The following is a 70,812-nucleotide window of genomic DNA, read 5'->3' as shown; positions in this document are numbered from 1 at the left end:
ATTACTAGTAGAGAAAGCCAAGTTTTAGAATTAACCCATGTTATTAACCCAAACGTACTCATTTCCAAACGGAAAGAGTACCACTTATCATTACCAGAGTCAATACCAAAAACCATCAATCTCATTGCCACCTATAATCTGAACATCTCTGATCAAGTACCACTAATCAATGGAGCTCCCTTGGCCGCTCATAACCGCGAGCACGGCTGATATATCAGTTTTCATACACTCTGCAGAGGTTGCACACTTTACCCACAAGCCGTGATTCCCTTTCTGCCCGGAGATCATGACTCTCCATTGATCACTACCAAGGTGACCCAGCATGGTATCACTATGTAGCCTTTACAAAGATTCCCCGGGGCTGTAGCCGCCCATTAGGTTTCCTAAATGCACCGCACTCCTCCCCAAGGGGCAAACCAACTTGGCAGAGCGAGCCGCATACACCGAGCCCCATTAACGGCAAGATGGCTAAGCGAACTACGCCCCGGTTCCTCTAATTATTCAGCTAAGGGCATCCCATTCCACCCTCATGGTTGCACTGTTTTCCCGGACGGTCATCCAACGAACAGGTCCTTATGGAGAGGCACTCGAGAAACCGCTCGAGCCCCCTTGAATGACACAAGTATAACATCATAATAAAGAAGGAAAACAGTGTATCATTGATAAATCTCATCATGTTCATTGATTAGAGTTGAGCAATAGCATAAAGCTAAACAATAATAATCCAACCCAAATAGGTAAACATGGACATGGATAACAAAAGCTAGTCAATCCTTAGGTATAACTGTGTAAATGCGGTGAGTGAATTATAGAATGTATAGGACAAAGATAGGTCAAGGGACACTTGCCTCCACCAACCAGCTGCTGCTCAGGGGCTTCTCCTGTGAGTTCCTGGGGCTCTTCAACTAGATCGTTCTCTATACGAGCGCAAACTACATACATCCACACATTTAATACAAAAGAACAATACACCATACAATAGAATGCAATAAATAAACAGACGTTCCACGCGGGGCTCGCAGTTATGGTTAGGAGAGAAAGAGGAGAAGACAGTCGCGTCTATGGTCGAAAAACGATCACGTTACATAATTATAAATTAAACCACTCGTTTATCAGAAGGGCATTAATTTGGACACTGCGTTAATCATAAAGTAAAGTCATGTTCCACATTTAATCATTATAAATAGATAAAGATGAATGAAAGGGAGTGGTCGCACGGCGAGACGTACGACACAGCATTTAGATTGAATTAAGAAGTAAACGACTTGCCGCGCGACAGAGCGTGCAACGAGGTTCTTGCATTGATTAAAGACAAACGTTAAGCGTTGCGCGACGAAACGCACGACGGCTTACGTCAACTGAACTGCATTTACACGAATCGTCGCGCGATGAAGCGCGCAACGCCGCACTTTAATAAATATAAATTAAAAGACGAATTTAGAATGAACCGTCGCAAGGCGAAGCGCGCGACGCAGCACATCGACTAAACTAAAATTAAAATGGATTAAGACGAGAGTTGAACGCAGCGCGACTACGATCGCATGCGTGAGATCACGCTGCGTGTGCCGAGGGCACACGAACCGTGCAGGCTCGCGGGGCGCGAGGCCGAGGCACGGGCTCAGGCAGGGCGTGCGAGGGCGCGGCCGAGGGCACGGCGCGGGGACCGAGGCGCGGCCACCAGCGCGTGGGGCTGAGGCGCGGGATGCGGGGCGCGCGGCGCGGCTAGGGCACGGGGGCGCGCGGGCTCGCCAGGGGTCGGGGAGGGCATGGCGCGGGGAGGGGCTCGCCGGGGCCGGGGAGGGCGTGGCGCGGGGAGGGCTCGTCGGGGGCGCGAGCGCGCGGGGAGGGGAGGGGCGTGGGCGGCCGAGCTCGCCGGGGGCGCGGATTGCCGGGGCGGCGCGGGACGTGGGGCCGGGAGGGCGCGCGGGCGTGGGGCCGGGAGCGACACAGGACGTGGCCAAGGGGGGCTCGCCGGGGGGGCTCGTCGGGGAGGGGGCGCGAGCGGCCGGGGAGGGGCTCGCCGGGGGAGGGCGCTCGCCGGGCACGTGGTCGGACCGAGGGGCAGCATGGGCGCGGGGGCCGAGGCGGCGCGGAGCGCGCGAGCAGGGAGGCCGCGTGGGGGGAGAGGAAGGGGAGGGGGAGGAGAGACAGAGAAGGGAAGGGGAGGGGAAAAACTCACCTCCGGGGATCCAAATTCCGGCGATCTCGACTCCAAACCCTAGGGCACCACGAGGAGAGAGAGAGAGGTGGAAGAGGGAGAGGGAGGTTACTGCGCGGGAGAAATTAAATGAGACAAATGGATCAGGGGAGGGAGGGGGTGCACGCATGGGGAGGGCAGGGGGCGCCATGGGCGCGCGGGCCAGACCGGGCCGGGCTGGGCCACAATGCAGATCGAAACCCACGACACGCACGACCACTTCGCGAACCGAAAACCGAAACGGGACGAGACGAACACGCGACATCAGACAAAGAAATGCGCTTTGGCATGATGCAACACCCATGACACTTAGGTTTTGTTTATACATGACATGGACACCCGTCACTATACTGGTTTGAAATTGGGAAGAAGGAGCGAAACGGGAAGAGAAAAGAGAGTAACACCCATAATTTGGTGAGTGAAAAGAAGGAAAAATTCTACCCCCGAATTCAGGGTGTTACACTCAACTCGCGCCACCTTGCTGGGAATAGCCTCCTTATCATTTGTTGTTTTGAAAGCAACGACTTGCAGTTTGGTGGAGGGAGTGCTCTCATTGGCCACGACATCCATGTACTTTGTATCTTTAATCATCATTTGATGGCTAATGAACTCATGAACTACTTCTTTGGGCATCATTTTTGTGTACCTAGGATTTTCACGTATCAATAAACAAGAGTAGGATCTAAAATAGTAAATGGCCTTAACATGAGTCGGACGACTTCATGATCCATTCATCTCTTTCTTCTATTATTTCACACTTGGTTCACCAGAGACCTGAGCCTGTTGTACATTTCCTGTGGCCCCTCGACCGTCTTCATGGAAAACCTCCCAAGTTTGCCTTTGATGATCTCCATCTATGTGACCTTGGTCATGATGTTGTCTTCATGTGCGCTCTTCAGTGTGTCCCAGATTTCTTTTACATTTTCCAAGAAATTTACCTTATTGTATTCTTCCCTTCATAAAGATGCTAGCAAAACAATAGTGGCTTGGGAATTCCTATAAATTAATTCTTCTACTTCTATATCATTAAAATTCTTGTCATCATTATCTGGTATTTGCATCCCATTTTCTACAATATCCCAAATGCTAGGGTGGAGAGAAAAAAGATGACTACACCATTTTGTGACTCCGCCAAAATAGTCCTCCCCATCAAATTGAGGAGGTTTACCAAGAGGAATTGAAAGCAATTGGGCATTCAAATAGCAAGAAATGCGAGAGTAATTAAATGGAATGTGATTGAATTTAGATTTAACTAATTTTTGTTGATGACGTTCAAAAGCAGTTTTCTCTTCACTCGTAGGAGATGGCGATGTAGAAGAGTCCATCTCGTAGTAGATGATCTTCTTGATGTGCCTTTTCTTGCCATCCTTCTTTGTTCTTGAGTATACGGGCTTCTCATCTTTATACTTGTCGTTGATGGTTGTATTGTCCTTCTCGTTGTGGTCGACCACCTTTCCCTTCCCTTTAGTATCTTCTCTTGACGTCACTTCGAGTGGTTAAACTCAACAAGAAGTGCTAGGCTCCGATACCAATTGATAATAACCTAGAGGAGAGGGTGAATAGGTGATGCCTCAAAAATCATAACTTAAACACAAACTTGGATCACAAAATACAAGTTAATGTAAAACTAGATCCAAGAGAGTGAGAAGGAGAAAAGTTCTTTCACATGATTGCTTTCACAAGATTATGGAATTAACTTAGAGAAATACTACAAGTGAACTTAAGAACTTAGAGAGACATCGAGAGGATGAATATATCACAAAGAATAAAGCACACAAGGCAAGGCGATTTTATCCCGTGGTTCGATCAATCCTCAAATGCTTGCCTACTCTACGTTGTGGTGTCCCAAATATAGGGGTTGCACTCAACCCCTCTCAAGTGATCCAATGATCAACTTGAGTGTTATGGTCTTCCTTATACTTTTCCCTTTTTGCATGGATCTCCACAACTAGGAGTCCCTTGCGGTCGTACACAGTTTGAGAGTTACAACTTATAACAAGAGGAAGAATGAGAACACACAAGGGCAACAAAACAACACAACAAAGCCTCAACATGAATGCTCAGCAGCAGAATGTCACTATCTGTATAGAACTCATGCTCAGATCGCTTCGGTGTATCTCTCAAATGTAAGTGAGTGAAGTACTAGCTCTTGGTATGCTTGTTGTGCTTTGGAGGTCAAAATGGAGGCCTATTTATAGCCCTAGGGAAGCAAATAGCCGTTGAGCCTTCCTCCAAAAACCCGCTGGATTTTTCCTCTCGGCTGGTGCACCGGACCAAGAATAGGGACTAGACCTCCAGGATCTTGACTGGGAACTTCCAAACCGGGCTAGGAACGAACTGGCCCGGTGAACCATCGGGCCACCACGTGTCAGCCGCTCATTGAAGTAGTCATTGCGCGCCAAGTAGATGTGTGAGCTGAGGTCTGGTGCACCACCAAACCGTACACTATAGATGGTCTAATGAATTTTATAATAAAATTCTTGAGACTGGCGAGTTTGTGTGGAGGGGGTCTGATGCACCACCGGACTGGTCCAGTGCATCGGCAGGTCCGGTGCACCGGACCGCCCAAGTCTTTGGTCTGGGTTCACTGTGTACACGGTCCGGTGCGCTACCGAACTGGTCCAATGAGGCCTAGACACTTGAGACTTTGTCTTTTTTTCAACCAAGTTTTCTTCAATTTGACTTGGCCTTTCTTGTGACCTTCTCTACGACTTAGACAAACATTGTTAGAGTATAATTAATTGAACTAAGACTAGGAAACTCACCTCTTTCTCAACTTTTCATCAAGATTTCAGTTTTTTTGCCCAAACTAAGTCCAAAAAGTAGTTTTCTCTACAAAATGACTTCGAGTGCAAACCCAAGTGCTAGAAACATTGTAATAGCCAAATGCAACTTATCTTGAGGTTCAAACCTCACAATTTTACCCTTTTACACAAAGTTGCCTTTCTTGATTTCTTTTAAGCTCATTTGGACGTAGAATCTTCAAATTACATTATAGTGAACCTTTACTCGTACACCACACAAGTTAGACCAAGATGTTGTCTTAGACATTCAATCACCAAAACATGTAGAAATGGCTAACTTGCCCATTAACTACCGGAATCGACGACTTTTATCGAGTGCCTGAAGCTTGTCCACGTGTCATGATATCATATGTAGAGGCTGTGGTAAAAATTTGAGAATGTTTCGAGAAAGTTGTGACGTACTATGTGTAGAAACCTAGGAGAACTACATTGAAACTCTATGATTTCATGTGTAGTTCTCCTAGGTTTCTACACATAGTACGTCTCAACTTTCTCGAAACATTCTCATTTTTTTGCACAGCCTCTACATATGATATCATGACACGTGGACAAGTTTCATGTTTTTTTGGCTTTGTTTGTGTTTTATACAATTTTTAAACAACTGGATGGCAAGTTCACGGCCATGTTGAGTGAGCATGGTGCTCGAAGTTTCCGGTCCGCTCCTGAAGTCGGTCGTAACTTGTGCTAAATAGCATGGATATTATGTTTGCACGCACGGTTTTCCAAGTTTCGAGTGACTTGTAGTTCAAATGTGAATTTTCCGAAGAAATTCAAATAAACGAACTAAATCTACTAGCTATAGAAAACACTTTTCTATTTGTCCCAAAATGGTACATGTAGGTCTACATAGTGTAGGAACATACCATAAAAAGTTTGGTTACCAAAATTAAAAAAATAAAAATGTACTTTGCCGAGTGCCAAAAAAAGGCACTCGGTAAAGAGGTCTTTGCCGAGTGTCATCTAACTGACACTCGGCAAAGAATCTTCTTTGCCGAGTGCCTGCCTTCGACCCTCAGCAAAGGTTAATACTTGTTGGGCTAGTTGGGCTAAAAATACCTTAATTTAGTTAATACTTGTTAGCTAATTAGCTAATAACTAGTATTTTCTTTGTTCAATATTGTTAGACGTGTTAGAGAAACTCTAAGAGACTTTTTATATTGTTCCTGATTGATATGAATAGAGAATTTTTGAAAAAACACATACCATCCAACAACTTATTTAAATGGTTATCTAAAATATAGTTATCTTCTAAAGTACAAACAACACATAGAAAAGTCGTTAGAGATTAAAAAGATATACAAAGTGGGTTTTTATACAAATAATTCTTTATTGATAATTTAGAGAGTGAACTTCAGAAAGACTCTGGTAGATGCTCTTAGAGCATCTCCAACAAAGAGCTCTAAAATAAAACCTTAAAATTAAAATAAAACCATATTTAAAGTGTTTAGGATATGGAAATAGATTTTTACTCTAGTAGTTAGACATTAAATAATGCAATTTAGAAAATAAATCATGTTATTAGAAAATAAATAATTGTAGATTATGAAGAAAGGATGATATGGCTTCAATATACTGGGTACTATATTTAGAACGGTCGTTTGATAAATTTTTATAAAAATAGGGCCATTGTTGGAGGATATTTTTTGGCCAGGAGCACTAAATTTTAAAATACAGCCTTCTTTAGTATCCCTTTTGGAGATGTTCTTAGTTTGTTTATTTTCGAGAGCGAATTTTTAGCTTTTTTTAATTTAAAAAAGGATTCAGTTTCGTTACTTTCTGTTTTCTTGGTCTCATGCCCCATGGAATAGGCGTAATTCTGAATGACATAATTTAACATCATTGGATTCGATCTATAGCAACTGCCTGTACTGTATTGAGCCGTCCTTATAGAAACCTATATTTGTGGCTTTCTTTTCCTTGGATCGGATATTTCGCAGCTATAAACTTATCAGTAAACAAAAGGCGATATAGTAAAAAAGAAAGGCGAAAATGACTTCCTACTCACGGCAACTGGACCGAGAGAAGCTCAGCACCATTGCACCAAAGAAGGCGATCGGTGCCCTGAAGTTTGGAACGAAAAAAAACTCTACCAAAACAAAAAAGAAAAAGTTGGAAGAAATGGATGGATTGGCTGGGGCCAGCCTGGCAGGCACACGCCTCGCCCCGCCCGAGCCCGTAGAGCGCGTGTATAAAGCGGCGCCACCCCGCCGCCGACTCGATCATTCGGGCCGTGCCCACTCGGTCACCCGTCACCCACCCACCCACCCACCGAGAGAGCGCCTAGCGAAGCAAGGCTTTCGTCGTTGAGCGAGCCGCGAGCGAGAGGGCGATGGATGCGGTGGGAGAGAAGAAGGGAGCGACGGCGGCATCGGACTCGGAGGCGGAGAAGGAGAAGATGATGGCGGAGCAGTTTGAGAAGGCAGTGGTGGTATCGGAGGCAGAGACTGGGAAGGAAAAGGCAGTGGCGCCCTCGGAGGCGGAGAATGAGAAGATGGTGGAGGTGCAGCAGGGAGACAAGGCAGTGGCGCCCTTGGATGCGGGGAATGTGAAGATGGTGGAGGGGCAGCAGGGGGGCAAGGGCAAGGCAGTGGCGCCCTCGGACTCGGAGCAGGGAGACAAGGCAGCGGCGGCCTCGGGTGCGGAGAATGTGCAGCCGCAGGAAGAGAATGCAGTGGCGGCCTCGGAGGCGGAGATAGGGGCGGCGGAAGCGAATGATGTGACCGGCGGGAGGCTTATCACCTTGAGGAGCTCGGACGGGGAGGTCCATCGCGTGTCGGAGGCGGCGGCACGGCTGTCGGGCCTTCTCCGTGGCATCATAGAAACCAACGTCACCGTCACAAAAGGAGTCATACTCCCTACCGTCGACGGGACCACCCTGGTCACGGTGCTGGAGTACTGCAACAAGCACGCCGAGGCCGAGGCCGCCGCCGGAGTCACCACCAGCGCAGTCGACAGAGCCGCGGCGTCCGAGGCCCTCGAGGCTTGGGACCGCGACTTACTCGACCGCCTTTCCGTTCGCGCGCTCTCCAACCTCTTCAACGCCTCCTCCTTCCTCAAAATTTATAGGCTCGCCGGCGCCATCGCCCTGAAGGTCGCCGCCGACCTCGCAAGGGCAATACCACCGGCAGAGAGCAGACCCAGGTCGCCTCCAAGTCCAACATCCGAGACGCCTTCAACGTCAACGCCGTCAACGTCGACGCCCTCACCCCGCAGGAACAGGAGCCGAAGGCCGCAGAGATGAGTCAGAAGTACAGCTGGGACTTCGATCCACGAGCCTGATAGCCTCACAGTTCGTTTCATGCTGCTCTAACCATCTCACCGCATCTGCCGGCCTAGCGGAAGGTTCCCCGTGTTCTACTTCCTCCCTTTCTTTTCATGCCCATCGTAGTCGTCGTAGAGGTTTGCTTCGTAGCAACTGTGTCTCGCGTCCGGGTTCTGATCTGCTCGATGCCCATCGTAGTCGTAGAGGGTTGATTCGTAGCAGTTGTCTCGCGTCTATAGGCTTCTCATAAGCTTGGTCGTCTAAGTACTCGCTTGGCATTTTCATTTCGCCCTGTTGAATGTCCTTTGGAAGTCTGAAGAACTGCTTGTCTCAAACGAATACATATCAGATATTACATCCTGAATTGCCTTTTATTTTCATTTTCATTTCTGAATTCCTTCCCGACGTGTTACTACTTACTACTATCTCTCTACAACTGATCGATTGGTTTGTGGTTCGTATTACCGTTAGCCTGAAATTACGTGAGATCATTATTGTTTATTCCGAAAATGCATGTCACCTTGAGTTCCACGCTATTGCTAGCTGCTAGCTAGTATCATTGCTTAGCCTCTCAAGTTCTTGTTCAGAAACTTGCACTTCTCAGCTTGTATATATCAAGTCGCGGTGAATGTTTTTGAACTGAATTCGGACGTGCATGACACTTCTATTTCATCCCATCAATCAATTGTTCTATTTCCGTCCAATTAGTTCGACTCTTGAGTCTTGACCATCATTGTCATGGTATTCGAGATCTAGCTACTACTCTAAATGTTCATATTCCACGCACAGTTTTGCATGGATATGTAGTGAATATTGCATCCTGAGCTGAATGTTCTATATATCTGTTTCATTATTTGGTTACATTCAGATAAAAAGAAGCAAGGCTGCTCTGTGCCTGTCTCTAGCATTCGACTTCCGATTTGGGCATGTAGAAAATTCGGTTCCCGCTGAATTTATCGCAAATTATAGATTTCGATGAAACTAAATCTTGCACTTAATTAATTACCACCATGCATGCAATGGATCAGGGTCTTATCTTGCTCTTACGTACTTTGGGTATAAATTTCAGTTCCAGACTATGTTTGGTTTCCAGTTTGAAATGAACAGGCGAGTAGAATTGCATTGCCTCAATATATCCTGTATCTTTCAGTACATGAGTTGGCAGCAAATCTTGTGTTGAAACTGAAAGGAGATGTGTTCCATTATGCTGATTTTAGCATATAGTTTTGTGAACGTAGGGTGGGTGCCTGGTCACCGGAATTCCTTGCAGAATGACATGAAAACTGATTATATTTCTTGTGTTCTTCCTCCTAACTTTATTCAAATAAGGCATGAAACATGCACAGTGAACAAAGGAATTATGTATGGCTTAATGCATAAGGATTCTGTCACTTCAATTGAACAAAGGAATATAAGATCAGAGTAGCTCTGGGCTTTGGTTTCATCTTGTATTGGACCTTTTTTATTTTGTTGGGAGACAAACATCGCAAGTTGCTTCAGGCGTTCCAATGAGTGACGAGGAATGCAGAATTGTTTAGAGTGCGTTCGTTTGTTCCGGAACCATCACCTGGAACCAATACAACCATAAATGCTTACCTAATTTTTATAAACTTTGATCACCTAAAACTATTCCTAACCTCAATCCTAAGAAACGAACACACCCTTAGCTGCTCTGCCACTGTCAAATGGCGCCTACTTGGGGATCCCATTTTCAGGCTCTTAGCCTAGCAGCTGACGCATCGTGATCGTGGATGGATGCTGCTACCAATAACAGTGAAATCGTCTAGTCTAGTTGCTATGTTACCAATATTAGCGAAATCTAGTCTAGTTGCTTCAAAAACTATCAGTAAAAACATACATGAGCTATATGCCTCTGAAAACTGGGGAGATTTTTCATTTGCTCTAACATATATGTACATAAACCGAGTAACTGACGATTCATCTACCGACTCCACGCATATAAAAAAGAGTTAAATGACATAGACCAAAATTAAATAACTATGCAATAAAGAGGAAAAATATAACGAAGTGACGAAACTAAAAGAATTACAAAAATCTACAACATACTAACATAAGTTGAAAAAAATGAAACTTTACAAATACAATGTACGATGTGTTGCGACTGTGCATAAATTATTCGATAAAATATTAGCTCCACGTCGGCCTCCACGGACAAGAGGTGCTCCGACTTCATTGTCTTCGAAGGGGCCGAGTGCGATGGGCGCATAGAGTGATGGGGATATCGCTGCCACTAATATAACCACATCGACAAGCCTTCACAAGTTATGACTAAGGACCCGCACAAACTTAATTATCAGGTGAACTCGTTCCTAGCTGTTTGATTAATTCTTATTGAAATGTGGTACTACTACTGTGTGGGATAGGTATGCCCCAGATCCTCACGAACACTAAAACATGTTATAGGCCGCCTGATGGGCCTTCCAATGGCTTGCCTTGCGGGATGGGCCAGCAGCTTATAATTAGGTGGGCAAACTTGATCCAAGAAGACAAGACCGACGTTTGAGTTATGCGCTACCGAAGCACTGATATCTCGGGTGATACAATTGCGCACACCTAAAGAGCTATGCATCATTATCGGAATCCGGCTCTTTGCTGAGGGCTTTTTTTCGGGCACTGCTAGATTCGTTTAGTTTTTTTCCTGTGTTTCTAGTTCAGTTAACTTTATTTTGGACATTGAGGCCAGAAAATTCCTTGTTTACTCCGCTTCAGCATATGCGCTTCATCTACTTTGAGCTTCCTCGTCGGTGTCCTTTTTTGTGAGCAAAGACTGATCTAAATAATATTGGTCATTGGATTTGAGTGGGCAGGAAAGAGGAGGATTATCCAGCAATCTGAACTATTGGTCAAGGATGTGTTATGTGTGGGTGTAATTCGTTTGGTGGATTTAGCAGGATTATGGATGTGGGGATGATTTGGTTGTGTGGGTTTTGCAAAAGTTACAACTGATAGATTATATAGTGGTATAGGATGATAACTTTCGATCGTCAAAATATACATATACCACACTTTTACCCTCTTTTCTCTCTATCTTGTTGTTTGTTGCGTTTCCGACCAGATTTATCTAAGTGACCTTGCCAATCCTAGAAGAACCTCTACATGCTACTCTATAACATATCTTCTCTAGAGACGTTCAGAAGTCTATCAGGATCAACATCGACCAAACTGACATCTTGTTTGGTTTCATTGATCCGCTGCATTCTCATTGCGATCACGGTTGTTTGCAACTGTGGACGTGCTAGTCATTGCTGGTGTATGATCGAAGACCACCACACTATCTCCGCGTCAACACCGTAGTTCAATGGAAGTTAATTCCATATAAGAAAAGACAGATACTTCAGAAAAATATAGTAACCGAAGACAACATGGCAACTATATCAAAACATTTTGAGAATCCAGAAACATGGCATCGGCATGAAGACTACCAGAACATTATACCAGAATGCATAACAGAACAAGGCTACAGCCTATAACACCTAACACGAAAAAAAGGAAAGCTGACATGCTCTTATAAACGAATTCGGATTGCTGCTTTGGCGTTTTTACTTCTTATAAACAAATCGAGCCTCGATAGCATCAGTCTTCACAGCACCACAGATAGGACATGTCGCAAGCCAGGCTACGCACGGCTTACATGCACAGAGGTGTTGGCATGGCAACATAAGTACGCCGGCATTACCAGAGTTGCAGACCTTGCAGATCAGATTGGGCTGTGCTGTCTCCAATGCTGTCCTCGCCATGCTCGATGCTTCACTATAACTTGGAGCATCTAGATCATTAGATGAAACATGAGAATTCGCTTCCAGCTGCACGGTACGAAGCATGCGGATAAGTGTCTGATTAATTTCATAAGCGGCCATAGCGACCTTCATCCACTCATCTCTGTCATGCAGTGTTGTTTCTAGATCCTCTTGGTTCCTCTGCAACTCTACTCGCAGGCTGGCTATCTCATCATTCTTTTGCATCAGCACATCTCTTGTCATAGATTCCACAAGGTTCAGTAGAGTTGAGTTCTGCATAGATATTTGCTGCTGCAGTGACACCTGCAACTGTTGGTTCTGATTTTTTTTCAAGAAAAAAAAATGAAATAAGGAGCACAGGTTAGACAGCGTCAGAGTAAAATTCAGAACCAAAATGGTGGGCGAAAAAACACTTACATGGAGTTGAAGGGCCTGATCCAACTGCAGCCTGTGCTGCTCAAGGGAGAACCAGAATGATGACAGATTCGTGTGCTGTTGGCCAATCATATGACTATCTAAGTCTAAGACCTGACCTGTTGGTAAAGCGAAAGAAACGGCATTTGCTTGTGGCCCCTGAGGTTGATCGGCATATTCAGAATGGGTTTTGAGGTTGTCCATTGCAGACACCTGACAGAGAGTGTCTCTGATACTTGTTCGTAGTTTAGTGTAGAGGATACCTCCTTATATAAGAAAAGAAAGGGATTCAAGGTGCACAATCAATGCTAGTGACTCCCCTAGTCCCCCATCCCTTGAGAAAGATATATGTTAACTCTACTCATTTATTTAGCTGAAGTGTTCTTGAACCTTACCTGTCCAATTCATTGCCAAAGATACGTCTTCATGAAAGTTTTTGTTCAACTCAAGGTCAGTCAAGCTTACTATTGATAACCTTGTGACGTTCGTTCCTTAAATGTTTGTCGTATGTATTTAATAAGAGATACACTCCTTCCATCCAAATAAATCTGCTACTTATTTGGTAGAGGATTCTATAGCCCAAAGGCTGGCACTAGCCAAATAATATACGATGTATTAAACAATAGTATAGTATCCTTTGTTTGGTATCTATTAACCTTAACTAAAAACTGAAGTTTGACAATTGCTGAGATTTTTCTTCTGGAACACAAAGGCGAGCAATTTATCTCTTTGTTAAAAAAGAAGAAAAGTACAAACCCTACCTTCAAAAACAGATACTCGGCCGGTGAGGAAAAACCGCACCATGGTATTGCACAAAGAAGCTCTCAGTCAAAGACTGAGAAACCCAGGAACCCTTGTGTCACCTTATAAAGCAGCAAACTATAATGATCTTCTTGGCTAGCGACTGCTGCAACTACCCCCTGGTAGAAGAGCCCAAATCAACCATAAGCACTGACAAAATTCTTGAGATTGTACAATCCTTGGCGACCATCTGAGCAAGGATCTTTTCAGAGCCCTCCTCATGATTACCAAGGAGCAACTTTTATCCAGAAATCGGAATCAAATAAATGGGAGAAAAATTTCCAGAAGTAACTAAAGATGGAATTTAGGCCTTGACAAATGGAGAAACATAGGAAGGTACAAAACAAAGGATAAAAAACTCCAGAGAACTGGACAAATGTATGATAGATGTAATGCTAGTCATCCAGGATCCATCCCACACTGTCTTCCCTCAATAGCCGGAAGAACCAGGGGGTCCTGTCCAAACATGCGATCAAGTTCTTCTCCTGGGGGCAAATTTGATAGTCCCCAAGAAAAAGTTTGGTAGGCTGATTTGCTGCTGTAGGAACCAGAGTTTCCATCGGTATTGACCGAGGACATCTTGCTTAAGGACCAAACCATCTACTAATCCCAAACTTTAAGGTCTCCATTGCACTGTAAAGGCGCCCTCATATCAGCCATCCAACCACGAATAAGGTGTCAATCAAAATATAAAGTAGCAAACCCAACTTAATTAAAATATATATTGGTCACAACATTTTAATAAAGATTGATTAGTTATGTTCCATGACAAGTACTAGAGTACATAGTAGAGAAGAGCAAGACATGAACTGCTTAGGCGCCGAATTCCACATGACAACTAGAATCATGAACCATTAAGTGAAACTCAATCTATGTTTAAACCGCAGAACGGAACACACAACCATGTTGCACTCCACTGACGATATGATAGTAGAGGTGAATGTGGGTACACATTAGGTAATTCTAGTAGGTTATCATTTTTGTTCCACGTTTTCTTGCTCCAAAATACAGGTATTTGTGTCAAATGAATGACCCAGAGAAATAAAAACTTGGATCCCAAATGATTTTTTGTTTGAGCCCTCAAATGAATGATCCACATGTTCCTTCACAATTTGTTTGAGCCCTTAATTAGTTTTAGTTCAAAAATGAATAGAAATAGAGCCCGATCCGATTCTTAAATTTTATAGTATAAAATTTAGAGGTCATTACCACTCCTAGGTGCAAGTGCAATCCCACCTTATTTTACGTTTGGGAAAGGGTATGAATGGTGCCAGACCTAAAAGACCAGGGATTACATAGGCTACATGCTACCTGCTTGATCGGTGTCTGACAGGTTGCAGGGGAAGCAAAAGAAAACAGGGGAGGGGCAAAGAAGAAACGTTAAGGTGTTACATGAGGGAGACATCAAGCAGCAGGGTGACCTTTCTAATTATTTAGTGGTTCAAATTCACTCCAGCTTTTGTTGAGGTGCTTCAAATACATCGTCAGACACCCTGTCATCATCCACAAAAAATACTAACACACAATTACATTAGATATGAAAAACAGGTTAATAGAGAACATAAGCATCCCCTCTTGAGCTTAAAGTCTCTACTTCCCTCCTTCCATGGGTAAGGTGATGTGGAGAGACGAGGGTGTAGGTAAGAATACCCAGGGGCATAATTATCCAAAGACTATACAATCAGAACTCAGAAGAAAGAGTTCTTTTCAGTGTTATTAAACTGATGTTCACAGTTTCAATGTAATATTTTATGGAGTGGACAATAATATTTAACAACTGTCCCAATATATTGTTGAAGTTGTTCCTTGATCACAAATTGGTAAGTTATGGAATATGATGCATAAAATTTAGACCACAACCAGAATAATAACATTTTTCCAAACAGGCTAGTGAAGCTGGAGAAAAGTTAGAGAACAAATAGTGATCTCAGTTATGTCGCAAACAAATTGTGGTAACCACAGCCCACCAATATAATTATTTTAACAAGGCAAAATTTACAGTGGGACACTTATATAAACAATGGCTGTTACTTAAAGACACTGTTATGGTTCAGAATATTATTGGTGTCCTATAGTAAAACTTCCAAAAATCTATTTTATTTGTTGTATGACACTGATCGAATGTACTGTGTTTGATGGCCAATTTACACTATAACAGTGTTCTTGAGAAAATTCCGCAAAAAAAGGAGTGTCCCACAGCAAACTATTAACATTCAGATCACATTCTCATTTCATTTTCAAAACAGAACTGTAAGCCAGGATAGCAATTTCTGTAGCATGGAAACCATTAAGCGAACTCAGTTTATATGTAAACGAAAATATGTAGTTAAGTTAGTACAAATTCAACTTCTGCATCATTTAACAATTAACTGGTACTAATGCTCACCTGATCAATACAAAACAAGATGATCACACAACATTTAGCCACCGACTAGTAGTTCGGACATCATGATTTCCCCACTGAGGAAAAGAATACACATGCAGCCAGGGTTCAGTTCCTTCTCAACCAACTGAACAGAATACTAAAAATAATAATGATTGGCAGTTTAAACACAAATACAACCTATGCTTCAGGCGTTTGAAATTACGAGATTTCAGATTACCTGGTGTGCGTGAGTGGCAGGGGGTAGCTGTGTCAGTCTTAGAGGAAGGGCCATGGATGCAAGCCAGACTGGTGATGCCAGCAAATGGTGGGCAGGGGCAGAGGGGCGCTGCTTACTGTGCTGCTCGAAGATCAGTGGTTGGTGATTGGTGGTGCTGGTGGCGGGGAACTAAAAGCTTGGGTGGGCTAGCACGGCGGCAGAGGTGGATGTGGGTCGCTGCTGGACATGAGGATGGTGAGCAGCACAGGTGCTCATCATGTGGCTCATATTGGTCGAGTGAGTTTAGATTTCAGGCATTTGAGCATTTAACATCTCTCTTAATAATGGTTCTAATAAGTTAAAAGGAATGCTGCTCTTCTTGATTTTACCACGCAGTTCTCCTAGTTAGTTTGAGGCAAAAAAAAAAAAAAAATCAAAGGAATGCAGTATTCCTGTATGGGAGTGAACTACATCGGAGAAAATAGTTACAGAGAAAGGCACAACTAACCGTCCGGGTGAATGCAAATGCAATCAATTAGACACACGTCATAAAGCATTCTGCAAAAAAAATCTCTCAGCAATGAATAAAATCTGTGATCTTGTAAGCCTCTCGGGACTACATGGCAGCTTGCATCTTCAAAGAAATATAAGTGGGGTTGTCGTGCCATTGCCGCCTACAATATTTTCGATTTCGCACAGTTGGTATATCTCTTAGATGTCCAAAGAAATAAGTTCTTTCTATGCTTGGCTAACAGATTCGGAGGAGGTAGATTACCATTTTATTACTTAACTTATAAAGACGAGTAGGGAGGGCAAAGGGGGTGCGGCGAGCAGCGAGGACCTACCTAGTATGAGTCCCGGGAGGGGACGTAGTCGACGGCCGAACAAGCTGCGGACGGTGAGGAGATTCGCGTCCGATGCTCAACGGAGGCGTTGGCAGGGGAGGGGGGACAAATCTTGTCGCTTGGCGGAGCTCCGCCGCGGAGGCATTGGGGAGGGGGGCATAGGAGGAGGGCAGAGAGGGATGGATGAGAGAGACGGTAGAGGAAGGCAGCGCCGGCGACGGGCTGGGAGTTAGAGAGGCTCGTTGCTTCAGTGGGCATGGCAGTGCGCGCATGGCATTGGCATAAGGTCTCTGGCTCAATCCATGTGGATTGAGTGAGATTTGATGGGTTTAAATCCCAAATAAGTAAAAGTTCTTTTAAATTTTTTTCAGTCCCATCAAATCTATGTATAATAGGAATAACCGAACAAGGCCTTATAAGGAGGACATATTCTGTGCAATCACTCATTTTGGTGCAAGCGTGCAATCAAACTATCCAGAGCATCTAATCCAGATCCAACGGTTTCATATGGAAGGGGTTAAAAGTAACATAGATAATATGTTTTAGGTGGAATGGGTTAAATATAAAATAACAGTTATCATTAGATCTAAATCGGATGCACCAGATCGCCTGATTGCACCAGGATAAGTGATTGCATAGGATATTTTCCCTCTTATAAGGGCTAGTTTGGGAACCTAATTTTTCTAAGAGATTTTTATTTTTCTAAGGGCTAGTTTGGGAACATCGTTTTCCCAAGGGATTCCAATTTTCCCAAGGGAAAATGAACTAATTTCCCTTGGGAAAATTAGAATCCCTTGGGAAAACGGTGTTCTCAAACTAGTCCTAAGTGAAATTAGTTTATTTTCCGTTGGGAAAATTGAAATCCCTTAAGAAAACGGTATTCTCATTTTAAGACGCTTCTCTCTATTGATACTTTTAATCTAAACTTCTCCGTAATAGTTTTTATAAGTACTATTATTCTCTAAAAAAGTATTATAACCATTTTATTATTATTTATTAATCTTAGGTAACGTTAGTTAGTTTCTTCCAGACTTCATACGTAGCCTTGGAAGGAGTCCGCGCACATCTCCTCGCCGTTGGCCTCTCTCCTCTAGCCGTGGGCCTCCCTCCTCTCGCCGTTGTCCTGGCTGCCATACCCGGGTCGCCGGTCGCCTCCCTTCTCGCCGCCATAGAAGATCGCCGGTTCCCTCCCTCGTCGTCGCCTTAGCAGGTTTGTCAGTTACCTTCCTCATCGCACAAACAACAGGGTCGCCTCCATCCTCGCCGCCATAGCAGGTTCAGTTCCCTCTTCGACTCCATAGCAATACCATACATGTTTGTTTCCTGTTCGCCTCCATAGCTCCATGGTTGTTTGTTTCCTGTTCGTCAGATTAATTTGTTCGGTAGCAATTTAATCTTGTTATTTCAGATTAAGCGAAGGATATACTATATATTTTCTTCCTTGATGAATGATGATACTTAGTTGAAAGAATACTCGAGACTTGTTAGGATAGTCATAGTGACAGTGCCTATGGATGGAGATAAATCATTCGGGACCATCGACAAGGAAAACAGAAGGTACACATTTGTTATATTGCGCTAATTTTAGATCCATTAGGAATAAACTAACAATTTGTAACTTATCTACTATTTGTTATTGGCATGAATAGGTTTGAACTGGCATTGGTACCACTGCCGATTCCATCTACTGATTCATATCCAAGAGTAGAGCCATCAATTCCATTTATAGAGCAGCCACCTCCTTTAGTGGATTGGGATTCAATAGCAATTCAAGAAGAACGAGAGGATGAAGGACACATAGAACTTTGTGACGAAGCACAAGTTTATGCACTTTTAGGTTTGAGACATGAAGATGAGATGGAGGAAGAAATGAATATGCAAAATGACGCTATCCCAAATCCTAGTGTTGATGAAGAAAGTGGTTATGGAATTCCATAGGTATAGGATGATGAAGGTGCACTTATACCGGTTGTTGATAATATTCCGGAGATGTCAACGATTGAGCATGATATGAACAATCCATCTATGGAGGTAGGTGTTGGAACTTGCTCTCCGGTGCAAGGTGATCCAACGGGGATGCGATGTGACGTAAACAGGGTTTTCGCACGAGATGGCAATAGCTCTGTTAATCTAGCCTCTCAAGGGCACTGTGCGGAGGTATTTATAGGTATCTGAGTGCCCAGCGTCCTGTGTTAAGGACGCATGTGCCCTCAGACACCTAGGTTATCCCCGGAATATTCCCATAAAGCGGGGTTACAGACCGTAATTACAGAGATGCCCTTACAAATTAGGCTCGTAATGCGCAGCGGTCACGCAGGGCCTGTTACAATGGGCCGGAACACACGTGGGCCTCCATGCTGGACGAGAGCGCGAAATGAGACAACCTCGTCACAGGTCTTCGTCCGGTTACGTATGGGACGAAGGGTGAGCCTGCCCATTGTCTTGTCTCCGTTGGTCCAGCGATTACAGCGAAGGCATCAAGCGAAGGGTGGCGTCTTCGCCTTCGCCCCAACATTTGCCCTCCGAGGGACCAGTTCGACTAAGTCATCTGGTGCCGAAGACGTCGCTAGATGGCGGAGACGCTGCCCTCGCTCGAAGTGGTTCCGCGAGGGTTTTTGACATGACCGTTGATTGACACCGTACTGTTGGACTGCGGGTTTCCCGAAGCGTCGCGCCCTGTGTATAAAAGGGGACGGGGGGCGACGCGTTTTGAACTTTATCTTTCCGCGCTCCGCGAAAACCCTAACCGCCTTTCCAAACCTCTTGCTGCTCGTCTTCCCTCCTTGCTCTTGTTCGCCGGTGATCTGGCCCGTGTGAAGCAGACCGCCCGTCGTCGCCGACGGTACGTAGCGATGTCGACCTCTCTCTTCTTCTGATGCCGCTACGCCGCCGGCCGACGCGTCGTCTGAGGAGACGCTGAGCACTGTGGCGGCGGAGGAGTTGCGCGCCGGCGATACGGTGGATTTCGGTGTGTCGCGGATGTCCTCGGTCCGCGTGCAAGATATGCAGCAGCTTGGTTACTTTGGCGGCGGAGTCGCTCGTGTCCCGGGGACGGAGGAGGTCCCCGAGCCAGAAGGCGAGTTGGTTGTGTTCGAGGCGTTCTTTGCCGCTGGTCTTCACCTGCCTGCGCACCGATTTGTGGGAGAAGTCCTGCGCAGATTCAACGTCCAGATCCATCAGCTGACTCCGAATGCTGTGGTGGCTCTGTCGAAGTATGTCTGGGCGACGACTTCGTACGGCGGACAGCCATCGGTCGAAGTCTTCGCGAAGTACTATTGCCTGCACTGGCAGAAAAGGATGATCGGAAATAAGGTTGCCCAGTTTGGGTCCTGTACATTTACGCCGAACACCGGCAAGACCTCGATGGAGGTAGTTGAGTTGGTTCCTTGCGCCCGCAATAAATGGGGCAACTGGCATGAGTTTTGGTTCTACGTTGCGGAGGGCACAGTCGAAGACCATCCGGGGCTCCCCATGGCCGAGATGTGCTCTCATTATTACTCAGCATACCCGCAGTTTGAAGTGGAGGAGGAGGACGCAAGCGAAGGGGCCCTTCGGTGCGCGGCCGACATGAGCAGCGGGCGCGATTTGGTTGAGGAGTTTGTGGCGTACGGGGTGTGGCCTTTGGCGCATGGCTGGGCGCTGGGCGAAGTATGCCCTCGCCAAATGCCTTCCCATGGTGGGAAGCTGGTGCGAAGTCCCGCCTTCGCACTGGATCTGCGTAGCCGCGATCCGGCCGCCTTTGTGCGTGAGGCGGAGGATGGGGCGGTGCGGATCGTTGGTCGGTACGTGCCGAAGACAGAGGGCCAGCGTAGCTGGGATATACGCGGGTCTAATGACCGCTTGAATAGGGTCTTCGAGTTGAACCGTCTGCCGTATGGCGGTTATCCCGGGCAAGACGATGTGGATCGTCGCGGGAAGAAGCCGGCGGCAGAAGCTGGAGACGACCCCGCGCCGGCGGCCGCCCCATCCTCTAAGAAGAGGAAGCTAGGTATTGCTACGGGAGGATTGGGGGTTTCCGATGGTTTTGCTAGGGAATTGATGAGGACATGCGCGGCCCCAGGGGGAAGGATGTCTTCGCTCGAGCTCCGGGAGTCTTCGGCGCGGATGCTGAGGGTTACCAGGGGTTGGTGGCCTAAGAATGTTCCTATCCCCCGCGCGACCGACGAAGACTTTTTTACATCTCGCATGGTTCGTGATTGGAGAGTGTTTCCTTACAGGCGGAATATTGCTGCTGTTGTGTCGGCAGTGATGGACAAGGATCGTCAGGGAGCTGCGCAGAAGCGCCAGGCGGTCGTCAGGCTCCATGAGGCCAGGCCGAAGAGGCCGCGGGGGACTGCGAAGGCTGCTGCCCCCGGCGGAAGCCAGCCGCCGCTGGCGGCGAAGTCGGCCGCCCCCGGGTCCAGTAGGGTGCCGGAGGCTGTGAAGGCTGCTGCCGCCGGTGGTACCAAGTCTGTCCCGGCGGGGGCCGTGAAGGCCCGAGAGTTGCCGCCGCCGGGCAAGCGCGTTGCCGACTTCGCCACCGATATTAGTGTGGAAGATTATCTTGTTGGTAAGTCGTTGGCTCGAGTTTTTTTTAATCTGCTGATACGTCGCAGGGTCCGGCGAAGGCCAACTTCTTGTTGTTCCGCCCGCCGTGGCGACCGCGGCGGCTGCCGTGGTGCCCAGGGCGAAGGGTAGTGCTCTTAGTGCCGGTGGTGAGATTCCGGCACTCACTGCCGTCAGCGAGGAGGCGGGCGTTGTGTCCCGCCGGCTGAAGGAGGCATTAAGTCAGGTACGTTGAGCTAGACTTCGGTTTTTACCGGCTTCGCTGGGGCTGTGGTCTTATGTGTGTCTTGTAGGCGGCTGACTTCGCAGACCGCGCGGCGTCGGGGGCCCTTACGGCAGTTGTGTCTGCCGAAGTCGAGAGACTTCGGGCGCAACATTGAAGCGTCCCCAATCCTCTGGGACTCAAATGTGATACAATTATTAGTCCTAGGAGGCTAGTAAACACATTTATACATCAGATGATTACAGATCTGCTTAAACGACAAACCTATAAAGGTGGCGAACAACTTTAAGAGTTGGTCCACAACTCGGGACATATCATCAGAGTGGGGCTGAAGCAGCCCGATATACGCAGTGAAGCAAATCAGCGGTCCAACAGCCACAGGCAAGGTTGGGAACAGTCGTAACTCTTACCCGATCTCCTTTTTCTGAAAAACAACAAATAAGCAAGGGTGAGTACAAACGTACTCAGCAGCCCACCTTCACCCACGGAATGGGGAAATCAGATATAATGCATGGAATATGTGGAGCTCAGGATATTTTGCAGAAACAACAATATTTTATGCAGGGTTGTTTTGAAAAACATTTTGTATTTTGCAAAGCGCATCCTCTCCAAAAGGAGCAGGAAGTTTTTCAGTATTATAATAAAATCCTCTGGACTAAACCATCCAGGTATCTCAGCAGTTCCCACTGGTTTTCATTTTCAAAAACAGCTACTGGACTTCCCGTCCACCATAGCTCACGGCTCAACCGCTGAACCTTTTAAAAACCACTTTTCTCAAAACCATCTTTTTTTGGAAAACAAAACATTAATTGCCATACCATACCAGGCCCGTCCATTCCTGTGGACACGGACTATTCGAATAGGTTTTCAAACTCTGCGCAGAGGTGTACACTTTACCCACTAGTCCGGCTCTGCGATCTCATAGCTAGTGAGACCCGAATCCGAATCTCTTTCTTTCCTCGCACGTCCTAACCTTAACGGTTATACCGGAAGGAGTCAGGCCACCGCCATGTCCAAACCGGACAAAACATTCCCCCTCCTTATCCTCCCGGTGCTCCCCAGCCTTCATAACCCTAGGGTTGGACCGTACGAGTTCAGATTGAGTGACTGCCCACACAGTCTCGAGTGGTTGTACTTATCATGAGTACATGTAGTGAAAGATGACAAACCGGTCCTTATATGAGGGGACAATCCTTCTGCTCATGCCTAAACCAGCTGAGCCAACACCTTAGGCCCTCCCCTAAACCAGGGAGTCCCTGATTATCCCACTCACAAGGTGATAAGGGTGAAAACCCTTCATCATACACATTTTGAAAAGCATTTTCTTTTGAAAACTCACACCTTTTCTCAAATCATTTGTAACAAATATATCAAGTATTGATTGCGGCAAGCGGCTGGGTGGCCATAATAACTTGTCTCAAAATCATATCATGCATAAAATAATAGGCTAAGGGTTGTGGTTGAAAAATCATAGGTAATTTATGCATCAAAGGGATCCAGTAAGCTTGTCGTGCTTATCCGGCGAAGGGGGAAGAAGAGCTCGCGGAACTGGCTTCTGGCTCCTGGCGTAGACTTGTAGATCTGGCCTCCACGAGACAGTACAAACGCTCCGATAACTATGCAACATGAACAAGCAAACATACAAACAAGCAAGTATACCAACAAATATTTAGTATTGTGGTCAGAATAGAGATATATGGATGGGTAGAGTCTTGAGTAGAATCTGTGTCATGTGGTGTTGAGATACTACTAGTGGTGGAGCGGAGGTGCTTACCAGGAGGGTGGACTGGAGGCGAAGTGACACTATGCGTGTAGCCGGTAGAGCGGAGTAACTGAGTGGGTGGGCGTTTGCCTTGGCTGAGGGTGTTGAGTGTGTGTGGAGAGGGAGAGGGTAGCTGGGTGTATTTATAGCTGGGTGTATGTGGTGTAGCATAGTGAAGTTCACTGTTGGTGAGAATAGTGACGAATGAATCGTCTGACTTAGTCTGAACAGAGAGATTATATGCAGAGTATGGGATAAGAGTATTTTAGGAGTTTTCTGGATTATGAACCATGCTTATGGGATGACATGGTTGGATAGGGAATAATTCGATAAGAATTTAGAAACGAGAATTATTGGAATATGAGTTTGGAAGCCTGGTTCGAAGGAATCTCAAGTTAAGCGTGCTCAACTTGGAGAAACCTAGGATGGGTGACCAGATGGGAAGTTCCCACTGGAAGGAAAATCACAATCACTGGAGTTTGTATAACTGGGATATGGGTCTGGCTGGTCTTAGGTGGACTGGACAGCATGATGGATGAGTAGTTGAAATTTGAGGTGATCGGATGATCGATGAATAGTAACGGTGAATAGTAACGGTAAATAGTAACGGTAAAAAGCAACGGTAAAAAGTAACGGTAAATAGTAACCGTAAAAAGTAACGGTGAATAGTAACGGTAAAAAGTAATGGTAAATAGTAACGGTAAAAGTAACGGTAAATAGTAACAGTAAATAGTGATGGTGAATAGTCGTATGAACGAACGATGAACGATGGATAGGCACTATGAACGAACGATGAACGATCGAATGATCGAACGAACGAACGATCGTAATTTCGGCAGCATAACGGCAGGAAAAAGATTATTTGGACGAACGAACGGACGAACGAACCATGAACGATCGGACGAACGATCAAACGATCGGACGAACGAACGATCGGAATTTCGGCAGCATAACGGCAGGAAAAAGATTATTTGGACGAACGAACGGACGAACGATCGAACGATCGGACGAACGGATGAACGAACCATGAACGATCGGACGAACGATCGAACGATCGGACGAACGAACGAACAAACTAAGAACAGGGGGACGAACGATCGAAGAACGACCGAACGATCCTTGTGCTAGTGTGTGCTTGTGTGGAACATGGAGTGGGTGTGTGTGGGGGGGAGAGAGTTGCTATGAAATGGCTTAGGGTGGGATGAGAGGAGGCCCTTGCCCCTCTATTTATAGCCATGGTGGGGGGATTAGGGGGAGGGATGAGAGGATTAGTGGGAGGATGAGAGGATTAGTGGGAGATTAGCATGGATTTGTCTTATATGAGTGTAATTAGCTTGTATAGCTCACCGTATGACACCAGAGGCATACATATACGTATGAGCATGAAGAAAGTTATGAAGAAAATATTTGTGGGGGCTTGAAAAATGATTCTGAAGGTATTTCTTAGGAAGAAAATACTTGGAGATATATCGGTGGAATATTTGGACAGTATTTCTGGAAAGAACTTGAAGGGGATCACTCGGGAAATATCTGGGCAGTATTTCTGAAAAGAAATTGAGGGTGATCACTGGGGAAATATTTGTAGGATATTTTGAGGAGGATTTTGGAGAGAATATAGACCACTATAATTTATTTGTTGATATCAACTTGCAAACAAACATTTTGAAACGAAATTTGAAATTCATTTTGAATTTAGAGGGAGTTTGAGAAAATTTCAAGATTTGAATTTTTGGGATGCTACAAATCTACCCCACTTAAAAGGAATCTCGTCCTCGAGATTCGGCTTAGAAGGGTTATGGGTATAGCTTTACTTCAGCTACATATCTTCACTTTGCAGACTCTTCGAGGAGATGGAACTTCAACAAAATCTGGCCTTTGAGGGGCATCTGGTTGCTGATTGCAAACGCTGATTCTGGCTACTCAAGGAATCATCTTCAAGCTTCTAGGTTTCGCTTAGCTGCTAGCTTATTGAGGAAGCATTGATGCCAACACGCAAACCTTTCTCTTGCGAACTCCCACATAGATTCCTTCCTTGATTAGTCTTCTGGTGCTTCATCAACGGAACTTGGGTGACCACTTCTTATCCAGAAACTTATATGCTTCAATGTTCTGGTCTTCCACAAGCTTGCTACAAGCCTTCTTTTTCTTCTCCATAGCAGGAACTTTACTGGAACACTACCCCATTAAAAAGAATGAGGGTAGAACTCTTGAATCTTGGGGATTTGAACTCCTTGAAGTACCTAATAACAAGGGTGTTACGGATCCTTCTTCTGCTGTTGTTGCTTGACCAGGCTGCGAAGAGATGACTGTCACAGGGTTGATTCTAGGAGAACCTTCTTCTTATCTTCTCTTCACTATCTTCTTTTCACTGACCCTTTCTTTCTCTTTGCTCTTCCCACTGGAGGATTCTATCAAATAGTATTACCATCATACAGAGGAGGAAACCAAAGATGTTGAACCATGTACAACAGTCTTCAACCCAAGAATCACCAAGCATTGTGATCTTAGGAGCGAGGGAGTGGGAAATGGGGTTGCTTGCTATTTGGCAGGGGGGATTTATCTAGTGTGTGCTTTGCTTTGAGCAAGATGGGAGTTGAGGGAGCTGGTGGGGGGATTTATAGGCGAGCGGTATGCAAGGGTGTGGAGTGGTGGTGATGGAGCAGGTGACATGAGGCATCAAACACGATAAGGGAAGGGGGGACGGTGTTGCTAGTGGTGATGGCGGCGGTGGGTGCGCTGCAAAAGGGGGCGTGGGTGGCGGTAGTGCGCTGCAAAGGGGGCGTGGGGTGGTGGTAGTGCGCATGGAGGCGGGCACGCGTGCGGGGGGCACAAGTGAGTGGTGGGGTCAATGACCCTGATGTTTGTGGTCTCTGGTTCCAAGAATCTTTGCCTCTCTGTATGGTAATAACTCCTTCTGTCCTCTTTTCCTGTTTACTTTGACTCAGGGGCAGCACTTTGATTCTCACGGCCGGTCTTTTTGACTGAGCGGCTGGATAAGTTTCTTCTGTAGCTTATTCCAGGCTTCAAGGGTAAGCTTCCCGGTATCTTCTTGGGTAAGGCACTTATCTCTTGAGATGGGTTAAGATGAGAATGGAAGCATAAGGTGAGGATTAGATCTAATTTGTGATCTATGTTTTTAGAGAAAACCTTTCTTAAAAAGAAAGAAAACACACAAGCTCAACAATGATAAGCACAAACAAATCAAATGTTTTGAATAAGGGAAGAATAGAGTTTTTCCAAAGCACGGACTACTCAGATTCGGGGGCTAAGCATAACTACTATTGCTTGGCTCCTGAATTGAGAACTATGCTAAATGCAACTCATGAGCACTAACGTTAAAGCATCACATATGCACTCAAAAGGGAGGAAAACATCAAGCGAAATTCATTTTGAAATGCCCTAGGGGGCCACACAATTAGAGTTTTGCAAAACACGATTCTACACGATTACTTCTCATACATGCAGGGCTGTAGCCAAAGTGAAGAAAAACTTCACTACCCAATGCATGCAGAGGACTGGGCATACTAACTCAGATCTGGCAGCTTCTCTTCTGGCAAGGCTGGCTCACAACTTCAATCTGAGACATCTCCTGGATGGGTCAACAGGGAGCTGATGTTGATGACTTCTTCTGGCAGCGACTGAGATGGCAGCACGAGGTCGAACTCTTCTTCAAGCGGGACTGGCTCTTGTAGCTCCTCAGAGGGCGGCGGTGCTGGCGGGGTGCTTGCAGCTTCTTCTTTGATCTCACGGGACGGTGCTGGAATCTTCTTCATGCTTAGGGGCTCAAACAACTCCGGCGAGGGATCTTGGGAGGATTCAGGGTGCTCTTGCTTATCCATAGCCTGAGGGAAGACTGGAATTCCTTCCAAGATTATGGCTCCTTCCGGGAGTTCCCAAGACTTATTCTCTCCTCTGATAGAGACCGAGTGACCTTCAAGAATCTGGGGATCTTCAACTCTCACGGATTGAACTGGGTTGGATGAAGCGGGCTCTTGGATCCGTAGGGCTCTATGTTGGTTATGGGTTACCAAGTAGGCCTCCATCAACTTCTGGACGTGCTCATCCTTGGCTTGCTTCAGGGCTTCAACAGCAATGACTTCACGACTTTCCAAGGCAGCTACACGGGCTTGAGCTGTGGTGAGATCCACATGGAGCTGACGGTTGCGCTTCTCTGCATCTTCTGCTTGGGCAATCATCTGACGGTGGTACCGAGCCAAGAAATCATACTGTGCATCAAGGGTGAGCAGGTATGCAGTGAGGTACACGACTATGGGGTCGTCCTCAAGCAGCTGCTGTACTTCCAATGCACGCATCCTGGCCATCCAAACGGGACGATTTCTCTGAAAGGGCGGAAAGAATCTTAGTGGTGTGTCGGCCACTTCTTCTTCATAGATCTGACACAGGGCCCTCAATGCCTTGCGAGCGACGACTTGGCAGGTGTCTTTGAATCTGTGCCCAGCAGCAGTGACACTCCATTCCACATGGTGCGGACTGGATCCAATGTATACAGTCACGACACACTTCTCTGTGCCATGCTCAACGAATTCATGACCATCATACTCTGGCTGGCTCCTGATTCCGAGGCGAACTGTGCATGCTCTCAGCAACTTGGGGAAACCATCTTCATTCTGGCAAAAGCTGGTTTGGCAGCGGACCTCCATCTGACTTCTGAGAGAAGGAAAGGGGGAAGCATTTTCGAAATGGAGGGATGAGAGCAAGATTTTTTTTAGAAAATAGTTTGGACTCAAAAACTTTTGATCAGGCTAAGGGTTACGTCCTGCGGCCAACCTAACAGCTCCGATACCACCTTAAGCGTCCCCAATCCTCTGGGACTCAAATGTGATACAATTACTAGTCCCAGGAGGCTAGTAAACACATTTATACATCAGATGATTACAGATCTGCTTAAACGACAAACCTATAAAGGTGACGAACAACTTTAAGAGTTGGTCCACAACTCGGGACATATCATCAGAGTGGGGCTGAAGCAGCCCGATATACGCAGTGAAGCAAATCAACGGTCCAACAGCCACAGGCAAGGTTGGGAACAGTCGTAACTCTTACCCGATCTCCTTTTTCTGAAAAACAACAAATAAGCAAGGGTGAGTACAAACGTACTCAGCAGCCCACCTTCACCCACGGAATGGGGAAATCAGATATAATGCATGGAATATGTGGAGCTCGGGATATTTTGCAGAAACAACAATATTTTATGCAGGGTTGTTTTGAAAAACATTTTGTATTTTGCAAAGTGCATCCTCTCCAAAAGGAGCAGGAAGTTTTTCAGTATTATAATAAAATCCCCTGGAATAAACCATCCAGGTATCTCAGCAGTTCCCACTGGTTTTCATTTTAAAAAACAGCTACTAGACTTCCCGTCCACCATAGCTCATGGCTCAACCGCTGAACCTTTTAAAAACCACTTTTCTCAAAAACATCTTTTTTTGGAAAACAAAACATTAATTGCCATACCATACCAGACTCGTCCATTCCTGTGGACACGGACTATTCGAATAGGTTTTCAAACTCTCCGCAGAGGTGTACACTTTACCCACTAGTCCGGCTCTGCGATCTCATAGCTAGTGAGACCCGAATCCGAATCTCTTTCTTTCCTCGCACGTCCTAACCTTAACGGTTATACCGGAAGGAGTCAGGCCACCGCCATGTCCAAACCGGACAAAACATTCCCCCTCCTTATCCTCCCGGTGCTCCCCAGCCTTCATAACCCTAGGGTTGGACCGTACGAGTTCAGATTGAGTGACTGCCCACACAGTCTCGAGTGGTTGTACTTATCATGAGTACAGGTAGTGAAAGATGACAAGCTGGTCCTTATATGAGGGGACAATCCTTCTGCTCACGCCTAAACCAGCTGAGCCAACACCTTAGGCCCTCCCCTAAACCAGGGAGTCCCTGATTATCCCACTCACAAGGTGATAAGGGTGAAAACCCTTCATCATACACATTTTGAAAAGCATTTTCTTTTGAAAACTCACACCTTTTCTCAAATCATTTGTAACAAATATATCAAGTATTGATTGCGGCAAGCGGCTGGGTGGCCATAATAACTTGTCTCAAAATCATATCATGCATAAAATAACAGGTTAAGGGTTGTGGTTGAAAAATCATAGGTAATTTATGCATCAAAGGGATCCAGTGAGCTTGCCGTGCTTATCCGGCGAAGGGGGAAGAAGAGCTCGCGGAACTGGCTTCTGGCTCCTGGCGTAGACTTGTAGATCTGGCCTCCACGAGACAGTACGAACGCTCCGGTAACTATGCAACATGAACAAGCAAACATACAAACAAGCAAGTATACCAACAAATATTTAGTATAGTGGTCAGAATAGAGATATATGGATGGGTAGAGTCTTGAGTAGAATCTGTGTCATGTGGTGTTGAGATACTACTAGTGGTGGAGCGGAGGTGCTTACCAGGAGGGTGGACTGGAGGCGAAGTGACACTATGCGTGTAGCCGGTAGAGCGGAGTAACTGAGTGGGTGGGCGTTTGCCTTGGCTGAGGGTGTCGAGTGTGTGTGGAGAGGGAGAGGGTAGCTGGGTGTATTTATAGATGGGTGTATGTGGTGTAGCACAGTGAAGTTCACTGTTGGTGAGAATAGTGACGAATGAATCGTCTGACTTAGTCTGAACAGAGATATTATATGCAGAATATGGGATAAGAGTATTTTAGGAGTTTTCTGGATTATGAACCATGCTTATGGGATGACATGGTTGGATAGGGAATAATTCGATAAGAATTTAGAAACGAGAATTATTGGAATATGAGTTTGGAAGCCTGGTTCGAAGGAATCTCAAGTTAAGCGTGCTCAACTTGGAGAAACCTAGGATGGGTGACCAGATGGGAAGTTCCCACTGGAAGGAAAATCACAATCACCGGAGTTTGTATAACTGGGATATGGGTCTGGCTGGTCTTAGGTGGACTGGACAACATGATGGATGAGTAGTTGAAATTTGGGGTGATCGGATGATCGATGAATAGTAACGGTGAATGGTAACGGTAAATAGTAACGGTAAAAAGTAACGGTAAATAGTAACGGTAAATAGTAACGGTAAATAGTAACGGTAAAAAGTAACGGTAAAAAGTAATGGTAAATAGTAACGGTAAATAGTAACGATAAAAAGTAACGGTAAAAAGTAACGGTAAAAAGTAACGGTAAAAAGTAACGGTGAATAGTAACGGTAAAAAGTAACGGTAAATAGTAACGGTAAATAGTAACGGTAAAAGTAACGGTAAATAGTAACAGTAAATAGTGATGGTGAATAGTCGTATGAACGAACGATGAACGAACGATGAACGATCGAATGATCGAACGAACGAACGATCGGAATTTCGGCAGCATAACGGTAGGAAAAAGATTATTTGGACGAACAAACGGACGAACGATCGAACGATCGGACGAACGGACAAACGATCAAATGATCAGACGAACGAACGATCGGAATTTCGGCAGCATAACGGCAGGAAAAAGATTATTTGGACGAACGAACGGACGAACGATCGAACGATCGGACGAACGGACGAACGATCGGACGAACGAACGAACAAACTAAGAACAGGGAGATGAACGATCGAAGAACGACCGAACGATCCTTGTGCTAGTGTGTGCTTGTGTGGAACATGGAGTGGGTGTGTGTGGGGGGGAGAGAGTTGCCATGAAATGGCTTGGGGTGGGATGAGAGGAGGCCCTTGCCCCTCTATTTATAGCCATGGTGGGGGATTAGGGGGAGGGATGAGAGGATTAGTGGGAGGATGAGAGGATTAGTGGGAGATTAGCATGGATTTGTCTTATATGAGTGTAATTAGCTTGTATAGCTCACCGTATGACACCGGAGGCATACATATACGTATGAGCATGAAGAAAGTTATGAAGAAAATATTTGTGGGGGCTTGAAAAATGATTCTGAAGGTATTTCTTAGGAAGAAAATACTTGGAGATATATCGGTGGAATATTTGGACAGTATTTCTGGAAAGAACTTGAAGGGGATCACTCGGAAAATATCTGGGCAGTATTTCTGAAAAGAAATTGAGGGTGATCACTGGGGAAATATTTGTAGGATATTTTGAGGAGGATTTTGGAGAGAATATAGACCACTATAATTTATTTGTTGATATCAACTTGCAAACAAACATTTTGAAACGAAATTTGAAATTCATTTTGAATTTAGAGAGAGTTTGAGAAAATTTCAAGATTTGAATTTTTGGGATGCTACAAACATGCCGACGCCGTCCGGGAAAAGTCGGCCGCCAACAGCAAGTGCCACAAGCTGGCGGATAAGGTGGTCGCGCTGGAGGGTGAGAAGACTGACCTCCGGCGCCAACTGGCGGAGGAGAGGAAGGAGGCTAATGAGGCCCTCGCCAAGGCGCAGTCTGCGCAGGCGGAGGCCAATTTGGCGCGGGCGGAGGGCAGTCTTGCCAGGCAGCGCGCCGAGGAATTGGAGGAGCGGCTCAACGCTCTGCAGACCCGTGTGGAGAGGGCTGAGGCTTCGACGCGCTCGGAGGTTGAGCGGACGCGTAAACAGCTTATGGACTCATACCATGAGCTGGGCGCGCGGACCGCTGACTTCGAGGTGCCAGACCGAGAGCCCGGACTTCGCTGCCTCGAGTGGCTACAGGAGGAGTTGCTGGCGCTCCCCGCCATAGTGGAGGGGTTTATGTACTATGCCTCCCTGGTCACCTGCGAGGGGGCGATGAACGCGCTTTCCCGCGAAGGGTGCCGGCACTATGAGGTTTTTGACCAAGCTGATGAGGATTTTGAGCGCGATATTTACAAGGTTGAGGACCCTGTAGTGAAGGAATCCGCGGGAGCCCTCTACGACCGGATGTGGGGCCCTCACGGTCGGGAGGTGGTCAGGGAGCGGACCGAGACGGCGAGGGGTCAGGTAATGTTTGACTTTTGTTTGGTGTTCGTTGAATGTGGGTTATATGTGGGTTTGCTGAATCTGTGTGTTGTGTCTCAGGCGGCGCGTGGCGAGAAGGTGGAGGACTTCGGGGCTTTGAACAGCGCGCAGCCTGACTCGAAGTCGAACCCGGTGGCGGCTGTGTCCAAGTCCGCCCCGGAGCCACCCCCGGAAACCGTCGAAGGCGTTCCTGATGCCCCCGCAGCCACTGCGGCCGGCGGAGGCCCGTCGCCAACTGCCGCGCCGAGGGCTGAGGATCCTGTGAAGATGGCGGCGGAGGATCCCACGACAACTGGGTCTTCGTAGGTGGCTTAGTGGGTGTGGGTAGTTAGGGAATTTTGGATATGTTGCTGAACCTTGGTTGCTACGCAGGTTCAAGATTTTGGGCCTGCGCACGCAACCGCTACTACTAATTTTTTGGCGGCTTCGACCGTGGATGATGGGAATAAATCGGATGGGTCTGCATCTAAGTTTTCTGATTTTGGTGACTCTGGGAGCTCGGTTGAGTGGACTGAGGAGTCGTCGGATGAGGACTTGGACTACTTTGCGGCCTTGGATGTGGCAGCGCCGGTGGCTTCGCCGCATGCTGCGGATGCTGAAGTTGTGCCTGGTCCGAGCGCTGGGCGTAGGCGGTGAAGGGCGGTTGCGAAGCGTAGAGTGAGTGAGGCGGACGGCGGTCGGCTTCGTGTGAGTAGGGCTGGCAGGCAGGAGCTGTTGTCCTTGCCGGCCGTTGCGAGTGTAGGTGAGGGGGAGCTGCGAAGTCTTTTTGCGGGTGAGGAGCTCAGGATAATGCTATTTAACTATAGGGAGATGGGAATTATTCCGAAGGTTGAGCCGATGTAAAGTGTGATGCCCTCGCTTGCACATATGTAATAGCTTGTATGATGAGGTTGCGTGCCTTCACACACTCGGCTATGCTCACGAAGGCGTTACGTACTTGGTCTGGTGTATTTTGTTATGTTGGTCTGGTGCGCGTGTAGTCGGTCTTTGCGCGGACAGTTTGGTGTAGTCTTTTTCGCACTTGTTAAGCTTGGTCCGGCTGCACCCTTAGGCGACTTTTGCACGGATAGTCTTCGCGAAAGACTTCGATTTTTCGCGCTTATTGTGCTAGTCCGGCTGCACCCTTAGGCGACTTTTGCGCGGATAGTCTTCGCGAAAGACTTCGATTTTTTGCACTTGTTGTGCTAGTCCGGCTGCACCCTTAGGCGACTTTTGCGCGGATAGTCTTCGCGAAAGACTTCGATTTTTTGCACTTGTTGTGCTAGTCCGGCTGCACCCTTAGGCGACTTTTGCACGGATAGTCTTCGCGAAAGACTTTGATTTTTTGCACTTGTTGTGCTAGTCCGGCTGCACCCTTAGGCGACTTTTGCGCGGATAGTCTTCGCGAAAGACTTCGATTTTTTGCACTTGTTGTGCTAGTCCGGCTGCACCCTTAGGCGACTTTTGCGCGGAGTTGTCGCACGCGAGGGTAGCTAGCGCTGGGCCTCGCGGTGACTTTGTATTGGTCGAATGTCGAAGACCGTCGACGCGGTCTTTTTTCGACGTAGATTTTTGCGGGGGATTTTTCACTTGTATATTACATGACTCCGCCTCGTTAAAAACCTCACCCCCCGGGAGGAAAAGAGTGCGGGCCAGAATAAAATTGTTTTTGCGAATTACAAGGGTGAACTGGCTCTGATGAGTCAAACAAAAAATTTGCGGAGATTGTCGATATTCCAGGAGTGCTCCAAGTCTTCGCCGTTTGGCGTTGCGAGCCTGTATGCGCTGGGGGAGGCCTTCGTCTTGACAATGAAAGGGCCCTCCCACATGGGCTCCAGCTTGCCCCTGGACTCTATCCGAGCTGTTCGGATGAGTACGAGGTCCCCTTCGCTGAATTCCCTCGGGATGACCACGTGGTCGCGCCATGCTTTTGTCTGGGCTTGGTATTTATTTAGAGCCTGTAGAGCGAAGACTCGGTCTCCATCGATGAGATCCTTCGAAGTGGGTTCGTCCACGTCGGGGACAGCTGACGAAACTGTTCACGGGGACCCATGTTTTATTTCTTGTGGGGTCATGGCCTCCGATCCATATAGAAGGCGGAAAGGGGTGAACCCAGTCGCCCTGCACTCAGTCGTGTTTAGCGCCCAGACCGCCTCAGGTAACAAATCGGCCCACCTGTCCTTTTTTTTGTCGAGGAGCATCTTTTTGACAGCTGTGAAAATTTTTCCATTGGCGCGTTCCACAACTCCATTGGACTGCGGGTGATATACTGAGGCGAAGGCAAGCTTGGTGCCAATGGAGAAGCAAAAATTCTTGAAGTCTTGGCTGTCAAACTGCTTGCCGTTGTCAACTGTTAGTTCGGACGGTACTCCGAAGTGGCAAACAATGTTTTTCCAAAAGAATTTCTGTGCAGTCTTTGATGTTATTGTGGAAACAGCCCTCGCCTCGATCCATTTGGTGAAGTACTCGACAGCGACGAAGGTGAACTTGAGGTTCCCCTGAGCCGAGGGCAGGGGCCCGACGATGTCCAGACCCCAGCGCTGGAGAGGCCACGTGTGGGCGATCAGCTTTGTGAATTGCGAGGGGCTGCCTAATCGAGGAGAAAATTTCTGGCAGGCTTCGCAGGACCTTGTGACCCGATTTGCGGCGCAGATCATTGCGGGCTAGTAGAAACCTTAGCGGATCACCTTTGCGGCTAGGGCCCTTGGCCCTGCGTGAGAGCCGCAGGTACCACTGTGGACTTCGCGCAGGATTTGGACGCCTTCGGTCTCGGTGACACATTTAAGCATTGGCTGACTGACCCCCTTCTTGTAGAGTTGGCCCTCAATCAGTGCGAAGTCCCTGCTTTGATGTTTGAGGCGCTTGGCCTCATTGATGTCGGTTGGGTGGTAGTACCCCTGTAGGAACAGGGTTATTGGTGCCCGCCAGTCTTCGGTCATAATAAGGTTGACTATGTGGTGGCCCTCGCTGTCATTGGTTATTTGGAGCCCTTCGGGGCTCTGGACGGCTGGCGTGCCGATAACATGGTAGAACACGTCGGAGGGCAGGGACTCGCCTCTTGCGGCAGCCTTGGCCAGTGCGTCGGCTTCTTCATTCTTGGCCCGGTCCACATGCTGCAAGGTGAATCCCTTGAATTGTCTCTCGAGACTTCGGATGGCCGCGAGGTATTGCATAAGTGCGGGGTCCTTTGCTGCATAGTCTTTCTCGACTTGGCCGGCAACTACCTTGGAGTCTGTTCTGATAATGCAGGTGGTGACGCCAAGGGCCCTCAGCTTGCGGAGGCCGAGGATGACTGCTTCGTATTCTGCTATGTTGTTTGTGCATCTGTCAGATTCCAGAGCGAAGCTAAGGCGTGCCGCGTATCTGTGCTTGACCCCGGCGGGTGAGGTGATGACTGCAGCGGCGCCTGCCCCCGCATGCACCATGCGCCGTCGCAGTGGATCGTCCAAACCTTCTCTGCGGACGGGTCCGGCTGTGTTATTGGCCCAGTCCAGTCGACGACGAAGTCTGCCAGGACTTGTGACTTGATGGCTGTCCTGGGCTCGAAATTGATGTGGTAGCCGGAGAGTTCGGCCGCCCACTTGGCGATCCTGATCGATGCCTCCGGGTTTCTGAACAATTCGCCTAGTCCCCTGTCTGAGGTGACTCGGACCTTGAATGCTTCAAAATAATGGCGCAGTTTGCGCGAAGACATAACAACTGCGTAGGCAATCTTCTCCAGTTCCGTCATGTTACATTTGGACGGTGTTAACACTTCGGAGACGTAATAAACTGGGCACTGCCTGATCACGCCCTCAACTGTCTGCTCCTGCACCAGTGCCGCGCTGACCGCATGCGGCGAAGCCGCAACATAGAGCAACAGGGGTAGCGAAGAGTCGGGGCTTGTAAGGACTGCCAACTCCGACAGGTATTGTTTTAATGAGGAGAAGGCCGCCGCCTGCTCTGGTCCCCAAGCGAAGTCTTTTGCGCCACGGAGAGTTTTGAGGAAGGGGAGACTTCGCTCAGCGGATTTGGAGATGAATCTGTTGAGGGCGGCCAATCTGCCCGTCAGGCGCTGGACGTCTCTGGCTGACTGCGGTGGCGTCATGTTGATGATGGCCTGAATTTTGGTTGGGTTGGCCTCGATGCCGCGGCGTGATACCAGGTAGCCCAATATTTTCCCTTGGCGAACGCCGAAGACGCACTTTTTCGGGTTCAGGCGAAGTCGTGCGTCCCGCATGTTCGCGAATGTCTCGGCGAGGTCAGCGAGTTGGTCCTCTTGCTCCTGCTGGCGACGACGATGTCGTCCACATATGTGAATATGTTTCTGCCGACTTGCCCCTCAAGCACTGTTTTGGTAAGCCGGGAGAAGGTGGACCCGGCGTTCTTGAGTCCCTCCGGCATTCTGATGAAGCAATATGTGCCGAAGGGTGTTATAAAGCTAGTGCTAGCCTTGTTTTCCTCCTTCATATATATTTGATGGTAACCAAAGAAGCAGTCGAGGAGTGACATGACTTCGCATCCAGACGCGCTATCGACTATTTTGTCGATCCGAGGCAGCGGGAAGTTGTCCTTTGGGCAGGCCTTGTTGAGACTGGTGAAGTCGATGCACATTCGCCACTTGCCGCTCTTTTTCTGCACCATCACAACGTTGGAGAGCCACGTGGGGTAAGCCACTGGCTCGATAAATTTGGCTTCCAGGAGGCGATGTACCTCGGCCTTGGCGGCTTCTGTCTTCTCGTCGGACATTTTGCGGAGCCGCTGTTTTTTCGGTCTCACCGAAGGGTCGATTCCCAAGCTGTGCTCAATTATGGATCGGCTGACCCCGACCAGGTCGAGGGCTGACCAGGCGAAGACATCTTTGTTCTTGGACGAGCAGCAGAGGAGTTTCTCCTCTTCATGCGAAGTGAGGTCTTCGCTGATGGTGACTGTCTGCTTGGGCGTGGCCTGGTCTAGGGGAACAGTCTTGGTCCCGTCGTTGCTCTGCAGCTGTGCCTTGTCGTGTTCTTTGTCGGTTGGGCTGACGGACGCAGGGACCTCGCGCTGGGCCGTGAGGCAGTGCACATTTCTTTGCCCGGGGACGAAGTCCCGCTCTATGTTGCGCACAGTCTGCTGATTGCCGTAGACCGTGATGGCGCAAAACGGACCTAGAATCTTCATGCACAGGTACAGTCTGTGAATGGCTGCCTCAAACTTATTGATAGAGCCCCGGCCCATGATGGCATTGTACGGATACACCATATCGACGATATCAAAGGTTATTTGCTCACTTCGGGCATTGGGTGCTACACCGAAGGAGAGAGGCAGTTCTATTTTGCCGACAGGAAAAGTGCCCTTGCCGCCGAAGCCATACAACGGGTTGTCCGAAGGCTTGAGCAGGCTGTGACTTATGCCCATGCGGTCGAAGGCATGGAGGAAAATGATGTCTGCTTGACTGCCATTGACGACTAGGACTTTGTGCAGGTCCCAGCCTGCCACGCTGCAGTTGATAACCATGGCGTCGATGTGGGGGGCACTGCGCAGGTCGACGTCTCGTGCGTCGAAGGTTAGCGGTACGTGGGACCACTTTGTCTGCACGACCGGGCCAGTGATGGCGACGTGGTTGATGCTGCGGTAGTGGTCCCGCTTCTGCCTCTTTGTGTCGAAGTCGGTGCTGGACCCCCCAGTGATCATATGAATGACTCCGCGATACGGCTGATCGGCGAAGTCTTCTTGTTTTGGGGCGTGGGGGTGAGGGATGTTTTGTTGTTGCTGGTGTGGAGGTGGGGGTGGGGGAGGTACGATTTGTACTTCCTGGTGGTGTTGGTATGCGTGGTGCGGTGGATGCGGGGCGGGGGCGTGGATGTATGGTGGAGGGGGTTGCTGATAAGTGTGCGCGACAACTCTAAGGTTGTCGGCTGGCTGCGCCCGTGCCATCCTGTCTCTAGTGGCCTTCGTCTCTGGGCAGTCTCTGGTTTGGTGGGCGCAGTCTTCGCCATGAAAAAGACAGTAGAATCGGCGCGGCGGCTGCGCACGCCCCCGACCCCTACCGCGAGTTCCATTTCCGCGGCCCTGGGGGGATATTCCTGGCGGCGAGGGGCGTCACCAGCGGGGTGCTGGTTGGCGATGTTGTGCACCTGCTGCTGATTGCGACCGTCTCGACCGGAGTCTGGCTGCGGAGTCCTCGTCCACGTGCGGCTGGACTGTGGAGCATCTTTGGGTTTCCTCTGAGACTCAACCTTGCGCTGGTGGAGCTCTTCGGATTTGGCATACTTTTCAAATAGTTGATATAATTCCTGGAGGTTCTTGGGTGGATCTCTGATACAGTGGCTGTAAAGGACGCCGGCGCGAAGGCCACTGATGGCGTAGTGGATGGCGATCTGGTCATCGACTGAGGGCAGCTGCTGTGACTTGAGTGTTAGAAACTTGCGGTAATACTCCCGCAGAGTCTCTTTTTCCAACTGCTTGCAGAGTGAGAGTTCGGCCAAGGCGTCGGTGTCTGGGCGGTACCCTTGGAAGTTGAGCAGGAATTTGTCCCGGAGGCTTCTCCAGGAGTCGATGGACAGCGGGGGCAACCTGGTGAACCAGGTGAGAGCTGGGCCTTCAAGGGCGATGATGAAAGACTTGGCCATCGTGGCGTCGTCCCCTCTGGAAGATGCAATGGCGACCTGATAACTCATGATGTACTGTGCTGGGTCAGTGCTGTCGTTGTACTTGGGATAGGTCCCTGCCCGGAAGTTGGCAGGCCAGGGTGTCACTTGCAGGTGTGGCGCCAGGGGACTTCGCTCGTCGAGGTAGTTGACCCCTTGGAATGGCACGGCGTGTGGGAAGGCGTGGTCGCGCTGGGGGAAGTGTGGGTCTTCCATTTGCGCGTGCTGTTGCAGGGGTGGCCCATGCTGCAGGCCGAGGTGGCCTTCGCGTATGTCTTCCAGTTGTGCGCGCTGTTGCAGGGGTGGCCCGTGCTGCAGGCCGAGGTGGCCTTCGCGCTGCATCAGCGCGATCTCCCGCTCGAGGTCCTGGGCCTTCTGCTCTTCGTCGCGTATCATTTGCCGCACCTTGGCTAGTGCAGACACACGCTGGCGCTTGGCCTCCAGTATCTCTTTTTGCCTCTAGAGATTGCGGTTCTTGATGCGCAAGGCGCGCAGCTGTAGCTGTTCTTCCGCTGAGACGCCGAGGACTTCACCGTCCTCGGTGAGGTCCGCGCCCTCCGGGGGGGGGGGGGGGGGCGAAGCTTGGGGGAGGTACGATTTGTCCTTCAGGGCCGCAGGTGCGGAGAGCGTCGTCTTCGCGGGTGCGGAGAACGTCGTCTTCAGTAGCCTCTTGGTGGGTGGAGTGGGTGAGGGCGAGGGCCTTGCCCTTTTTTGCGGCCAGCAGTGCTGCCTTCGCAGACTCGTCAGCCTTCGCGCTAGCTTTCTTGGGTGCCATCGCGGGTGGTTTTTTCGTAGCACGAACGGTGGGCGCCAAATGTTGGAACTTGCTCTCCGGTGCAAGGTGATCCAACGGGGATGCGATGTGACGTAAACAGGGTTTTCGCACGAGATGGCAATAGCTCTGTTAATCTAGCCTCTCAAGGGCACTGTGCGGGGGTATTTATAGGTATCTGAGTGCCCAGCGTCCTGTGTTAAGGACGCATGTGCCCTCAGACACCTAGGTTATCCCCGGAATATTCCCATAAAGCGGGGTTACAGACCGTAATTACAGAGATGCCCTTACAAATTAGGCTCGTAATGCGCAGCGGCCACGCAGGGCCTGTTACAATGGACCGGAACACACGTGGGCCTCCATGCTGGACGAGAGCGCGAAATGAGACGACCTCGTCACAGGTCATCGTCCGGTTACGTATGGGACGAAGGGTGAGCCTGCCCGTTGTCTTGTCTCCGTTGGTCCAGCGATTACAGCGAAGGCATCGAGCGAAGGGTGGCGTCTTCGCCTTCACCCCAACAGTAGGCACCATATATCCTAATATGAAGGATTTTAGATTGGCTGTTAGACAATACGCCATAAATAAAGAATTTGAGTTGGGTATTGAAGCGACCAACAAGTCCAAATACAGAGGGTACTGCAAGGGTGATGCATGTACATGGTCTATTGTTGGTTTCAAGAAGGAGGGTTAAGTGTCTGTTGTGGTATAAACTCCTAAACTAAGATACAAGTGAATTTCAATTGTATTTTTGTACATATTTGTCTCATGCATTTTCTTATGTTGCATATGCAGGTCACAGTGTTGAATGATGTACACACGTGTACATCTAGCTGCAGGAGAAGGACAACTACACCTTCATGCAAGTGGGTTGCCTCCAAGGCAGTTTCTATACTCAGAAAATATCCTCATATGGGTACTAAGGAGCTGCAAGTTAGGTTGCAAGATGAGCACAAGTGCACAATTGGCTATGACACGGTCTGGAAAGGAAAAGAGAAGGCTTTGGATGAATTATATGGCTCATGGGAAGAGAGTTTCAGCTGTTGTATAATTGGAGGGCAGAGGTCATGAAGAGAATGCCAGATAGTATTATTGAAATTGAATGCAAGGTGGTTAAGGGAAAGGCTTATTTCCACCGTTTTTTGTGCACTTGGTCCTTGTATTGAAGGTTTTCGAATGGGTTGTAGACCATGGGTTGGTGTTGATGCAACTGCACTAAATGGCAGGTGGAATGGTCATTTAGCTGCTGCAATTGGTGTGGATGGTCACAATTGGATGTACCCACTTGCATATGGATTCGTGGACTCAGAGACAGAAGACAATTGGAAATGGTGGATGGCTCAGCTATATAAAGTTGTGGGAGATCTTCCAAAACTTGTTATTTGTTCGGATGCTTGCAAAGGATTGCTAAATGTAGTGGGGTATGTGTTTCTAGAAAAATAGGATCAAAAGTTGCCTCGAAGGTGGAAGTGGTGGGTCTAAATGCACTAAAAAGGTTGCTGAAAATGAGAATGAGAAGACTAAAAATGATTAGAGGCAAAGTGTGGTGTCCCAATTGTGGAGAATTAGGACACAAGAAAACTAGTTACAAGTGCCCACTCAACGGAACTAAGAAAAGGCAAGATTTAAATTTTCTAATTCATTCCATGTTTCTTTCATTCAAATGTTTGTTTACATTCTCATATTTGTTTCCGTTAGGCCAAGAAAGCCATGGAAAAATAGTACCAAAGGATGGTTTCCTAAAGAGTCTACGCCTGAGAGACCAGAAACTGCAAGAGAATAGCTAATGCAAGAGAGTCCTGGAATAATGAGAAGAAGGTACATATTTCCTAATTGTCACCATGCATGCATTGTGTTGAAAACAAGTGAATTTTTTGATAAATATATAACATATGTAGACGTCTTGGAATTTTGATGGGAGAGGTGATGTCACAGGAGGCTTCTTCTTCGCAAGCTTTGGAGACTTCAACAACATCTCCAAGAAAGATGACTCCAAGAAAGACGAAGAGAAAGTTATGAAATTATCTTTTTAAAGACACTTAGAGAAATATGTTAGTGCAGTAATAAATTGCTAGTGAATGTTATTTTACATATGCACATGTCTTGGAACTAGTAGTTATGTTTTGTCACAGATATTATACTTGTTGCTCGCACTCCAATTTTCAGTACGCTTGCCATTCCTTTTATCAGGTTCATATGCTGTCAGTTTTAGAATTATTTTCAAGACTGTTAGCCATTGACTTGAGCTTGAGTTCGCTGGCATCTTCTCTTGTAACAAGTTAACCACGTCCATACTCCCTATGACCCATCTTGATCACCTATTCTTTAATTAAGCAACAGCCGAAGCACTCTTGGTGCTGTCGTGCTGGCATCTGCTATCACACTGGGAAGTAATCAACATGCAAATGAGACTTTAGAACTAGGGGCAATACGGTTAGATTAGGAGGTGAGGGAAAAGAAAGGATTAAGAAATAATAATAAAATGGTTATAATACTATTTCAGAGAATAATAGCACTTATAAGTATTGTCGGTACCCTGAATCATGGGTACCCTTACTACAACATAAAGGCACGGTGCCCGTGCGGCTATCTCTAGTCGCGCGGTGAACAGCACCCGACCCCTCCACGTGGGCAGCTCCGAGGCCGCCACACGGCCAGAGGAGACGATATCCCCCAAGGTATCAACGGTGGGTCCGGACCCCCATGGGAAAGTGCCGGACCCCAGCATATCTGGACCGGACCTCCGGGCAGGGTCTGGGGCCTCCGCGGGTACAGACCGGACCCCCGGGACGGGTCCCGGACCTCTCTATGTAGGGTCCGGGCCACCCTCAGCAGGGTCCCGAGATTCTGGGACAAAGAATACCTAGGCCTTAATCAAGGCCAGGCGGGGTCCGGAGCCGACACGTATCCGGACCATGTCATGTACTCTTCTGCTCCCCGCTCAGGCGGAGACCCGATGCTGCCACGTGGCCTACTGCCCATGACGTAAGCCAGTGGGTGGAGCCTGACGTAAGGCCTCTGGGCCGCGCGGTGCTGCATTTATTTCGGATAAAGCATGCCGCCTATCTATTCCACTGGCAGGTGATGTGCTGCCTCGACATTTAATGAGCCCTGCCACTCCACTGGCAGGCGATGTGCCGCCTCAACATTTAATGTGCTCTGTCCACTCCGCTGATGGGCGGCAACCAGGCCATCCTGCAGGCGGAGTGCCTGTCCACTCCATTGGTAGGCAGTACGCCCGCATTGCGGCATACACTGTGCTCATCTTCACTTGTACGTTGCCAGTGAAGCTTCTGCCACACGCCGATACTACGTAGGCTGCGAATATCAGGGCGCAAGGAGATTGCACTGGCGACCAGCATTAGTTGCTCCAAGTATTACATCCGTTATGTCCCTAGGCCCACATGTCGGGGCTCAGCACCCTTGTACGTGCCCCCCTTTAGCTATAAAAGGGGAGACACGAAGCTCACAGAAAGCACACTTAGACCCAGCTCAGGCTCACAAGTTCATACAAGCTCTCAAGCTCAATACATCACACAATGGAGTAGGGTATTACGCTCCGGCGGCCCGAACCACTCTAAACCCTTATGTGTTCTTGTGTTCGTCCATCGCTTAGCATACAGGCAAAATGCTTAGGCCCCTCCTCATCTTAGGATTTAGGGCGGGTGCATTCCGCCACCCGGCTGGAGATTTCCTCTCCGACGTTTGGCGCGCCAGGTAGGGAGCTTGGCATTAGGTTTTTGCTTGTTTCTTGCTCAGCATGATGGTGCAAATCATTGAGCACCGTGCCGAGACTTTGGTGGATTTCCTGGTGGAGGAGGAAGCTGCCTCTTACACACCACAGGTTCCCAACCGCCAGTGCGGGGCACTGCTGCTGTGCACGCTGCACGACAGTATACAACCACGCAGACATCCCGAACTCTATCGCGGGCGGCTCTGGGGGCACTATCGGCGGCCAGGGAGTTGCTGCGTCACCCCCCGAGCTCCACGGCCTCACCGGGGGCCATGAAGCAGTGGCGAGACAACGTCGACTTACTGCTCGGCATGGCACATTCTACCTCGACCAGGTCGAGGCCACGGCCATCCCGGTGCCAACATGAGGCGTCGGCGTCTGTGCGCTCACCCTCAGTGGGGGGTGCACAGACCAACGACCTCCGGGCAGAACTCAACCGCAGGCGTGCGAGAGAGGACGCCCGGATCTCTCTAGAGAGGGCACGGGAGCGCCGGCAAAACATCGAGGGTTGCAACCTTGATCAAGACTTCGCTGCGGTAGGACCGCAACCCCCAGTGGGCGCCCGGTTCCAGGCGGGTGTCCCCTTGGCCGACGTGGGTTGCATCGCTCTCGCTGATCATCTTTGTGCGGCGTCCTGGCCATCCAAGTTCCGGCCGCACCTGCCGGAAAAGTACGACGGTACGTCAAATCCTTCGGAATTTCTGCAGCTGTACGTCTCCGCTATCACAGCAGCAGGTGGAAACACCGCTGTGATGGCGACATATTTTCATGTCGCCTTGTCTGGGCCTTCCCGGACTTGGCTCATGAATCTTGCCCTAGGATCAATCTATTCTTGGGAAGAGCTCTGCGCGCGGTTCATAGCGAACTTCGCCAGCGCTTACCAACAGCACGACGTGGAGGCCCACCTCCACACAGTGAGGCAGGAACCCAGGGAGACTCTCTGGACGTTTACCTCCCGCTTCACCAAGGTGCGAGGTACCATACCTCGCATTTCCGATGCTTCCATCATCACGGCCTTCCGTCAAGGAGTACGTGATGAAAAAATGTTGGAGAAGTTGGCAACACATGACGTGGAGACTATCCCCCACACTCTTCGCTCTGGCTGACAAGTGCGCTAGAGCCGCCGAGGGCCGGGCATGGCACTCGGCCCCACAAGCCGGAGTCACCCAGACGGGTGGCTCGGGTGCCGTCCCCCGGGACGGTAAAAAGAAAAAGAAGGGTCGCGGCCACGAGAAGCCACAGTCAACCGCTATAGTCGTCGCAGCTGCGACTGGGGGCCGGGGCAACCACAACAAACGCTCACGCCCGCAGAGGGGTAACAGCGGCTCATGCCCTGTGCACCCCAATAGTCGCCACAGCGCTGCGGAGTGTCGCGAGATCATCGACCTCGCGAAACGCGTCAGCGAGCAGCACGAGCAGTCTTCCAAGGACGGTCCCCACCTCATCGCCGACCTGGCAAGGAAAGGGTCGACGACGGCGAGGTGGCCGCGGCTGAACGAGACCTCGGGTATCAGTCACCCGAGGGGGTCCTAAAGGATGTCATCACCGGAGACTCCTGCTCCGGTGGTGACAGCTAGACGGGCCACCGGGGGACCCCGTACTCCCCGGTCTACGGGGCCGAAGCCTGCCTTCCCCCGGAAACCCTTCTGGACTCCCCACGGGTCCAGTCTTCTGATGGGTCCATACAGAAACGGCTACAGCGTGAGGACGTGGACTCTATCAGCAAACGCAGATGGGAACCCAGGGTCGGGATCTAACCCTAAGGCGAGTACTGAACCGAGAAGGGCTCCGCAAACTCTCCCCCAGCTGGGAAGGACCCTTCAAGGCGACGGAAATATGCCGACCCGAGGGTGACCACCTCGCTACAACTGAAGGAGTACCTGTTCCTAACCTCTGGAGCATCTCTGTAAGTTCTGTCCATAGGAGCAAGCCTGAGGGGTTGAGTTTTTCTCCCTTTTGTAACTAGGTTGCGCATACGTGTACGCCAACCCGGTGAGGTCCGCCCTCATAAACCCGGCCTGTTGGCCTACACCCATGCATGTCGAGTTATAAAGAGAAGATTTACCCTCTCAGATGTGCTCCTATGACAGTTTTATCCTCATGCCTCCATGGTTTTATCCTGCAGTCTCCAGATATTATTTTTTACCTAACCCTTCCGTACAGTTCCCATCTATCCTGGCATGATGACATCCGAATTGAGTGGCCAGGCCTGCAGTTTAGGACCCCTCTACGAAAGCAGGGGGTCCGGTAGCTTGGGGGCCGGTTCTAAAGAACATGAGCTCGTTCCATGGGGTGGTCCGGAGCAGTGTAGCCGCTTAGCCTGGTTTCGTACCCAAAGCCTGCACACTCCACTACTCTGTGACGGGCACCCTAGTATTTGGAGCTATAGTACTGTGGGTCCGACAACCTAGGGTCCGACCCTAGAGAATGGGCACTTGTCTCCTAGGGTGGTCCGGAGCCGTGTAGCCGCTGAGCCTGGTCCCGTACCGTGAGCCTGCACGCTCCACCACTCTGCGACGGGTGTCCTAGTATCTGGAACCGCGGTCCAGGGGGTCCAGACACACAACTTGGCTTCCCAGACTAAAACCTGCAGGTCCCGTGCATGTATCAAAGGATGACTAATTGTAACACCCACTTTGTAAACAGAGTCTAAGCAGAGAAATTGTATTCCGTATACATATATAAGTTATCTATGTTTCTCATTTCATGTTGTCGGCGTTTCGAGACCGGGGGTCCCTAAGCCGACGAGTGAATGTCGCCGCGTGCCCCAACCCAGATGGGTCGACGCGAGGCCGAGCGCGAAGGGGGGAAGTGAGGTGGCCGGAGATGGGCGTGAGAGAGGTGGAAATCCCGCGGCCTTCGTGTTCGTCCCGCGCCCAGGTCGGGTGCGCTTGCAGTAGGGGGTTACAAGCGTCCACGCGGGAGAGGGAGCGAGCGGCCTCACGCGAGCGCCTGTCTCGTCCTCGTCCCCGCACGGCCAACCCTTTCTAAGAGGGCCCTGGTCCTTCCTTTTATAGGCGTAAGGAGAGGATCCAGGTGTACAATGGGGGTGTAGCAGAGTGCTACGTGTCTAGCGGAGGAGAGCTAGCGCCCTAAGTACATGCCGTTGTGGCAGCCGGAGAGATTTTGGCACCCAGCTGGTGTGATGTCGTGGCCGTCGGAGGAGTGCTGGAGCCTGGCGGAGGGACAGCTGTCGGAGCTGTTGAGTCCTTGCTGACGTCCTCTTGCTTCCGTAAGGGGGCTGAGAGCCGCCGTCGTCACAGAGTATGCGGGGCGCCATCATTGCCCATCTGGCGGAGCGAGTCAGATGGGACGCCGGTCTTATTCCCCGTGGCCCGAGTCAGCTCGGGGTAGGGTGATGATGGCGCCTCCTGTTGACGTGGCCGGTCTGCGCCCTAGGTTGGGCGATGTGGAAGCTCCTCCGAAGCCGAGGTCGAGTCTGTCTTCCGTGGCCGAGGTCGAGTCCGAGCCCCTGGGTCGGGCGAGGCGGAGACCGTCAGCTAAGGCCAGGGCGGAGTCCGAGCCCTGGGGTCGGGCGAAGCGGAGTTCGTCGTCTTCTGGGGCTGAGCCCGAGTCCGAGCCCTGGGTCGGGCGGAGCGGAGTTCGTCGTCTTCCGGGGCTGAGCCCGAGTTCGAGCCCTGGTTCGGGCGGAGCGGAGTTCGTCGTCTTCCGGGACTTAGCCCGAGTCCGAGCCCTGGGTCGGGCGGAGCGGAGTTCGTCGTCTTCCGGGACTTAGCCCGAGTCCGAGCCCTGGGTCGGGCGGAGCGGAGTTCGCCGTCTTTCGGGACTTAGCCCGAGTCTGAGCCCTGGGTCGGGCGGAGCGGAGTTCGCCGTCTTCCAGGGCTTAGCCCGAGTCCGAGCCCTGGGTCGGGCGAAGTGGAGCTTCCTATGGTGCCTCCGGCCGGGCCTGACTGCCTGTCAGCCTCACTCTGTCAAGTGGCACCGCAGTCGGAGTGGCGCAGGCGGTGTTGTCTTTCTGTCAGGCCGGTCAGTGGAGCGGCGAAGTGACGGCGGTCACTTCGGCTCTGTCGGCTGGGGGGCGCGCGTCAGGATAAAGGTGTCAGGCCACCTTTGCATTAAATGCTCCTGTGATTTGGTCGGCCGGTGCGGCGATTTGGTCAGGGTTGCTTCTTGGCAAAGACAGGGCCTCGGGCGAGCCGAAAATACATTCGCCGCTGGAGGGGGGCCTCGGGCGAGATGGAAATTCTCAGGGGTCGGCTGCCCTTGTCCGAGGCCAGGCTCGGGCGAGGCGTGATCGAATCCCTCGAATGGACTGATCCCTGACTTAATCGCACCCATCAGGCCTTTGTAGCTTTATGCTGATGGGGGTTACCAGCTGAGAATTAGGAGCCTTGAGGGTACCCCTAATTATGGTCCCCGACAGTAGCCCCCGAGCCTCGAAGGGAGTGTTAGCACTCGCTTGGAGGCTTTCGTCGCACTTTTTGCAAGGGGACCAGCCTTTCTCGGTTGCGTTTGGTTCCGATGGGTGCGCGCGAGCGCACCCGCCGGGTGTAGCCCCCGAGGCCTCGGAGGAGTGGTTTGACTCCTCCGAGGTCTTAATGCCTCGCGTAATGCTTCGGCTGGTCTGGTCGTTCCCTCATGCGAGCTGGCCGTAGCCCGGGTGTACGGTCGGGTCCCAAGTTCTCGGGCTGGTATGTTGACGTTGTCAACGGTTCGGCCGGAGCCGGGTTTGCGAGAGCAGCCCCCGAGCCTCTGCACAGGGCGAGAGGGCGATCAGGGACAGACTCAACTTTTTTATATACGCCCCTGCGTCGCCTTTCCGCAAGGAGGAGGGGGGGAAAGCGCCATGTTGCCCTCGATGGGCGCCGAACATGGTGTCTCCGGTGAGCTGCAGGCGGGTAATCCGAGTGGACGTCCGTGCCCCGTTCGTTAGGGGTCGGCTAGGGGCCCAGAGGCACGCCCAAAAGTACCTGCGGGTGATCTGCCGGACCCGGTCCCCTGGCGACGGGGTCCGAGGGCTCAATGCCTCCCTCTGATGGGATTCCGTTACAAGATCGTTCCCGCTGGTCTCGGAAATGTCCTAGGGTACCTCGGGAGCGCAGCCCGAGCCTTGGTTATGTATCAAACGTACCCATGGTCATCCCTCGCTCTGTGTCTGAGGCGGCTGTGAACCCTTCGGGGGCCAGCCTTCGAACCCCTGATCAGTAGTGGGCGCGGAGCCCGAGTAGCCTGAGGCGGTCGTTGAACCCTTCCGAGGGGTCGGCCTTCGAACCTCTGACCAGTAGTGGGTGTAGGGCCCACATGATCTGAGGCGGCTGTCGAACCCTTCCGGGGGGCCAGCCTTCGAACCTCTGATCAGTAGGGAGGCTCGGAGCCTGGTTCCTTCACGGGGAAGGATCCTTTCCGGGGTATCCCCCTTTCCCGATCCCTATTGCAAGAGAGAGAAAGAGGAAAAAAGGAAAAGGATACGAAATCGAACGACGCGGCGTACCTTTTCTGACGCGGTCATTACGGCGAAGGCGAAGCGTCGCCCGCTTCTCCTGCCAGAGGCGCCGCCTGTCCCGCCGCGGAGTTAATGCGACGGGGCGAGTGGTTGGCGGGACGGCCGTTGCGCGTGCGCGAGCCGTTCGAGGAACAGAGCACGGGCGCGTTGTCTTCACGCCGTGAGAGAGGGTTCTCTCGCTGCCCCCGGATGGGATGTAGGCTTGGCTGGCGACGTGACCGCTGCTCCTGCCCACCTGCCACCGCCATTACTGCCGGTCCATTTTTGGCCGCGTTGACCGTCGCGCTAGGCTGGCGCCGCTGGGTCGTGCTCTGGGTCGCCTCGAGTCGCGGTATCGGTTCCGTAGTCGAGGAGGCACGGTGGTGGCGCAAGTGGCGGTGCAGTTGCATGCACGAAGTATTCGGCGCGCCGGTTGCATGACGCGTGGGCCTGGGCCTCCATGCCGGGCGTGTTGGGAGTCGGAGAAGTGCGCCCGCTTGGCGCGGTTGCATGCCGCCTGCATGGCTGCCCGCCCTTTCGCCCGCTGGTCTGGGCAAAAGTGGAGAGTCGCTTGTAACCGCTGGGCGGTTGTAGGCACCGCGCACGGTGATTTGGCTTCTTCTGCTTTGAGCCGGCTTGCATGACGTGTGGGACCCAGCCCCCGCGCCGTAGGGGGGGACCTTGGAGTGTGTTGGAGAAGACTCAGCCCACGACGGCTGGGGACACAAGTAGGGAGAGCCGCCTTTAAAAGGAGGGTGACCCCCTTGGAAGGCGACCATGTCTTCGCGCTCCCTTATGCATCGTGTCTTTCCACCTTCCAAGCCCCCGGATGGGGGATGCCTGCCGTCTTTCCGCCTTGTCGTTGGAGGAACGCAACTCCGTGGGAGTTGGTACCTTTCAGCCATCGTTCGGCTTCAAGGATTTTCATCATGCAGCCCGGCTGCACCCCTCCGCCGGTGGTCACCCAAGACGGTGACCTCCAGCTTGATGGTGGGGGAAAGCGAGCCGGGCTGCGGCCTCTGCCCCTCCCTCAGCCTCAAGGATTTTCATCACCAGGGCTGGGGAGGGGAGTGTGCCGAGTTGGGGTCGGCCCCTGCGTGGGCGGCGGCCCGCTCCTTCCCTCAGTGATCGGAGGGAAGGGCGGTTGTTGTCCGTGGCACTGGCAGCTGCCGCGTGCCTGGCTCTCGGACGCGAGTGGCTTCGGAGCTGCTCTCGGCGTCGGCTTCTGCCACGGCAGCTGGAAGAGGTTCTCCCGCCAGCGAGACAGCCAGGGCCGCTCACGGACCGACCTCCAACTCTACGGCCTTCTGCCCGTCCTTGCCTCACGAGTTTGGGCATGGGCGGGGCCTCCTGGCAGCAGCATCCGCCCTGAGGTCATCGCTGCCGCTGTTCGGCCCCCCGGAGCAGAAGTCGTCGTCGTCGCCGCTGCTGGAGCGGGCGACGGCGCGCCGTTCATCGGTCTTCTGTTGCTCCACAGGCCCCCCATCGAGTGGGGTTGTTCGTACCTACGGAGGTGGAACCGGAGTTCCGTTTGTAATGGCACTTTGAATGCCAGTCTTTTTGTTCATTGTGGCTGTCGAGGCCTGAACATGTATGTAATTTTGGCACGGAGCCGTGTTTTTCCTCATTTTCGAGCATTAAGACTCGCCTGTTGGTTGTCTGAACCGCTTCACCAAGCGTGAGTCGCCCCGTGTAAAGGTGACGAGTGAGGTATCCGTATCCCGGAGGCGTAGGAGTCCCTCGGCTCAGTCGGCCTTATTGTCCGGGGCTTCTCTAGCTTAGTTAAAGGAACCCCTCGGCCGCTCTTCGATGAGCCGAGGTCAGGGGTAGCGGTGTCAGCATGAACAGAGGCAGAGTTGGCTCGAAAAGAAGACCTGGTCGGCCGGAGCCTGGCCGGGTCGTCCGTTAGCGGGACCGACGCCGGAATTGACCTGCCGAGGCCTCGGGTCGGGCTGATGTCCTCGGGGGACAGCTGGCCGAGGCCTTGGGGGTGGCCAGCTGAGCCGCCTGTCTGAGCCGGACTCTCGGAGAAGACCCTGATGGTGACGGCCCGGGCTTGGTGATGACGCCATCCTTCAGAGTGGAGATCTTTGGACCGCGTCGCCGTCCGAGGCTAGGTCGGACCTCGTCGAAGGTGTTGTCGACACCGAGGGTGCTGCTGCTCCCTTCAAGTGTCAGGATCCGAGCCTGCAGGATCGGATTGTCTTGTAGTGTGTGTTTCCTGCGGCCGCCGAGGCCAAAACGCACCCTCGCCGTGTTGTAAAGCTGCGTCTCTTTTCCTCTTGTTTCGAGTATCTGGACTTTTTTGTCGGCAACAGAAATGTTTGTGCGAGCGAGAGTTGCTTCTCGCGGAAGGTGATGAGTGAGGTATCCGTATCCCGGAGGCGTAGGAGTCCCTCAGCTCGGTCGGCCTTGCCACTTACGCGCACTCTTACCCGTCCATGGGGCTCTGTCACCGACGCAGTCGAGAAGGCTCGATGAATCGCTTCGGCAGAAGAGCTTCCGAACGTGAAGACTTGTTCGGTCCGCGGAATCACTTATCCAAACGTGAGTTACTTATCGCAGAAGGTGATGAGTGAGGTATCCGTATCCCGGAGGCGTAGGAGTCCCTCGGCTCGGTCAGCCTTGGCTGCTTACGTGTACTCCGTCGTTTTCAGGATCCACTTTCGAAGTAGTCAAAAAGCACGAAAGAAATTCTGGCAGAAAAGATCTTTTTTCGAGGAAAATTTCGATGCAGAGGGGGTTCCCCCCTTTTAGCCCCCGAGGGAGGGTCGGGCTTTGCCGAGGCGAGGCCGACCCTTCCTTGATGACTAAACTTTGCGTGGGAGCGAGATATATGAACAACTTGAAACCATCTTAAGGGTAGAAACGACGTAGCTGTTGGATGTTCCAAGCGTTGCTGTAGACCTCGCCTTGACTGTTGGCCAGCTTGTACGTTCTGGGCTTCAGAACTTTGGCGATGACGAACGGCCCCTCCCAGGGGGGCGTGAGCTTGTGCCGCCCTTGGGCGTCTTGTCGCAGCCGAAGCACCAGGTCGCCCACCTGGAGGTCTCGGGACCGGACCCCTCGGGCGTGGTAGCGTCGCAGGGACTGCTGGTACCGTGTCGAGTGTAGTAAGGCCTTGTCCCGAGCCTCCTCCAGCTGGTCCAACGAGTCCTCTCGACTATCTTGGTTGCTTTGGTCGGTGTAGGCCCTTGTCCTCGGGGAGCCGTATTCCAGGTCTGTGGGCAAGACGGCCTCGGCCCCGTAGACTAGGAATAACGGCGTGAAGCCCGTGGCTCGGCTCGGCGTTGTCCTCAGACTCCAGACCACCGAGGGGAGTTCCTTCATCCATCGCTTGCCGAACTTGTTGAGGTCGTTGTAGATCCGAGGCTTGAGCCCTTGTAGAATCATGCCGTTGGCACGCTCTACTTGCCCATTTGACATGCGGTGAGCTACGGCGGCCCAGTCCACCCGGATGTGGTGATCCTCGCAGAAGTCCAGGAACTTTCTGCCGGTGAACTGGGTGCCGTTGTCGGTGATGATGGAGTTCGGGACCCCGAAACGATGGACGATGTTGGTGAAGAACGCCACCGCCTGTTCGGACCTGATGCTGTTTAGGGGTCGGACCTCGATCCACTTGGAGAATTTGTCGATGGCGACCAACAGGTGCGTGTAGCCCCCGGGTGCCTTCTGCAAGGGGCCGACGAGGTCCAGACCCCACACAACGAAAGGCCAGGTGATGGGTGTCGTCTACAGAGCCTGAGCGGGCAGGTGGGTCTGCCTTGCGTAGAACTGACACCCTTCGCAGGTGCGGACAATTCTAGTGGCGTCGGCCACCGCTGTCGGCCAGTAGAACCCTTGTCGGAAAGCATTCCCGACGAGGGCTCGAGGTGCTGCGTGATGGCCGCAAGCCCCCGAGTGTATCTCTCGAAGGAGTTCCTGACCTTCGGTGATGGAGATGCATCGCTGGAGGATGCCTGAGGGGCTGCGGTGGTAGAGCTCCTTCCCATCTCCCAGCAAGACGAACGACTTGGCGCGCCGCGCCAACCGCCAAGCTTCGGCTCGGTCGAGGGGTAGCTCTCCTCGGTGGAGATATTGCAGGTACGGGGTCTGCCAGTTTTGATCAGGCGTGACCCCGCTTTGCTCCCCCTCGACGCGCAGCGTCTCACCCTCGGGGGCCGAGGGTACCTTGGGTCGAACCGAGGGTGCCTCGGGCCGAGCCGAGGGTGCCTCGGGCTATGCCGAGGGTGCCTCGGGCTATGCCGAGGGTGCCTCGGGGTGTGCCGAGGGTACCTCGGGCCGGGCCAAGGGTGCCTCAGGCTCGGGCGTGTCGTCGATCTTGACGGAGGGTTGATGCAGATCCCGAGAGAAAACGTCCGGGGGAACCGTTGTTCGCCCCGAGGCTATTTTAGCCAGTTCGTCCGCAGTCTCATTGTAGCGCCGAGCGATATGGTTGAGCTCGAGCCCGTAGAACTTGTCTTCCAGGCGCCGAACCTCATCGCAGTAGGCCTCCATCTTCGGGTCGCGGCAGTGGGAGTTCTTCATGACTTGGTCGATGACGAGCTGCGAGTCACAGCGAGCGTCGAGGCGTCGGACCCCTAGCTCGATGGCGATCCGCAATCCGTTGACCAGAGCCTCATACTCAGCCACATTGTTGGACGCCGGGAAATGGAGGCGTAGCACATAGCGTAGGTGCTTCCCGAGGGGCGAGATGAAGAGTAGGCCTGCGCCGACTCCTGTCTTCATTATCGACCCGTCGAAGAACATGGTCCAGAGCTCCGGCTGGATTGGTGCTGTTGGGAGCTGAGTGTCGACCCATTCAGCCACGAAGTCCGCCAAGACCTGGGACTTGATGGCCTTCCGAGGAGCGAACGAGATCGTCTCGCCCATGATTTCCACCGCCCACTTTGCAATCCTACCCGAGGCCTCCCGGCACTGGATGATCTCCCCCAGGGGGAAGGATGACACCACAGTTACCGGATGAGACTCGAAGTAGTGTCGCAACTTCCGCCACGTTATGATCACCGCGTACAACAGTTTCTGAACTTGTGGGTAGCGGATCTTGGTTTCGGACAGTACCTCGCTGACGAAGTAGACTGGTCTCTGAACGGGCAATGCATGCCCCTCTTCTTGCCTCTCGACCACAATCGCGGCGCTAACCACCTGAGTGGTCACGGCGACGTAGACCAAGAGGGCTTCTCCGGCAGCTGGGGGCACCAAGATAGGCGCCTTCGTGAGGAGCGCCTTCAGGTTCCCGAGGGCTTCCTCGGCCTCAGGGGTCCAAGTGAAGCACTCGGCCTTCCTTAAGAGGCGGTACAGAGGTAGACCTCTTTCGCCGAGGCGTGAGATGAAGCGGCTCAGAGCCGCGAGACATCCCATGACCCTCTGTACGCCTTTCAAGTCCTTGATGGGCCCCATGCTGGTAATGGCTGCGATCTTCTCCGGGTTGGCTTCGATACCCCGCTCGGAGACGATGAACCCCAAGAGCATGCCTCGGGGCACCCCGAAGACACACTTCTCGGGATTGAGCTTGACGCCTTTCGCCTTGAGACATCGGAATGTCACTTCAAGGTCGGAAAGGAGGTCGGAGGCTTTCCTCGTCTTGACTACGATGTCATCGACGTAGGCCTCGACCGTGCGGCCAATGTGTTCGCCGAACACATGGTTCATGCACCGCTGGTACGTCGCGCCCGCATTCCTCAAGCCGAACGGCATGGTGACATAGCAGTACATGCCGAAGGGTGTGATGAAAGAAGTCGCGAGCTGGTCGGACTCTTTCATCCTGATTTGATGATACCCTGAGTAGGCATCGAGGAAAGACAGGGTTTCGCACCCAGCAGTGGAATCCACGATTTGATCGATGCGAGGCAGAGGGTAGGGAACCTTCGGACATGCTTTGTTCAGACCAGTGTAGTCTACACACATCCGCCATTTCCCCCCTTTCTTTCTTACAAGCACAGGGTTGGCAAGCCATTCAGGATGGAATACCTCTTTGATGAACCCTGCCGCCATTAGCTTGTGGATCTCCTCGCCTATGGCTCTGCGCTTCTCCTCGTCGAATCGGCGCAGAGGCTGCTTGACGGGTCGGGCTCCGGCTCGGATGTCCAGCGAGTGCTCGGCGACATCCCTCGGTATGCCGGGCATGTCCGAGGGACTCCACGCAAAGACGTCGGCGTTCGCGCGGAGAAAGTCGACGAGCACTGCTTCCTATTTGGGATTGAGCTCGGAGCCGGTCCAGATCTGCTTGGAGGCATCGCCGCTGGGGTCGAGGGGGACGACCTTAACCGTCTCCGCTGGCTCAAAGTTGTCGGCGTGACGCTTCACGTCTGGCACCTCCTTAGAGAGGCTCTCCAGGTCGGCGATGAGGGCCTCGGACTCGGCGAGGGCCTCGGCGTACTCCACGCACTCCACGTCGCATTCGAACGCGTGTTTGTACGTGGGGCCGATGGTGATGACCCCGTTGGGGCCCGACATCTTGAGCTTCAGGTAGGTGTAGTTGGGGACATCCATGAACTTCGCGTAGCATGGTCTTCCCAGTACCGCGTGGTAGGTTCCTCGGAACCCGACCACCTCGAACGTCAGGGTCTCCCTTCGGAAGTTGGAGGGTGTTCCGAAGCAGACGGGAAGGTCGAGTTGTCCGAAGGGCTGGACGCGCTTCCCGGGAATGATCCCATGGAAGGGCGCAGTGCCTGCCCGGACGGAGGACAGATCGACATGCAGGAGCCCGAGGGTCTCGGCGTAGATGATGTTGAGGCTGCTGCCTCCGTCCATGAGGACCTTGGTGAGCCTGACGTCGCCGATGACGGGGTCGACGACGAGCGGGTACTTCCCAGGGCTCGGCACATGGTCAGGGTGGTCGGCTTGGTCGAAGGTGATGGGCTTGTCGGACCAGTCTAGGTAGACTGGCGCCGCCACCTTCACCGAACAGACCTCCCGGCGCTCTTGCTTGTGGTGCCGAGCCGAGGCATTCGCCGCTTGCCCACCGTAGATCTTGAAGCAGTCGCGGACCTCGGAGAACTCTCCTGCTTGGTGATCTTCCTTCTTATCGGCGTCGTGGGCCCTGCCACCCTCCGCGGGTGGCCCGGCCCTGTGGAAGTGGCGCCGAAGCATGATGCACTCCTCAAGGGTATGCTTGACGGCCCCTGGTGATAGGGGCACGGCTCCTTGAGCATCTTGTCGAAGAGGTTGGCACCTCCGGGGGGTTTCCGAGGGTTTTTGTACTCGGCGGCGGCGACAAGGTCCGCGTTGGCAGCGTCGTGTTTCGCTTGCGACTTCTTCTTGCCCTTCTTCTTGGCGCCGCGCTGAGTTGACGCCTCGGGGGCATCTTCCGATGGGCGGCCCTAGGGCTGCTTGTCCTTTCGGAAGATAGCCTCGACCGCCTCCTGGCCAGAGGCGAACTTGGTGGCGATGTCCATCAGCTCGCTCGCCCTGGTGGGGGTGTTACGACCCAGCTTGCTCACCAGGTCGCGGCAGGTGGTGCCAGTGAGGAACGCGCTGATGACATCCGAGTCGGTGATATTGGGCAGCTCGGTGCGCTGCTTCGAGAATCGCCGGATGTAATCCCGGAGAGACTCTCCCGGCTGCTGTCGGCAGCTTCGGAGGTCCCAGGAATTCCCGGGGCGCACGTACGTGCCCTAGAAATTGCCGGCGAAAGCTTGGACTAGGTCGTCCTAGTTGGAGATCTGCCCCGGAGGCAGGTGCTCTAACCAGGCGCGGGCGGTGTCGGAGAGAAATAGGGGGAGGTTACGGATGATGAGGTTGTCATCGTCCGTTCCACCCAGCTGGCAGGCCAGACGGTAGTCCGTGAGCCACAGTTCCGGTCTCGTCTCCCCCGAGTACTTTGTGATAGTAGTCGGGGGTCAGAACCGGGTCGGGAACGGCGCCCGTCGTATGGCCCGGCTGAAGGCCTGCGGACCGGGTGGCTCGGGCGAGGGACTCCGATCCTCCCCGCTGTCGTAGCGTCCCCCACGCCTGGGGTGGTAGCCTCGGCGCACCCTCTCGTCGAGGTGGGCCCGACGGTCGCGGTGATGGTGCTCGTTGCCGAGGCGACCCGGGGCCGTAGGCGCTGTGTTGCGCGTGCGCCCGGTGTAGACCGAGGCTTCCCGCATGAATCGAGAAGTCGCGGCATGAGGTTCCGAGGGGTACCCCTGCCTTCGGGAGGCGGAGCTCTCGGCCCGTCGGACCACGGCGCCTTCCAGGAGATTCTTGAGCTCTCCCTGGATTCGCCGCCCCTCGGTGGTTGACGGCTCTGGCATCGCGCGGAGGAGCATTGCTGCTGCAGCCAGGTTCTGGCCAACCCCACTGGATGCGGGTGGTGGCCTGACCCTGACATCGTCGGCGATGCGGTGCTGGAAGCCCTGGGGTAGATGACGTATTTCTCCGGCCGGAGGTTGGGCCGCCCATGCCTGCCCGACGTCCCGGCGGATCGGCTCAAGCGCTCCTGCTCCCTCGTCGAGCCTGGCCTGCACCCCGCGGATTTGCTCGAGCTGTGGGTCATGGCCCCCCGCCTAAACGGGGACCATAGCTAGCTCCCGTGGGATGTCAACGCGAGGCACCGACCTAGGGAGATCACCATCCTCCGGCATGCCGAGATGGTTGTCTTCGGAGGGACCCCCTAGATCGACGTGGAAACATTCACGGCTTGGGCCGCAGTCCTCGTCGCCGAGGCTACGGCTACCGTCGGAACAGTCGGAAAGGCAGTAGTCGCATGCGGTCATGAAGTCCCGCATGGCACCGGGGTTGCCAAGTCCAGAGAAATCCCAACAGAAGCTGGGCTCGTCGTCTTCCTCGGACCCAGAGGGCCCGTAGGTCGAGACGTCCGTCAGCCGGTCCCAAGGTGACCGCATACGAAACCCCAGAGGGTTTTGACTCGCCTCTACGAGAGCGCCCGCCAAAGCGAAGTCGCTAGGCGGGTTGAGGCTGAATCCAAATGACGTGGGATGGGAATCGGTCGGTACCTCTTGGTCGACGAGCGGCGATAAAGTCACGTCGGGGACTGACTGCACCGTCGTCTCAGGTACGAGGGTGACACCCAGCAAGCCTTCCGCGAGCGTGCTGGCGTCGTCCGTTTGCTCGGGATTGGCGTGTTGCGGGGAGACGACGCTCGCCTTCGTCTCAAGCGCGAGGTCGATGCCCGGTGCGCCCCCCGTTGGGGTGCCAGCGCTGTCGACTCGCTCGACAGCCGATGAGGCGCTGCCTCCCGCTTGGCCTTGGTTGCCCCGCCTTCCCCTCCGTCGGCGGGGAAGAGGGCGAGATGAGCTCGAAGGTTGTTCTTCCACCACGCGGGGAAGACGTCGTCGAATACGCCGCCGGCGGGCGGGTTGTCGGCCGCCGTTGCCGCTGCCGCCCGGCGGTGGAATAAGTATCATGTCGTAGCTGCCGTCGAGGGACATGAACTCAAGACTCCCGAAACGGAGCACCGTCCCGGGTTGTAGAGGTTGCTGGAGACTGCCCATCTGGAGCTTGACGGTAAGCTGTTCGTCAACACGCAGCAGGCCCCTACCTGGCGCGCCAACTGTCGGCGTTTCGAGACCGGGGGGTCCCTAAGCCGACGAGTGAATGTCGCCGCGTGCCCCAGCCCAGATGGGTCGACGCGAGGCCGAGCGCGAAGGGGAGAAGTGAGGTGGCCGGAGATGGGCGTGAGAGAGGTGGAAATCCCGCGGCCTTCGTGTTCGTCCCGCGCCCAGGTCGGGTGCGCTTGCAGTAGGGGGTTACAAGCGTCCACGCGGGAGAGGGAGCGAGCGGCCTCACGCGAGCGCCTGTCTCGTCCTCGTCCCCGCGCGGCCAACCCTCTCTAAGAGGGCCCTGGTCCTTCCTTTTATAGGCGTAAGGAGAGGATCCAGGTGTACAATGGGGGGTTTAGCAGAGTGCTACGTATCTAGCGGAGGAGAGCTAGCGCCCTAAGTACATGCCGTTGTGGCAGCCGGAGAGATTTTGGCACCCAGCTGGTGTGATGTCGTGGCCGTCGGAGGAGTGCTGGAGCCTGGTGGAGGGACAACTGTCGGAGCTGTTGAGTCCTTGCTGACGTCCTCTTGCTTCCGTAAGGGGACTGAGAGCCGCCGTCGTCACAGAGTATGCGGGGCGCCATCATTGCCCATCTGGCGGAGCGAGTCAGATGGGACACCGGTCTTGTTCCCCGTGGCCTGAGTCAGCTCGGGGTAGGGTGATGATGGCGCCTCCTGTTGACGTGGCCGGTCTGCGCCCTAGGTTGGGCAATGTGGAAGCTCCTCCGAAGCTGAGGTCGAGTCTGTCTTCCATGGCCGAGGTCGAGTCCGAGCCCCTGGGTCGGGCGAGGCGGAGACCGTCAGCTGAGGCCAGGGCGGAGTCCGAGCCCTGGGGTCGGGCGAAGTGGAGTTCATCGTCTTCTGGGCTGAGCCCGAGTCCGAGCCCTGGGTCGGGCGGAGCGGAGTTCGTCGTCTTCCGGGGCTAAGCCCGAGTCCGAGCCCTGGGTCGGGCGGAGCGGAGTTCGTCGTCTTCCGGGACTTAGCCCGAGTCCGAGCCCTGGGTCGGGCGGAGCGGAGTTCGTCGTCTTCCGGGACTTAGCCCGAGTCCGAGCCCTGGGTCGGGCGGAGCGAAGTTCGCCGTCTTCCGGGACTTAGCCCGAGTCCGAGCCCTGGGTCGGGCGGAGCGGAGTTCGCCGTCTTCCGGGGCTTAGCCCGAGTCCGAGCCCTGGGTCGGGCGAAGCGGAGCTTCCTATGGTGCCTCCGGCCGGGCCTGACTGCCTGTCAGCCTCACTCTGTCAAGTGGTACCGCAGTCGGAGTGGCGCAGGCGGTGCTGTCTTTCTGTCAGGCCGGTCAGTGGAGCGGCGAAGTGACGGCGGTCACTTCGGCTCTGTCGGCTGGGGGGCGCGCGTCAGGATAAAGATGTCAGGCCACCTTTGCATTAAATGCTCCTGTGATTTGGTCGGCCGGTGCGGCGATTTGGTCAGGGTTGCTTCTTGGCGAAGACAGGGCCTCGGGCGAGCCGGAAATACATTCGCCGCTGGAGGGGGGCCTCGGGCGAGACGGAAATCCTCCGGGGTCGGCTGCCCTTGTCCGAGGCCAGGCTCGGGCGAGGCGTGATCGAATCCCTCGAATGGACTGATCCCTGACTTAATCGCACCCATCAGGCCTTTGCAGCTTTATGCTGATGGGGGTTACCAGCTGAGAATTAGGAGCCTTGAGGGTACCCCTAATTATGGTCCCCGACACATGTGAACACCATAATTAAACAAAAATATAATTAACAAAAGACACTCAAAAAAATCATGCATCATGCTGGATATTGTTTTTGTGTGTGCATTTTGTGATAAGGAATATAGTAAAAAGTCCAAAGTGAAATTCAAAACTTAAAAGAGATTCTAAAATTTAAGAAGAGAAGCAAACAAATATTATGTGATATAAAAGTATAAACAATATATATATCTCCAAATGGAAACTTATCTTGACACAATATAAAATGAGAGTGAATTGGCCGCAAGTTTGAAATTAAATTGGAATTTGAATTGGAAAAAGAAGGAAAGAAAAATAAAAAGGAAAAACAAAAGGGTCGCCTAATTGGGCCTGACCGCAATTTAGCCCACCAGCCGAAGTCTACCGCGCAGCCCAGCTCTTTCGCGCCCATCCGCGCGCGCCGACATCAGGCCCCACTGGTCAGCTCCAAGCGCTCACGCTCGCTCCGTGTGCCGCTGGCACGTGGACCCGGGTTGTCAGCTGCAACTTCAACCAACTCGCCGCCCATGGCGGAGGTCGCCCGCGGGAATCGGACTCCACGACCTACCTGGCGCCCCTGCTCGCAACCATAAAGACCGGGGCACCGTGAATTAATCCCCGTCTCCCTCTCCACCACTTCACGTCGCCACCACAATTATCCACTCGGATTTGAGCGTGGGATTACGAAAATTACCAGCCACGAGCTACAAACGGAGCGCCGCCGTGGTTGAATCGGGCCTCAGTCGGACTATCGGCCGCGGAGAGTAGGTTACTACTCCGCACGCACCCGCTACACACGTAGGAACCATCCGCTGGCAAGGATCTCCTGCAGCAGACAGGCAATTTCTCACTGGAGCCTCAACACCGCCGTGTCTCCGCCGCGCGCCGCGGCTTCTCTCTTCTGTAGTCCATCTCTGGTGAGTACGCCCTGCACTGTATTCCCTGTGATAGTGTTGCACCTAGTGGATTTGGGTTTCGGGCACTGGAGCTCGGAGTCCATCTTCTCCGGCGAGGGCGCCGCCGTGGGAGAGTAGCGCCACCGCGCGGCTCTGCTGGGAAGGGGAAAGTTGCCCTCGTGCCGTTGATCTCCGTAGCGACGGCTTGGATTAGATCTTCCGTAACCTCTTGCGCGTAGGGAAAATGAATCGTAGATCTCATATCCTGCGGCTGCGGTGAGATCTGTGTGTTTAAAATCTAGGTCGTCGGATTTGAATCCAAGGGGTCACACTGAGTACCGGTTCGCTGGAGTAGTGTTTTAATCTGGCGCGCCCATATCCAATCCAACGGCTGTGATCGCCCCGTACCCCTTCGGCCAAGCAAACATTCAAAAGAGTCCCTGTAGTTTATAGAAATCAACCCTCCATCCACCTGGAGCTGTGCGCTGTGTCTTAGAAATGTTACCCCGAGGCCCCTGGACTTTCTAGGAATTGAGGCCTAGTCCAGTGCTGACTTAAATTTGAAATAATGAATTAGAAAATAGATTTTTAATATGAAATTAAATTCTAGGAATTGTATAATCCATAGAAAATTTATTTGGACTCCAAATTAACTCATTCCAGTTTCTAAAATTTTGTAATTTTATTCTCTATCACTTAGAGTCTCTGTTTTATCATGAAAACAGTAAGAAAAATAATCTCTCACTTAAACCTACTTTAAGCACATAAAACCTTTGGAAATTCATAACTTAAAATCTATAACTCCAAAAATTATGATTCCTGTTCCTAGGATTTTATTTTAATGTGTAGATTTTTATTTTGTATTTTGTTTATATGTTTGGTGTGATGTTAATTTTCTCTATATACTGTGCTTGTTTGTATTGTGGCGAGTAGAAGAGCCCGTGACTGAGGATCCTGGTGAGCAGCAGATAGAAGTAGCTGAGCAGGAGCTCATTGAAGGCAAGTTGTGCCCTTGACCACTTTTTACCCAATAATGTTCTTTAATATCATTTATTCATGCATAAGTTAATTTGATGGGACCCTATAGGTCACCCTAGATTGTTTATCTCATTACCTTGGTTACCCCTGAATCACTTGGGTAGTTTGTGCTATTGCTTTACATGGTTTTGGGATAATCATTTATTATATCTATGTTCCAATTCTTTTGTTATTCTATTTATGTTCATGTCAAGATCATTAATGTTAATTGGACATAGAGCTTAACTTGAGAAACACGTGCCACCACAAGGGTTTAATGGGACGCCCTTGGCTGACTAATTAGGAAAGCTAGTGGAAGACTACCTTACCCGAAAGGGGCAAGGACAGTAGGGGATTGCATGCAAGGAGGTTCTCGGGTTGATTTTGCTGCGATGGCGGTCAGACGGGGGATTCTTGCAAGTGCTCTTCCCATAAACTGTAGCGGGTTTTCGGAAGCTAGTGGAACTTTGTAAAGGCCTCGTAGTGTTGCCCTGCCGCGCTTCCTAGGTAGAGGTGTATGCGAGTCGCGACCCCTTGGCAGATGGGTAACATGACTTGTGGGTAAAGGGTACAACCTCTGCAGAGTGTAAAACTGGTATACTAGCCGAGCTCACGGTCATGAGCAGCTCAGGACTCTCTGATGATTAATTTATGGAACCTAAATTCAATTTTGTCATTTGCATTGCATGGGTTTATTATTAATTTTGTTCTATTACTTTAGTTAAGATTTGGTATTTACTTACACTTAGTAACTGCTAATAAAATTTTGACCAACTACTTAAAGCAATGCTCAGCTTTAACCCCTGTCATTGATTAGCCTTACACGTCACATGAACTCCCACCTTTGTGAGTTCATGTCCACTGGTTCCCCACAACTTGTGGAGCTATGATCATGTGTGAGCTCACCCTTGCTGTCTCACACACCCCCCACAAGAGAAGAATAGGTGGTTCAGGAGGAGCCACAAGGCGAGGAGTATGATCTGATATAGGTGGCGTTTCTCAGTTGACTTCTGCGCCAAGGACGATCCTTAGTTCATTTTATATTTATATTTTATTTTGTAATAAGACTTTCGCTATGTAATAAATACTCTGATGTTTTATGACATTTATCTCTATACACTCTGTTATTATATATGTTGTCTTCTTGGCGCATGTATGAGATGCACCTGGCTTTGTTCCTTAAAGCTGGGTGTGACAGAAGTGGTATCAGAGGAAATGTTGACTATAGGACGAAATCTAGATAGAAATGGACAACACCCTTACCTACTTACCTTACTCTAATTCTTTCTATACTCATCTTATCTAGATCCTGTCTCACCTTTTGCTGTTCTACTCTGATCGTTCTTACCTTTTCTACTCCGAGATAAGATGGATTTCATACCTTAGAATCCTACATTTATGAACTTTTTAAGAGATAGAAGATCTAAGACAAAAATTAAAACTATTTTCTCTATTAAAAAATGTTGGTTGATTGTTCTGATGATAAATGCTTGATTTTCTTCTTTGATTGATTGAAACATTATAGTTGGGCATCATAGTATGTACCACCATAAGGTAATGTATTAGCTTTAGTGAATAACACACTAATCTACTTAGCTAATAAATCCCTCGCAGTAACATTCCTTGTAATTACTCACCTTGTCTACAATTCTTCCTTTCTTACCTTGTGTTTCTAACCCAGATGGGCTACCCCTATAGTGTTAGAAGAGAGCACTATAGACGTGATCCTTGGTATGTCGTGGTTAAGAAAGCTAAAGGCGGTTTATACACTGTGCTAAAGGAACCATAGAACTCACCAGTTCCAAAGGAGAAAGATTTGAAGTTGGAATTGCAGTAACTATCGCCATCAGACTAGCGACATTCTTAGTAGATGATAAGTTTGTGGGTGACAACATTCGTGCAGTTAGGGATTTCCTGGATGTATTTCCAGAGGAGTTATTAGGGATGCCGCCAGATATGGAAGTTGAGTTGGTCATTGATCTCTTACCTGGGACTGCTCTGTTGGAACTTGCTCTCTGCCGCAAGGGGATCCAACGGGGGTGTGTAGTGATGTAAACAGGGTTCTCGGGCAAGATGGCAATAGCTCTGTTAATCTAGCCTCTCAAGGGCACTGTGCGGGGGTATTTATAGGTATCTGAGTGCCCAGCGTCTCGTGTTAAGGACGCATGTGCCCTCAGACACCTAGGTTATCCCCAGAATATTCCCATAAAGCGGGGTTGCAGACTGTAATTACAGAGGCGCCTTTACAAATTAGGCCCGTAACACGCAGCGGCCTGTTACAATGGGCCGGATCACACGTGGGCCTCCATGCTGGACGAGGCCGCACGGTGGGATGGCCTCGTCATAGGTCTTCGTCCGATGACGTATGAAACCGAAGGGTGTCCTTGCCCGTTGTCTTGTCTCCGTTGGACCAACGACCGCGGCGAAGGCCTCGAGCGAAGGGTGGCGTCTTTGCGTTCGCCCCAACATTTGCCCTCCGAGGGACCAGTTCGACTAAGTCATCTGGTGCCGAAGACGTCGCTAGATGGTGGAGATGCTGCCCTCGCTCGAAGTGGTTCCGCGGGGGTTTTTGACATGACCGTTGATTGACACCGTACTGTTGGACTGCGGGTTTCCCGAAGCTCCGCGCCCTGTGTATAAAAGGGGGCGGGGGGCGGCGCGTTTTGAACTTTATCCTTCTGCGCTCCGTGAAAACCCTAGCCGCCTTTTTCACCGTCTTGCTGCTCGTCTGCCCTCCTTGCTCTTGTTCGCCGGAGATCTGGCTCGAGTGAAGCAAACCGCCCGCCGCCGCCGACGGTACGTAGCGATGCCAACCTCTTCTTCTTTTGCTGCCGCTACGCCGCCGGCCGACGCGTCGTCTGAGGAAACGCTGAGTACTTTGGCGGCGGAGGAGTTGCGCACCGGCGATACGGTGGATTTTGGTGTGTCGCGGATGTCGTCGGTCCGCGTGCAAGATATGCAGCGGCTGGGTTACTTTGGCGGCGGAGTCGCTCGTGCCCCGGGGACGGAGGAAGTCCCTGAGCCGGAGGGCGAGTTGGTTGTGTTCGAGGCGTTCTTTGCCGCTGGTCTCCGCCTGCCTGCGCACCGATTTGTTGGAGAAGTCCTGCGCAGATTTAATGTTCAGATCCATCAGTTGACTCTGAATGCCATGGTGGCTCTGTCGAAGTATGTCTGGGCGACGACTTCGTACGGTGGACAACCATCAGTCGAAGTCTTCGCGAAGTACTATTGCCTGCACTGGCAGAAGAGGATGATTGGTGACGAAGTTGCCCAGTTTGGGTCCTGTGACGGTGGCGGCGGAGGCGACAGCGGAGGCTCCCGCGACGGCTGGGTCTTCGCAGGTGGCGTAGTGGGTGTGGGTAGTTAGGGAATTTTGGATATGTTGCTGAATCTTGGTTGCTGCGCAGGTTCAAGATTTTGGGCCTGCGCACGCAACCGCCACTACTAATTTTTTGGCGGCTTCGACCGTGGATGATGGTAATGAATCGGATGGGTCTGCATCTAAGTTTTCTGATTTTGGTGACTCTGGGAGCTCGGTTGAGTGGACTGAGGAGTCGTCGGATGAGGACTTGGACTACTTCGTGGCCTTGGATGTGGCAGTGGCGGAGGCTTCACCGCATGCTGCGGATGCAGAAGATGTGCCTGGTACGAGTACTGGGCGAAGGCGGCGAAGGGCGGTTGCGAAGCGTAGAGTGAGTGGGGCGGAGGGCGGTCGGTTTCGTGTGAGTAGGGCTGGCCGGCAGGAACTGTTGTCCTTGCCGGTCGCCGTGAGTACAGGTGAGGGGGAATTGCGAAGTCTTTTTGCGGGTGAGGAGCTTAGGATAATGCTATTTAACTATAGGGAGATGGGAATTATTCCGAAGGTTGAGCCAATGTAGAGTGTGATGCCCTCGCTTGTACATGTGTAATGGCTTGTATGATGAAGTTGTGTGCCCTCGCACATTCGGCTATGCTCGCGAAGGCGTTACGTACTTGGTCAGGTGTAATTGTTATGCTGGACTGGTGCGCATGTAGTCGGTCTTTGCGCGGACAGTTTGGTGTGGTCGTTTTCGCTTTTGTTACGCTTCGTCCGGTTGTGCCTTCGGGCAACTGTTGCACGGATAGTCTCCGTGGTAGGCTTCGGTTTTTCACACTTGTGCTAGTCTGGCTGCACCCTTAGGCGACTTCGGCACGGATAGTCTGCGCGGTAGACTTCGGTTTTTCGCACTTGTTGTGCTAGTCCGGCTGCACCCTTAGGCGACTTCAGCACGGATAGTCTGCGCGGTAGACTTCGGTTTTTCGCACTTGTTGTGCTAGTCCGGCTGCACCCTTAGGCGACTTCTGCACGGATAGTCTTCGCGGTAGACTTCGGTTTTTCGCACTTGTTGTGCTAGTCCGGCTGCACCCTTAGGCGACTTCTGCACGGATAGTCTTCGCGGTAGACTTTGGTTTTTCGCACTTGTTGTGCTAGTCCGGCTGCACCCTTAGGCGACTTCTGCACGGAGTTGTCGCACGCGAGGGTGGCTAGCGCTGAGCCTCGCGGTGAATTTGTATTGGTCGAATGTCGAAGACCGTCGTCGCGGTCTTTTTTTGACGCATGTTTTTGCGGGGGATTTTTCACTTGTATATTACATGGCTCCGCCTCGTTAAAAACCTCACCCCCCGGGAGGAAAAGAGTGCAGGCCAGAATAAAATTGTTTTTGCGAATTACAAGGGCGAATCGGCCCTGATGAGTCAAACAAAAAATTTGCGGAGATTGTCGATGTTCCAGGAGTGCTCCAGGTCTTCGCCGTTTGGCGTTGCGAGCCTGTAAGCGCTGGGGGAAGCTTTCGTCTTGACAATGAAGGGGCCCTCCCACTTGGGCTCCAGCTTGCCCCTGGACTCTGTCCGAGCTGTTCGGACGAGTACGAGGCCCCCTTCGCTGAATTCCCTCGGGATGACCGCGTGGTCGCGCCATGCTTTTGTCTGGGCTTGGTATTTATTTAGAGCCTGTAAGGCGAAGACTCGGTCTCCATCGATGAGATCCTTTGAAGTGGGCTCGTCCACGTCGGGGACGGCTGACGGAACTGTTCGCGGGGACCCATGCTTTATTTCTTGTGGGGTCATGGCCTCCGATCCATATAGAAGGCGGAAAGGAGTGAACCCGGTCGCCCTGCATTCAGTTGTGTTTAGCGCCCAGACCGCCTCGGGTAATAAATCGGTCCACCTGCCCTTTTTTCGTCGAGGAGCATCTTTTTGACAGCTGTGAAGATTTTTCCATTGGTGCGTTCCACAACTCCGTTGGACTGCGGGTGATAGACTGAGGCGAAGGCAAGCTTGGTGCCAATGGAGAAGCAAAAATCCTTGAAGTCTTGGCTGTCAAACTGCTTGCCGTTGTCAACTGTTAGTTCGGACGGTACTCCGAAGCGGCAAACAATGTTTTGCCAAAAGAATTTTTGGGCAGTCTTTGATGTTATTGTGGAAACAGCCCTTGCCTCGATCCATTTGGTGAAGTACTCGACAACGACGAAGGCGAACTTAAGGTTCCCCTGAGCCATGGGCAGGGGCCCGACAATGTCCAGGCCCCAGCGCTGGAGAGGCCATGTGTGGGCGATCAGCTTTGTAAATTGCGAGGGGCTGCCTGATCGAGGAGAAAACTTCTGGCAGGCTTCGCAGGACCTTGTGACCCGATTTGCGGCGCAGATCATTGCGGGCCAGTAAAAACCTTAGCGGATCACCTTAGCAGCTAGGGCCCTTGGCCCTGCGTGCGAGCCGCAGGTACCACTGTGGACTTCGCGTAGAATCTGGACGCCTTCGGTTTCGGTAACGCATTTAAGCATTGGCTGACTGACCCCCTTCTTGTAGAGTTGGCCCTCAATCAGTGCGAAGTCCCGGCTTCGATGTTTGAGGCGCTTGGCCTCACTGATGTCGGTTGGATGATAGTACCCCTATAGGAACAGGGTTATTGGTGCCCACCAGTCTTCGGTCATGATAAGGTTGACTATGCGGTGGCCCTCGCTGTCATTGGTTATTTGGAGCCCTTCGGGGCTCCGGACGGCTGGCGTGCCGATGACATGGAAGAACACGTCAGAGGGCAAGGACTCGCCTCTGGCGGCAGCCTTGGCCAATGCGTCGGCCTCTTCATTCTTGGCCCGGTCCACATGCTGCAAGGTGAATCCCTTGAATTGTCTCTCGAGACTTCGGATGGCCGCGAGGTATTGCATAAGTGCGGGGTCATTTGCTGCATAGTCTTTCTCGACTTGGCCGGCAACTACCTTGGAGTCTGTTTTGATGATGCAGGTGGTGACCCCAAGGGCCCTCAGCTTACGGAGGCCGAGGATGACTGCTTCGTATTCTGCTATGTTATTTGTGCATCTATCAGATTCCAGAGCGAAGCTGAGGCGTGCTGCATATCTGTGCTTGACCCCGGCTGGTGAGGTGATGACTGCAGCGGCGCCTGCCCCCGCATGGCACCATGCGCTGTCGCAGTGGATCGTCCAAACCTTCTCTGCGGACGGGTCCGGCTGTATTATTGGCCCAGTCCAGTCGACGACGAAGTCTGCCAGGACTTGTGACTTGATGGCTGTCCTGGGCTCGAAATTGATGTGGAAGCCGGAGAGTTCGGCCGCCCACTTGGCAATCCTCACTGATGCTTCCGGGTTTCTGAACAATTCGCCGAGTCCCCTGTCTGAGGTGACTCGGACCTTGAATGCTTCAAAATAATGGCGCAATCTGCGCGAAGACATAACGACTGCGTAGGCAATCTTCTCCAGTTCTGTCATGTTACATTTGGACGGTGTCAGCACTTCGGAGACGTAATAAACTGGGTACTGCCTGATCACGCCCCCAACTTTCTGCTCCTGCACCAGTGCCGCACTGACCGCATGCGGCGAAGCCGCAACATAGAGCAACAGGGGAACGAAGAGTCGGGGCTTGTAAGGACTTGTTGGGGACTTGTTCTCAAATGCTATGAATTAAGAACAAGGCAACATAAAATGTTAAATGTTAACGTCCTTCGTCCATGAAACATTATTCCCTTGAGGATAATGAGCCTTGGACGAAGGTTGATGAGAATATAATTACGAAGGTTAAGTCTTCGTAATTAAATTCCAACAGATTGCATAAAATAAAGGGTATAAAAAGGTAAATAAATCATAAACGAATTATATTAAATTTACTTAATATATTGAATCATTGAATACAGTTATACCTTTGCCTTGGCAAAGATTGGTTCCCGAAAGATGCGATTGCAATTACCAGAATGCGTGAACAGTAAAGGAATACTGTTCACTATTTATAGGCACAGGACACAGCCTGTGAGGAATTACAAGTATGCCCCTCATAAAAGTTTACAACATTGACTCAGACCTTTATGGACTAAAAGGTCATTCTATCTTTAAGTCGGTTTGTAATACCGAAACTTCATGAAAAGGAACCTTCGGCCATCTCATACAGACAGCTTCAGCCGAAGACCGCTTCTTCCTATAAGACCTTCGGCGACGAAGCATAGACCCAACAGTAGCCCCTTTCGCGGTGCTAGATCGTTTTTCGTAACGAGCTTGATCCGTGAAAAAAAAAGTCTCTTAAGCTTCGGGGAGCCGAAGGTCCAAAAAACACCTTCCCTGAGCTCGTTGTCGAGAAACGATTCAGTTTCCCAGCGCGTAGCGGTCCCACCTTGCAGAGTTACTGTTTGGTCTCTGCGGTCCACCACACAGTGAGCGCGAGCGGGTGTCCGCCTGGTGTAAAAATCCTGGCGCTTCGCCTTCTTACCTGCAGTACTATATAAACAGACGAGTAGGTGTGAAGTTACCACAGCATTCATTGCTATTTGCACTGTTTTGCTGCCAAAATTTTAACCATCGCCGAAGCTTGACTCTCGGAATCGAACGAAGCTCCAATTTGAAGCCTGCTTCGTCAGAAGAAATACTTCGGAAGAAAAAAGTATTTAGTTTCCACAAATTTAGAATTAAATGGCCAGAGTGCGTTCTACCGCTAGGGTTGAGCGTGAGGGGGCCGAAGCTGAAGGTTCGGAGACTGTTCCCATCTCCGAAGCGATGCAAAGATCCGGACTGGTAACTTCGGAAAAGATCCCCAGTGATGATGCAGAACAAGCAGAACAAGCAATTGCCGAAGCAGAAGAAGATATTGAGGAAACTGATCCCGAAGACGATTATCGTATTGCCATGCCAAGCAAGCCCAGCCACTTGGACTTCAGAAAGTCTACTGTTTCGAAGGCTGATCTCTCCAAGATGGTAAAGTCGGGCTTTTTCAGTGAAAATCAGAAGAAGCTATTACGCTTCGGGGGAGAAGAAACTACCCCAAAGCCGGAGAAGGATGAAATAGTTATTTTCAAGAGCTTTCTAAAGGCTGGATTAAGATTCCCCCTACATGGGATTATTGCAGAGGTACTGAAGATATTTGGTATCTATTTTCACCAGTTGACTCCTAACGCTATCGTTAGGCTTAGCGTTTATATCTGGGCACTCCGAAGCCAAGCAGTGGAGCCATTTGCGGACAGCTTTTGTCGGGTTCACGAGCTGCACTATCAGACGAAGGCTAGAAAGGATGGATTGCATGACAATTTTGGTTGCTATAATTTTGCTTATCAGAAAACCACAAAGTTTCCTGTAATCAGCTACCGGAGCAAATGGGCAGCAGGCTGGAAGTCGGAGTGGTTCTATGTCAAGGTTGATGATGACAAGGAGAAGCTCGTGCAAAGTCCACTCGAACTAACCTTCGGAGAAACCCGACCTCGTTGCAACATGACACTAGAAGGCCCAACACAACAAGCGCTGAATGAATTCAGAATTGTTGCAGAGCATATTAGTACAAGAGACCTGGTTCAGGAGTTTTTGGCTTTCAAAGTTTTTCCTAGTTTAAAAGAATGGGAAATGCCGAAGCTAAAGGGGGAGAAGAAAGAAGGTGAACTTGTGCGTTTACCTTACTATTTCAAGTTTAAGAAATACTTTAAAACACCTTGCCAAGAGTGGCTGGAAACAATTGAAGTAATGTGCAACGAAATACTCGGCAATTATTCCAAAAAAGAAGATCAGTTGATGACCGCGGCCTTCGGCACCCGCCCGAAGCGAAGACTAAATCGTGTGCTGGACGCCTTGGGTTTTGAATACC

The 70,812-nt window shown here is 51.3% G+C and overlaps 2 protein-coding genes and 1 pseudogene across 16 annotated transcripts; 2 read left to right on the top strand and 1 right to left on the bottom strand.

Moving 5' to 3' along the window:
• Window positions 1-7,222: 7,222 nt before the first annotated feature.
• Window positions 7,223-8,623, top strand: LOC100276863 (uncharacterized). The gene has a single exon (NM_001150567.2). The coding sequence runs from the start codon at window positions 7,331-7,333 to the stop codon at window positions 8,240-8,242; it is 912 nt and encodes a 303-aa protein (NP_001144039.2). The 5' UTR covers window positions 7,223-7,330; the 3' UTR covers window positions 8,243-8,623.
• A 2,994-nt stretch (window positions 8,624-11,617) lies between these two features.
• On the bottom strand, window positions 11,618-16,961 carry LOC103632205 (probable BOI-related E3 ubiquitin-protein ligase 3). Of its 15 annotated transcripts, none has more exons than XR_002263480.2 (5): window positions 16,664-16,961; window positions 15,840-16,492; window positions 15,623-15,696; window positions 12,439-13,869; window positions 11,618-12,339 (listed from the first exon to the last, which is right to left on the bottom strand). XR_002263480.2 is itself a non-coding variant. In XM_008654026.3 (4 exons), the coding sequence occupies exons 3-4, from the start codon at window positions 12,637-12,639 to the stop codon at window positions 11,824-11,826; spliced, it is 717 nt and encodes a 238-aa protein (XP_008652248.1). In that variant the 5' UTR covers window positions 12,640-13,869; window positions 15,623-16,492; window positions 16,664-16,957; the 3' UTR covers window positions 11,618-11,823. The 15 variants fall into 15 exon arrangements, 5 of the variants coding, with proteins under 5 accessions (XP_008652248.1, XP_008652249.1, XP_008652250.1 ...); XR_002263481.2 differs by having other exon boundaries at window positions 16,327-16,492; XR_004851376.1 differs by having other exon boundaries at window positions 12,439-14,729; window positions 16,327-16,376.
• Window positions 16,962-18,173: 1,212 nt separating this feature from the next.
• On the top strand, window positions 18,174-40,535 carry LOC103632204 (uncharacterized; annotated as a pseudogene).
• The last annotated feature ends 30,277 nt before the right edge of the window (window positions 40,536-70,812 follow it).

Source organism: Zea mays, chromosome 7 (genome assembly GCF_902167145.1).
Source record: "Zea mays cultivar B73 chromosome 7, Zm-B73-REFERENCE-NAM-5.0, whole genome shotgun sequence".
NCBI lineage: Eukaryota > Viridiplantae > Streptophyta > Magnoliopsida > Poales > Poaceae > Zea > Zea mays.
The sequence above is the reverse complement of the archived record's forward strand: the minus strand, read 5'-3'. Positions and strand labels throughout refer to the sequence as shown.

Coding starts and splice junctions, on each gene's coding strand:
- LOC100276863 (NM_001150567.2), top strand. CDS start 7,331: ATGGATGCGGTGGGAGAGAAGAAGGGAGCGACGGCGGCATCGGACTCG.
- LOC103632205 (XM_008654022.3), bottom strand. CDS start 12,639: ATGGACAACCTCAAAACCCATTCTGAATATGCCGATCAACCTCAGGGG. Junction 12,340..12,438: donor ATCAGGCCCTTCAACTCCAT/GTAAGTGTTTTT, acceptor AAAAAAAATCAG/AACCAACAGTTGCAGGTGTC.